Raw genomic sequence first — 72089 nt, 5'->3', positions numbered from 1 at the left:
CTATTTACGCAGATACTAGTTGTAAAGTCAGTAGCGGATGTAACCCGAGGCAGGGGGTGCTAGGCCCCCAGTTTTTTGAGTGACAAAAATAACTGAAGTTATTTATAAATTTTTGAAAGTTTATAGTAAATTCATGATATATCTATCATATCTATCATAGTCTGGGTTCTGTAAGCCCCCCCCCCCACAGTTTTTACCTTCTAGGTTCGCCACTTTACATATTATTGCCTTTATTCTGCCAATATTAATTTGTTAATTCTTACCTAAAATATAACCAAACAGTGTTAGATTTAGTCATAGTGATCAAATCTCATTTGTAGAATTTCGTTTTTGTATTACTAAAAGTATCACGCATGGGGCAGGTATGAACTCATAGGCCCCGAAAATGAAAAACTACTGCATTGTGTCAATCATATTGCGCAGAAATAGTGAAACCAAAATGAACACTATTCTCTATGTTTACCATTGAAAATCAATCCAATATTGTTTGTCCATTGACATGAATTTTTGAACGTAGTTAGTGTTTACTAGATTCAAGTGGAATATTATCATGCCAATCTGATCAAAATGCGTATAGTAAGGGAGAAGAGGAAATTGAAAATGTATGCCGAAAACAGAATGTTTCAGTCCGCAACAATGAATTTACACATTGCATGTTCTTCAAGGCTACACTCATAAAATAACTTATTTTCCATTGTTTCTAACTTACATATCAACCACAGACTGCAAGCGAGAAAACGAACAAACTTAGCACATTTACTGTATCCTGCTATGCACGCTTAAGCACCACTTCTACGAGCGGCCAGTGAATGTGCATAACATCTGCACTTTTGTTTAAATTCATACACTCAGAATGGTGCTCGGTATGCGCGTAAACATAGTCTTTTATGCCTCCAATAGAAAGACATAAGATATGTTTTGATGCTTTAAACCAAACACAGAGGTGCATCATCCGAGATACGGAAGAGTCTAAGGAAGATCCTGTCACATAGTGAAAACCAGACCATGCATTGTTGGACCAGACCATTGATAAAACTGGTGTGGCTGGAAGTGAGTAACCAGCAGTCAACTATATTTTTGGAGAAGAATTTATTGGTAAAACAAAACTGTTCTTTTTTTTTTTTCATTTGTTGATTATGTCCGCATCAAATGATTCATTCCATACAGAGAAATTAAAAAAATGTAAGAAACAAACATGAAAGTGCTTTGAAAAGACTTTCTACAGACAGTATTCTGAAGGAACTCTGGTTCAACAAGATGACAGAATTGAAGCTCAACACGTTCTTGTGACGTCATAGGCTCCAATAGGCTTATTGGGCGGCGTTAATAGATGAAGGCTCGAGCTACGGAAAAGACTTACATGATATTGCAAAATGTATTTTGGTACAGGAAAAGCAACAGATGCCAAAAGGAAAAGAAAAAAGAAAACATGTGGTGGTGGCGTTTTGAATGCAATGTTCTCTGCATGTCAGAATGCTGCAAGTTGTTAGAAATACAGTGTTTTCATTAAAAAAAAAAAAATTGTTCAGTTTCAATTGCAATAATATAATGAAAAATACACTTAATAATATAATACTTATCTATTATATAAAAGAGAACGCACAAATCCTTTGTAAGCTCATCACGCTAATACGGCTGAACCAATTTCTTTCATTTTTGGGGGGTTATTAGGATTTGGACCCTAGATGGTTTTTATCATATCACTTTAATTTTTAATTACCAGTGTCTTGAGATAATTGACCATTCAAGTGTCCATAACGTACAAATCCTTTGTTAGTTCATCACAGGTAAAAATAAACGTATTTATATGCAACCCGCATGACCGTGTCACTCGGCGGGTTAACATAAATGACAGGCGATATAATGTTAACATTTACTGCAATCTACTATGGTTTTTATCATATCACTTGAAAGCGAAAAAGTAAAAATTATCTAAGTAACAACGTTTATTGCGTTCCGGGGTGACCGCAGCGAAGCGGGGCGGGTTAACATAAATGACAGGCGATATAATGTTAACATTTACTGCAATCTTCTATGGTTTTTATCATATCACTTGAAAGCGAAAAAGTAAAAATTATCTAAGCAACAAAGTTTATTGCGTTCCGGGGTGACCGCAGCGAAGCGGGGTGAACGCTGCTAGTATTTTATAAAAAGGAAGAAATTGCATATATTTTGATGTATCAAACTTTACTGCAGTAAAATATTTAACATCGTTACTTTCTTAAGGAAACACTGAAAAACGGCTGGACTTTATGAGTTATTATCAGTGGCATCATTTCAGACTTCCGGCACTGCTTGGCGGATCTTGAAAGTAAATGTGTTAAGAAGAGAAGCTAGACATAAGCCCAACGACAGATTTAGAAAAGCACGGGAAGAAGAAATCTTACGGCAGAGGTACGGTGAGACAACGAAGCACGGTAACAGTAATTATTGAAGAAGAAATTACATAGAATCAATGACAACACTATTACAATTTCACGTTGATTAAAATGCTCATCCTACGTTAGTATACCACGTATTTTGACGACAAAAATCCGAACTTAGATGTACGTAAAGACAAGACACCGTAGAAAGAGGAGTACATATTTTAAATTATCGAGCATTTGTTATTTTTTTTTTTTTTTTTTAATGTAAATCATTTGATAACGGTTGAAGTAAGCACGAAATCCAAATAACTGTCATCATATGATATTTTAAATGGTAATTATGATTTAATAAAACTTTCGAATTAATTTGCGGCGCGTCGATAAGCCACTCAAGGCGAACTAAATGCCGCGGTGCACAATTCGAGAAAACCTTCGTTGCTCCAAACATCTATATAACGATTAGTTCCAGCTTACAGCAAAATTGGAAGTTTTGCATTATCTACAAACCAAATTAAATGACAATACATTAATAAAATATTTTTAAAATTATTCTTCAAGAGGAGGGTACCGGTATAATTATAATTTCAATAACGTTCAAAACTCAAATCTGTATAACCCTAAATGACATTGAACTCTAGTTGCGAGTGTGGAATGATATTGAAGAGTCAATGAAGAAAAGAAAGAAATACAACTAAATAATAACTGTATATAGAAAAGAAAGAGAATAAGCACTAACATTCAATGACACGGGAAAAATTAATGAGAAAACTACGAAAAAATGTATGCGCTTTACAGAAAGAAAATTCTGTCATCTATCAAAAGCTTTAAATAGTATAAATATTCAAAATATGACAAAAAGAGTAAGAAGGAAAATGAATTTTTGGGGATGTCCATTTCTCGGAATCTCTCTTTTTGTCTCTCTTCGTTTAAGTAAGAAATATAATTATCTGTATTTTATGTAATTGTTCGTAAGCAGTGGCGGATCTAGAAGGCAAAAAATGGGAGGGGGCAGCCAGTACCCAGACTATGGAAGGTAGGAAAACTGGGGATCCTAGCCTCTTCAGCCCTGGCCGAGATCCGCCACTGTTCGTAATGTTGTAAAAAAAATTAAATCTAATATGTACGAACTTCGATTTGAAACCTAAAGAACAGAAACAAGGCGAATTCGTCGAATGCCAGTGGAGTTGGAAATCAGAGAATATAAATGTGGTATTCAGAATTTTCATTTAAAATAACTAAACACGTATTTCCAGAGGGGCTAACTCCCGCAGATGGCGGCCTCGAAATAAAAATAAAAAATTACAGAGAAATGAACAAAATCAGACTAAATGTGATAATGAGATTAACAAATGTTAGAAAGGGTAATTAATAAGGTAGAAAACTTACGTTAAATTGTGGACTGCATGGGTGGATTAAGGCTTTTGGGGCCCTGGAGCCGACTATTTCAAGGGGACCTTATGTTACGAATAATTTCAGCGAAAAAAATTCTTTGTTGCCTTTCAGATCTTCATAGGCTTATCGAAACACCGAGAACTATGCTGTAATATTTTAATGTGCTCCAAGTTTACAATAATTAGTTGACTTACATTCATTGTTAACAGTTAAATGCTCATATACTGCAGTGTAACACACAAATGCCAAATACAAGCCCAATGGTCAAAAGTCCCTGTAAAAACACTAATAGAGTAAACGAGATTTAGAAAACCTCCTAGATTTGCTCTAAGTAATGACAGAGATATTTCAAAGGAATTGTCACCACAAGCTAATAATTTGGTTTGGAATAGAGGCCCAAAACAAGAGCATCATTTAAGGGGGTCAGAAGGTATCAATGCCTCCCCCCCCCAAGAGTTTAAGGAATACATATGTCTTAACTGATAGTCTACTAATATACTAGAACAAACCTGAAAGTTTTATGTCGGTGATGCTCTTTCACCCCTCAGACGAAGTCTGAAATGACGCCCCTGGCCCAAAATAGCTCACTCTGTCACAAAATAAGTATCGTGAAGACGCTGGTGGAAGAAGACCTCACCCTAGTGATACGGCGAGAGTAGCGAGCGGGGAAAAATTGCATGGGTCTGAAGTCTATAATATAATAAGTTGATTGCTATATTTTGGTATTAAAGAGAGTAAATTTTTGGTGCCCCTGAGCCTGGGCTTTATTAGCTCCCTTAATCCGCTCCTGGTGGACTGTATGTGTTCGCGAATTGATGCGATATGAAGTGAGGTGGCAGTAGATAGTGTTTCAATCCCAGTGTGTTATTAACTAAGAATATTTATGCTGCTGTATTATCGTGGGGGTCAAAGTGGAACAAACGAGCCCTACGGGGCTTCTAACCCGTTCCTGCTCCTCCTTCTTATAGGAAAACTGCACACACTTTTTTATCAATAAAATTCTGTGTACAAAGTGGACTAAATACCATGTGACACTACGACACGCTCGGGTGATGCTACTTCAATGTAAACTTAACCTCACTCTTTGGGAAGACATGATATTTAATCGGCCACATTGTTTTAGTCATTAATGAGTAGTGTGTACTTTGCAACACTTAACAGTTCCAAGGTATTAATTTAGCACAGTAATACTACCGTATATTGATATATATGGGTGTAGGAATGAGCAAAAGAAACGTGGAAATAAGAAATATTTGTTATTAATAGTGAATAGTGAAGGCAAGAAATGAAACAGAGGTAATTGTAGGTAAGATATATAAAAGTAAGAACACATAAATTGTAATGCAACGTTGATAACATATTTATGTTTGCTTTATCCGGGGACGCCATCCGCGGCAGATTATCCTTCCAGAGTTTTCTACACTTAGAAGGGAAGAAAAAGGGCTGTGACTGGTCACTAAGATGACGATACGGTATGTTCGAATTTTGAGGGAGACAACTTGAGTCTAATTTCATGTGAAACATGCAGAACGATGAACGTAAAATATACTGACAGACAGTAACAGGTGGAGAACGTATGCTAGTTTTAATATAGGATTACATTAAGAATTATATTTTGGGTGTTCGATAACTATGGCCTTTTAAGCCCGTCAAGTAGTCATGACTCTCTCGACGATCACATAATCCGGGGATGTGGGAAAGGAAAACAGCGTCCTGGACTTTTTATGTTAGGTACCATTGTAGCATTTACCTGGTGTAGATGAGGAAAACAGAAAAAAGTCTCACTCAGAACAGCTTGTCTGAAAAGGCTTTTATAATTTTTGACCGAGTGTCACCACGGTAATTGAACTTGGGCCTACTCGCTAGTTTTAATGTTAAATTCCATGGACGTTAGAATACAAGCCACACAATTTTTTGTTTGTAATATTGATGTAAAGCAAGGTATAAAGAACAAAATCGATTACGTATTAGTTTAAAACTATCAATATCATAAGTAGTAGGCTGGTAGGAATTAAATGTCCGTAAAATCTATAGGGAAGAAAACTATATACCTGAAGCCTGATTAATAAAAATTAATATTGGGTTCCGTGGAGAAATAAGTCTAGAGTTTGCGACGTAAAGAAATCCTCAACCGATCATTGCACCGCCGAATTACCAGAGAAGGTCGTCTCTCTTACAACACAGGGACAAAAGAAATCACTTTAAAGTAACGATGACTCCACAGTAGGTAATTTGCTAGTATCAATTAAACTGCTTTCGTTTTCGAACCAATCTTGAAAGAACACTTACTTCAAGCAGAAAAATACATTCTGGATCGAGATCTTAACTTTCACGTAGTATTTAGGACGAATTCATTCACCTATTGATGTCTTATGCACTATAGATTTCTGGGAAAGGTCAATAAAGGTGAGTACTATGTCTTAATATTTGACCCTACTTCTGATCGGGTACCCCAAGAGCAGATGTTAGAAGTAGTACGCTTGTAGTAATTGATTTTGAGATAATACTTCGGTTGAATAAAAAGCAACACTATGCTCATATCAGAGGGGTGTGTGTCAGCACTACAAGATTTCATAGATGATAAGAGAATTAAGGGATAAAGTATGGTGAGTGATAATGACTGTGTTCTATTCAGTGAAAAGGAACATTGCCGTGAAGTAGAGGAGGAAAGTAGAAACCCCATAAATATATGTTTCGGAAAGACAAACAACATGCATGGATCAAGGTTCAAGTGGCACCTGGGTGCAGTGCACAACAATAGTTTCATTAATTTTAGAAGGCGTTTGGTGATACAGCATCTGCGTATCGGACGGTGGAGTGATGTGTGAAAGCGTTTCGTCAAGGTAGGGGTACGGATGAAAACAGACCACGTTTAGAATGATCCCAAACAAGAAACAACATAATTCAGCTTCTGCGAAGACTTCCTTGAAAGGATTGTCGCTATGGAGTTCGGTCGTCTGAATCATGGTTCAGGAGGAAATGCAATGAATGGAAACATCCTGACTCCCCTCTCCCAAAGAACGTGTGCAAGGTGTGAAAGTACGGTGCTGGAGTAAAAGTGATGTTCATGGGATCATACTACACCATATTTTACCTCAAGGTAAGAAGGTTCAAGGGACGCAACTTACTGTTGAGACTTTTTGCAACAACACCTTCATTTTGCATTCTGGAGAAAGCAACTGCACTTTCGGAAACAGACTACTATCATCCTTCATGACTATGAACGGTGTCACAAAATATAAATAAGTGTTGGTCTCTTGGAATATTACTTGCAACTTTCAATTCTTTGAAGAGCTTCTCACATTGGTTTACGAAATGAATATGAGAGTTTGATCCTTAATCTGCGAATCGCTACTCAAAAGTGCTGAGTATTGCTATTTCGACTCTCCGTGAAGAATTGTCCGCCCAATGTGGCCATTGTCTGATCTCCATTGGCCCGGAAATATAAATTCGGCCCACTATCAGATTGAAGGTGCATCCATGATCATGTCATTGACTACTGCAAAAGATAATTTATCAAACAAAACTAATTCTTTCTTCCTAAAAATGAATCCAAAGGTCTAGATAAAAACTGAACCATCTTGGTCTTCTAAGTGTTGAGATTGGAGTTTTCAAATATACGTAACATATTACAGACAAATTTGCAGCAGTTAAAGTAACAAGAATAACATTGTAATTTCTGCATGAAAAATACTATAGTTATTTATGGGATGACGTTATTCAATCATTTATCAATAATTGTATTCCAAAGCTTTTGAATTTATAAAGAAAAAAATGTACTAAACTCAATAATAAAGTTTGAATGAATAATGAGTTGCTTTTTCCCTCCAAGTCAAGTTATAATCATATAAACAAAGAAGTAGAAAGAATATATATAAACACTTCTGTAATTGATTACATGCGAATGTAGTAGTGGGGATATGAATAGAAAGTTAGGAGCACAACGGCCGCTTTTGTCCTAGGAACAGCTGATGCTAAATATGTTACTGAACATGGGTTGTTACGTGTCGTAACTTTGTTTTTTTAAAAATGTAATTATGAATAGTATTCAGTAATTGTGAATAGTAATTATGAAAGTTGCGATTTCAAGTATTCTTTTGTTAATAGCTAATCAGCGCCGCCAAGTGTTTGGTTGACGAACTAAACCGACAGCTAGTGAAAAACGTAAGACACCGCTTCATACTGAGTTTGGTGATATCAAGGGTAGAACATGATATCAAGTGTTGAATTGGATACTAAGAGTAAAATGAAGTTGTTATTTCACTCTGCTTGTTTAATATGAATTGGATTGCTACATTTACATGCGGGTCTGCTACGAATTATTAATGGTGAATAGGAAGACTATGGTGACGTTTAATAGCTTTTCTGAGATTCTTTAGACGGTTAAATGGAAGGCGGTAAGTCGCATTTGATACATATGTTTGTGGTGGATCAAAACTCAATTGTTCCAGTTTTGTCAACTTATTCTTCATACAAATGTGTGAATAGTTCCAATAAAGACTTATTTATTCATAAGAGCTTATTATTTAACCTCAATGGAGAACTTAGTGAAATATTCGATAGATTACAGTCTGTTATTTTTGTGGCAACAAATTTTATTTTTCTGGTGAAAGAGAGATTTATGTTATATGGTTTCTAGAATATACTGATGAGTTTAGTGAACTCTTATCTGTTTCTCTCCGCTTCAGCTACAAAATGTAATAAAACAGAACGTGGGGGTGATTTCTCGACTGGGATCATCTTACCCTATGCAACTATCCATGCTTACTTCGGTAAGGTCACATGAGCACAGCGTAACAGAGTGTAGTTGCATTTTGATTTATTCTAGGGGAGTGTTCCAACTCTTCACTGACTATCTTCACAATATTTTAGCCTTTCCCACTAACTACGCCATTTAGGCAGCCGGCAGAGACTAAATTGGCTTCTAATATTTTTTCGGAGTAACCACATCCTTCTATCTTGCAGCCAATTATGTTCAAGTAGTTCATTATCGTATGAAAAGTTCCAATAAGCATTATATGACTTTTATATTCTTCTGGATTGCTCCAAATAATTGGAAGTGCTTTTATACATACCCCTAGATCAAATGTTCTTAGAGTGGGAACCGGTCAAAACCCCCACAGCCAAAACCCCCACACTCAAGAAATGTCAAAACGCCCACACAAATGGTCATAACCCCCACACAAATGGACAAATCTCCCAAACGCACGAACGGTCAAAACCCCCACAGCCAAAACCCCCACAATCAAGAAATGTCAAAACGCCCTCACAAACGGTCATAATCCCCACACAAATGGACACATCTCCCAAATACACGAACGGTCATAACCCCCACAGCCAAAACCCCCACACTGGTAGTCGGTCATAACCTCCAACGGTCATAACTCCCACACAAATGGACAAAACAGCCACACCTAGCAACGGTTTGACATTTCTTGAGTGTGGGGGTTTTGGCTGTGGGGGTTTTGACCTAGACCCCTTAGAGTGTACACCTGACTCACCTCTGTTGTAGTTTTTAAGACTGTTTAAGGAGTTCTTTCAAAACATTGTATTCCATATTAGGATCTGCGATTGACGGATATTGTCAGTAGTTGATAGGCAACTGTCCGGTCGCTGATATGAATCCTGCAAATCTAATGGTACTGCCAGTTCATATTATCGAAGTGCCTATATTATGTAAAATATTATTATTATTATTATTTTAACTTTGCTGTTCCAACTAATATGACTCAAGCAGGGACGTATGCAGGGGTGGGTCCTGGGGGTCCGGACTCCCCCCAAATCCGAACTTTTTTGTAAATTTAGTCTAATTTTAGGGGCAATTTTACAATTTTTAATATAATTTAAGCTGAAATTGTGTTTGGATGTCCCCGAAAAGCTTTGGAACCCTCCCGAAATAAATTCCTGCGTACATCCCTGGACTCAAGTGCTAAGAAAGAAGTTATCTTGAGAAGGAAACCGTTTTTTAGAAATTAAATGTTTCAGCCATGTATGTATTGTCTTAAAATGAAGATAAGCGAACTGTTTTTTATAATTTTTTTTCTATAAATTCAAGAGTTTCGCCAGGATTTGCTTTACTTCATATAAGTTTTTTTTCTCCGCAATTAATCAAGTGTTACTCATAGATTTTGGTACGTTGTTGGAGGGTACATGATATAATATTTAAAAAAAAATAAATGGCACACTGTCGCGCTGTCCCAATTTCTACGTTGTTCGTACATTTACATAGTTCTTTAACATCACCGCGAAATTATTTTCTCACTGCTCAACACCAGTTATGTACCAAATCGGTAACATTGGGACTGTGTTAACCGTAATACCGGAAACTTTGTGATGATATAAATCTCTAAAGTGTAAATCATGCTGACCTCTATTAAAATTGAGTTGTATTACGACAATAGAATTTTGAAGTACAATTAATTTTTTCTTGTTCGCATCGCACAAAGAATAATACTATTGCCTGAACAAATTCCTTATTATATTTTTTCTTCGTGTTATTTATGTATTATGAACATATACCTGAGAAGGCGTTACGTGATGTGTTTCGGATCTGAAGCGTTTTTTGAGAAGGACACGGGCAATTTTCTCCCCTGAATTTAAGAAGTACATGGTTTCTGTTGAATTGCATACTAATATAGTAATAAAAAATTGGAATCTGTTATGTCAGTAAACAATCTTGCACACTTTCCTGGCGAAACCTAAAATAACGCTATTCTTTCGGATAGCAGTAGCCACCATAAATTTTACGATGCAATGTTTTTCTTCTTATTTTTTGTGCACGTTGCAGTTAGTGTTTTAACACGAGAAAGCGATTTAAATTAATGTAATATGCTTTTTTTGTTATCAATAATAGCTATAAAATGATGTAAAAGTAGTTATGAGCATAAAATACTAGAATTTAATATCAAGTTTATTTTAAATTTTATAAAAAATCATCAAATTTCCTAAAGTACATTAAATATGTATATATAAATTAACAGAGAAAATGTTTTCACTTGGAATATTTTTATGTATCCTCGTCGCCAAAAGTGCCTTTACATCGCCGTGACGGGTATGTGACAGCGCAGTACTCTAAAGAAGGGATGGTTGCATAAGAATTTGTGATTAATTTTGAAGAGTTTTTATTTTGACTAGGAAAATAACGTAGGTATAGGGAGTAAAGGCACAGATTTGAAGCATCAGTGCACTGTCATCTCTGAAAAGATTCGTATTATTGCCTCATATGTTAAGTTAAACATCACAACATCTGTCACTGATAGCGTAGATCATCTTACTTTTTAAAATTGCCTCTGTAGCCTATTTGTCCATACATTAATCTCCAGACATGATGTATACAGAGGAGAAAGAAAGAGATACAACATCTGTAAGATTTACGTAATTCACTAAGAGACTATAGGAAACGACTAAGCTAATTACTGCTACTAGCGCTTTTTAATCTTCAAGGATTTACTACATGTTCGCAAGACATTATTCTAAGTCCTAAATCTGTGCGTGAATTATTTCATTCGCCTCACTGTAATTATTTTAGAATGGAAACTGATTACGCTGAACGTGAAAATGTTTCTCGTAAAGCAAGGGCCGTAATAAATGTAAATAAGGTTCTCATTATTATATAAAACACATAAGTATTTATTCCGTGTATAGAGCAATATAATACAGTAACTAAGCAACATCATAATCACTAACACCCGCAGGATTTTCCAACGGGTGGAGGGGAAGTCCGATATAGAATTTTTCGTTTTATTCCCTATATATATTAACAGTCATAACATTTATCATTGATAGCGTATATCATCTTTCGCCACTGTAGCCTATTAGTCAGAACACTCATCTCCAGACATGATGTCGAGAGAATAGAAAGAAATAGATATGAACAGTGGTGTAACTAATTTTACTGCGCCCTGGATCGATCGATCATCGATTTACTCATACTCCCCCAGGCCCCCTGCCACAGGTATTTCAGCTGCTGCGTTATATATATGGTTCCATGTCAGAAGGGCCAAACAAAAGGGCAAAGACAGAAAGACCCGAGTCAAAAGGGCCCTGGGTCAAATAGGCCCGGGTCGATAGGGGCCCCGCTACAAAAGGGCCCGAGTCAAAAGATCTCCGCAACAAAAGGGCACGAGTCAAAAGGCTCTGCGTCAAACGGGCTCGGGTTAAAAGGGCCCGAATCAAAACGCCCCTCATAAAAGGGACCCGGGTCGAAAGGTCTCCGCAACAAAAGGGCCCGAGTCAAAAGGCCCCGAATCAAAACGACCCTCATAAAAAGCCCGAGTCAAAAGGGACTCCACTACAAAAGAACCAGAGTCAAACGCCTCTGCGTCAAAAGGGACCGAGTCAAAAGTGGCCGAATCAAAACGCCCCTCATAAAAAGAGCCATAGTCAAAAGGAGCCCACGAGAAAAGGATCCGAGTCAAAAGGCCCTGCGTCAAATGAGCCCGGGTCAAAACGGGCTCTGCTAAAAAAGGGTCCGAGTTAAAACGACCCCACATCAAAAGGGCCCGGGTCAAAAGGTCTCCACAACATAAGTGCCGAGTCAAAAGGGCCCGAATCAAAACGCCCGTCATAAGAAGGAGCAGAGTCAAAAGGGGTCCCGCTACGAAAGGGCCCGAGTCAAACGGCCGTAAGTCAAAAGGTCGCGGATTAAAAAGACCCTAGTCAAAAGGGGCCAAATCAAAACGCACCTCATAAAAAGAGCCCGGGTCAAAAGGGTTCCACGACAAAGTTACCTGAGTCAAAAGACCCTGCGTCAAACGGACCGGGGTCAAATAAAGCCAGAGTCAAACGGCCCCGCGTCTAAAGGGCCCGGGTCGAAAGGTCTCCTCAACAAAAGGGCCCGAGCCAGAAGGCCCGAATCAAAACGCCCCTCATCAAAAGGGCCATAGTCAAAAGAGTCTCACGACAAAAGACCCGAGTCAAAAGGACCTGCATTAAACGCGCCTGCGTCGAAATGGGCCCCGCTACAAAAAGGGCCCGAGTGAAATCGGCCCCACATCAAAAGGGACCTGTTCAAAAGGTCTCCACAACAAAAGGGCCCGAATCATAACGCCCCTCATAAAAAGAAGCCGAGTCCAAAGTGGTCCCCCAACTAAACTGCCCGAGTCAAACGGCCGTGTGTCAAAAGGGTGCTGGTTTAAAGAGCTGGAGTCAAAAGGGGCCGAATCAAAACGCCCCTCATAAAAATAACCCAAGTCAGAAGGCCCGAATCAAAACGCCCTCATCAAAAGGGCCCGGGTCGGAATGTCTTCGCAACAAAAGGGTCCGAGAATCGTTTGTTAACGCAAAAATTTGAGATTTAGATAGCGATAATAAACATAACAATTATAATGATATCTGCAGAATTTTTGTGTATACTGGTACGGAATGACAACCAACGTCAGTAACAGAGGCGACTCTTGAGGGAAGTGACATTGGTAAAAATTAACGTTTTACGAACGCAATCCACAAGAAGTTAACTGCACAAATGTATGATGGAATTTCATTTACGGTGCAAAACATTAACAGTCTCAAAACAAAAAATCAAACAAAACTAGTGATGAGCGCAAGAGTCTTGGTCTTGCAGTTTTTGCAAGAGTCTTGCATGCATGACCAAGACCAGGAATCCCGATGCAAGACCAAGACCAAGACCAAGACCAAGGGCTGCAAGACCAAGACTCTTGCGCAAGAGTCTTGCACAAGTACCGGTTCGGTGGTAGAGCAGTCACATGTGGTTATACGGGTCCCTGGTTGCATTCTAGCATGCGCCATGGAAACTTTTTAGTGGGCAAACACCGTGTGCGTGGGTTTTCTCGGTAGAGACCTGCATGGGCCGGGCCTTGCCCGAGACCCGAAGCCCGGTCCTGCCCGCGGGCCGGGCTTGGGCGAGCCGATTCTATTATTTCTTTGGGTCGGGCCGGGCTTGACGGTCCGACATTGATTTCTTTTCAGGTCGGGCCGGGCTGGGGCCGATTAATTGCAATTCTTTAATAATTATTGACATTAGTTAAACGATAATTAGAATAAAGGCAAACGTTGAAGAAGTGTGCCCGTGAAAAATGTTACAAAATGAAACTTCGAAAATTTATCGGGCCCGGGCCGGGCTTGGGCCAAGAATTTTAAAAAACTTATAGGGCCGGGCCAGGCTCGGGCCGAAAATCTCCAAAACGTTTCGGGTCCGGGCTGGGCCGGGCCTACGTACATTCGGGCTGGATTTGGCTCGGGCCGAAAACTTCGGCCCGTGCAGGTCTCTATTTCTCGGTGTTTTGATGTTCCCTCCTACTTTCTTCAATCCACTATTTTATTCATTTCTCATGAATACCGTCTCACTTAGCCCCGATGCATAATCATGGGACGTTAAACTAGATAGTTCGTTTCGTTTCAAAACATATTAGTGGTGTTTTTTCTTCCAAAACTAAAGTGAAATGTAGTATTGAACATTGGTAATACCGTACACCATAGGTGTCGACTACATGGGTATGGCCTTGACTCCCAGACTCAAGCATCCGTTGGGAATTTTTAATGTGTGCTCATAAAATTAATATCGAAATAACATTTTCATGACATTGAAAAAAACTTAATACATTTGACCGCAAGTTTGATTTCATGAGCGGATGCTTATACGTTGAATAATTGTTTATCAATATAACTTTTAGCATCCTTAGGTATACGACACATCGAGGGTTGAGCGATATAACATTATCCTACAACAATAAATCTGTTATAAAATTGAAAGTGACTATATTTGTGACTCCTAATCTCTTGAACCACCCAACCGATCTCGATCAAATTTTCAACATAGATGGAGTTTGAGCCTGGGAGTGTTTTAATCATTTCACTTTGACGGTAAGCTTAGGAGAGGGGAGAAGGGGGAGTTATATAATAATAAATAAAACTTAATAACTTCAACCAAACGAATAATCTCGATCAAATTTTTAACATAGATGAGGTTCAAGCCTGGAATGTTATATGTCAGTTCACTTTGATGGTAGAACCTAGGGGGAGAAGAGCGAAAGGGGATATATATATATATATAACTTAATAATTCTTGAACCACCTCATCGAACTCGATCTTATTTTAAGATAGATGAGGATCGGGCCTGAGATGGTTTCTGTCATATCACTTTGATCTTGAAGTTTAGGGGAGAGGGAGAGGAAAGATATTTAAAAATGATGGAAAATGACCGACATTGAAATGAAATCTATAGTTTTGGGGACCGCTAAGGTAAACAATGATACTTTCGGAGCTGTTTAAATCAAAATTCAGCCCCGTAGCTTGGCGGAGGGGAGGGGAGATATATAAAAATGATCGAAAATGGCGAATATTAGTGTCGAAGTCATAGCTTTCGAGGTCGCTGAGTTGAATACTGAGACTTCCTATACCATTTACGACCAAATTCAGCCTCGTAATTTGGGGAAGAGGGAGATGCATAATAATGATTAAAAATGACCAAATATTAGTGCCGAATCCATAGTTTCGTGGTCTCTGACACAAACAGTGACACTTGTGATGCCGTTTAAATCCAAATTCAGCCCGGCAACTTGGGGAGGAGGAAGAGAGGGAAACATAAAAATAATCGAAGATGACCGATATTAGAGAGCGCTTTACTAATAGTAAAAAAGTGATTGACTAACGAAATATATATAAACCCAACAAAGTAGATACTTGATGCTAGTAATCCATATTCACAAGTGAGACTTCAAATAACTTTGATGCCCTTATTTTGTATTTCTAATACAGGTCAATAGTATTTATATACATTGAGTCTACACAAAAGACATAGACAGTTGAGTCGTTTTCAGTTTTCCCTCAAATTATTCTAAAATATTAAGAGGTTTGATTATAATAATTATTATTTTAATTTTCTTTCCCTCTTTTTTTAGTCAATATTGCTAAACATATCATCATCATAATAACTATTCTGCTATTATTGACAGGTTATTTGCTTCAACAGACAAGGTTTGACGTTCGGTGGTCCTCAGCTAGTCTCTTCGTCTTGACGTGGCAATTTTCTGTTTCAATACCTTCTTTCAAATAGTCTGCTTCGCTCCCTCTTTCTTTTTCCTTCCACAATACTCTCTAGCACGTCCCTTGTAATACAGTTCCTCGTCAGCCAATATCCTGAACAGTTCCCTTTCCCCCTCTTAACAATATCTAAAATTCTTCTTTTTTTCTCCTACTGCTATTATTTCTAACACCTCATTCGTTTTCGTTCAACACGGCTAATTCTCTCCTTTTTCTCAATGCCCATGTTTCGAAAGTCTGCAAATTTTTCATCGCTTTTGCGTAATGTGAATGTCTCTGCCCCATAGAGTACATATTGGAATCAGTAAAACAAAGATTCAATATTTAATTGGAAGTTTGTTTAATACAAGAATTAGCTAAGAGTGGTTGGAAAGAAAAATCTGACGCCTTTAGAGTATAAAAATAATTTTGCAATTCATGGTATTTCAATAATCTGTGTCGTCTGATTTTCTTTCATGCAAAACAGGGGGTAGCCTCCTCAGTTTGGGAACCAGTGGAATGTTGGATCTGTTAAATATATATATATATATATATATATATATATATATATATATATATATAAACAGATTACGAAACTTTGTGATTTAGGCATATCTTATAAGTAGTGAAGCATGGGCAGCCATTAAAAAAAAAGGTCATAACCTATGTTGTACGCTATCATACTTACACGACGTTAAATTATATTACATTTAGAAACATACATTGTATTTCCGTTACTACTGGTGCTTTGTAGAGTTTATTATCCCTTATATCCATAGTAAAATTTACCCATGAAAAGCTTGAGATTTCTTAAATGAAAGACTCGCAAGACTCTTGCATACAAGACCAAGGGTTCCAGTGCAAGACCAAGACTCGATGTGCAAGACCAAGACCAAGGCTCGATGTGCAAGACCAAGACCAAGACCTTGAATTTGCTCATCACTAAACAAAACACATCAATCACTTTTTGTTCATTGTTATGCATATTGTAATTATTATTATTATTATTATTATTATTATTATTATTATTATTATTATTATATTACTTTTATTATTATTACCATTTTTATTAATAATAATACGCAAGGTCAGTGGTAGCCCATGCCTTCAAACCAGTATACGCCACTGTTTGAAACTATGAACTCTACATTAACATAGGTCGTCTTTCGATCATTTTATGTTCGAAGGTGTGCAAGGGTGTCTTACCCCTTCCCCCAAAGCATGAAAAGCAAACACAGCCAGGGGCAGAGAGAGAGAGAGAGAGAGAGAGAGACAGAACACACACAGCTCGCTGTGTAGCTGCAAGAGACCTATGGGTAACTATAGTTGCCCTCTTGTTACAAGGCGTTGAGTCAAGTAGTAGGTATCAACGTCAGTTCCTGCAGTTGAACACGAAGTTGACTGTTAGAAAACAGAAGCATATAACTAGTCTCTTCTGTTTACTTTTCACCAATATTTTTCACCTTCATGTGTACAGGTCACGTCTGGCGTACATTTAAAAGGCATGCTGTGTCAAGTATATATTCCCAAAAAGATATGAGTACTCAAAAGGCAAAAACCTGTAGCTACTTTTGTTTTCCTTTTTCTATTAGCCAGTGGAAGCGTTGTTTCAACATCCTTCTTGTAGCTTGCTTAGCACTCACTTCCTCTTTTTATTTGAGCTTTCGGCTATGAATACTAGGGATGGCAACATTTTTTCGAAAAATACTTTTTCGAAAAATGAATTTTTCAAAAACGAAAATTTTTTCGAAAAAACGAAAAACGAAATTTTTCCGAAAACCGGAAAACGAAAACTACCGAGAAACGGAAAACGGATAATTTTTGTAAAACAAACAGAGTTTATTTCATTTGTTAGTACTTCCAAACTATAGTATGCTATGCATACGTATAGGAAGTCTTATAGAAGGGCTATGCTCATCTGTCTGCCTATCCATCCGTTCGTCTGTCAGCTGGTATCAGAGCAAGAGCGGCAAGAAATAGCGAGAAGCATACATGTAGGTTTGCAACACGAATAGATTCATCTAATGCATTTGACTTTTATTTAATAATCCAGAAGTGGTAGAGATCTATCGCTTTCTGCTACATTGTTGATCAACACAGAACACAAACGGTAACATATAGAAAGACGCGATTTTCCAGAACCAAGAATATATTCAATGTTCGCCCTTATTACACTTGCAGCTTAAGCTATGCATAAGTGTCGAAAGTCTTGAGAATGGCTTTGTCCGTCTGTCTGTCGAGAGGTGTCAGAGCAAAACAGTAACAAATATTGAGAAGTCGTTTCTTGCGGTCGATTTAGAGCCCCTAAAATAGGTTCGATCTCCTAAATTAAACCTCCATTTAAAACCGTAAGTGGTTCTAACAACATTTTTGGTTTCAATTTGTATTGCTATAGAACGAAAATCGTAATAGATAGCAAGAAGCGATTTGTTGCCAACAATTTAGCGTCTTAGACAACATACAACTATCCACAACATTTAATCAAAACCAGAAATTGTTTATATTTACTATTATTTCCGGTTTTAATACTGAATTACGAGATATCGAGTTAGATTTTGGCAATCGATTCAACTATCTAGAAATAGCTGTACCTTTTCCATTAATCCTCTATTCAGATCGGAAGTTGTTTAAAATAATCATTTTCGGTTTAACATTGATCGATATAGAACAAAATAGTAATAGATAGCCACAAGTGTTTTTTTTTTTAATCTATACAGCGTCTCAAGAGTATATAAGCTATATATCATCTCAACGCACAATACTATCGAAATTGAAAGTGGCTGAATTTACTAGTATATTCAATAGGGATTCAATACGGATTTTTATAAAGCAAAAGCTTGAAGAAATAGTGATGCGGTTTTTCGCGATCGACTAAGCGTTCTAAGAATAGGCTCTACCTTCTCCCTTGATCTCTATTCACACCAGAAGTGGTTCAAATTAACGATTACAAGTTTCAACATTAATCGCCACAGAACAAAGTTGATAATAGATAGCGACAAGTGGTTCATCTACAATCGATTCAGGTTCTCAAGAGGAAATACAATTACAATCCACAACACTCCACAAAGGCAGAAATGGTTGAAGGTTATTACTATTTTTGATTTTATAGGTAATACTAATTTCCATAGAGCAAAATCGGTCAGAGATATCGAGATGCATTTTTTATAAAAAATTAATCCAGCATCCCAAGAATAGATTCCACCTTCTTCGTTAACACTTTATTTGAACCGAAAGTGTTCAAATTAACCATTTCCGGTGTTAACACTTGTCGCGATAAAACAAAATTGTAATAGATAGCGACAAGCAATTTTCTGGAATCAATTCAGGGTTTTAAGAGAACATATCTTCATAACCTGCACCACTCTTCTGTAACGGAAATGCTTGATATTTACTACTACTTTCGGTTCCAATACTTATATTCATAGAACAATAACTATAAAAGATATCGAGAAGTTTTCTGAAATCGATTCAGCATCCTAAAGATAGATTCCGTCTCCTCCCTTAACCCTCTATTCAAGCCGGAAGTGGTTCAAATTAGCCATTCCTGCTTTCAATCTTTATCGCCATAGAACAAAAACGATAAGTGATAGCTAATAATGGCTTTTTGATATGGATTCAGCATCCGAGGAACAGATTCTATCTTTGATTTTATTAATCCAACCAAGAGTTTTAGTTGTGCTACTTGTTGTACTGAAGTTTTGAATATTCAATTCGCATGGATTGCAAGTCTGCCGCAGTTTTACACTGTGAAACGAAACTCATTTGTTTCTCTACAAAAACAGGAAGTAGGAAAAATGTATCGCAATCAGGGGGGATCCAGGGGTCGATCGAACCCCAGAAGAGAACACTCCTATTTTGTATATAAATAAAACCCATTCCAGAGTTGGAGCTCGTAAAAATAGCTCTAAGTAGCAGTATTACAACCCCCCCCCCCAGAAGTCCGTCCTGGATCCGCCCCTGATCACAACTCCCGGTTTCAGTATTGATCACCATAGAGCAAGCGAGAAGCATGAATTCAGTACTTTCGCAATAGACTATGTCCAAGTTTTATCCTGTGATAGAAATTTACTACCACTTCTAATTTCAATAGTGATCACCATAGAGCAAAACTAATAAGAGATAATGAGATATGTTTGTATATATGAATCCAGGATTCGAAGATTGTCATATCGATCGCTATCGCTACTACCATTTCCGATTTCATAGTAAAGAAAAGGCGATAGCCGGAAGCAGTTTTTGATATGGATTCTGTGCCACAATGATAGTTTCCATCTCTAAGTTAATGCAACCGAAAGTGATAAATACTTACTATATCTCTGGTTACAATCTTTTTTTCTCATAGAACGAGTGAAATACTAGGAAGCGACAAACGTTTCTTTTCAATATATAATTTCATAATTCCAAGAAAAGATTTCAAGCCCTCCAACTGGTCTAGTGGCTAGCGCGTATTCCTTTGATGCACAGGGTCCCGAGTGGGAAAACATTGAACGTGTTATGGTGGTTCGGATTCCACATTATAATGTAGGTCCACGTCTTGTATAGTCTTGCTCGATTCTGAAAAGGGACGCTGAACTTCAACAAACAACCAAATAAAAAATATTTCATCTTAGTAGTATTCTTCTACTGAAGTTCTTCTACTTAGTAGTAGCAGTGAAAACTAATACGAAAACGAAGACCCACCTATTTAAAATTTGAATTCTCGTTTGATGAGATTATTATAGTCAGATACTTAGTTCTTTGTCTTACCGTATATAAAACATCTTTAGAACAAATAAACCATTCAATAGTATTTTGTTAATATTAAATTGCCTATTTTTGAAAGCAATCAAATTGTTTTTGATACTGACTTAATTAGTTATAGAAAATAAGAGAAATGAATGGGGGATCTTAGTGAGAAGTCTTTAGTATCAGTACGTATAATCACTTCATGTTTCATATTTTGTTAAAATCAATTGTTAAAAGTCAATTTATTACAGAATTGCCTGGTACTATCTCGATCAGTTTATACAGGATCCTTCTATTTGGTAATTTGTTAGTCTTTTTTTACATTATAAAATATAATGTCGGGCTAATTGCTGTATCGCCGGACTAATTTTAGGAAATTTACCGGGTCAATTGGAGAATTTATTTAAGTTTATGAGGAAGAGTGATTGAAAGTCAGGTAAGGGGAATAGTAAAAGCTCAGATAGTGATTGTATTTGCTGGTTGTTTTTGATGTTGTAAGCGGCACTGTATGTGGAGACGGATGGACTATTTCGCGGAGAGGTACACTTGTTTTACTATACGGATCCATAGATTGTAAAATGTATAGATAAATTTGAGCAAATCTTTAATTTGCCCATTTCATGTCGAGAACAGAAACCAACAAACCCCTGTGGGGCTTCTAATCCGTTCCTACTACTATCACTACCCCTACTCCTACTCCTACTACTACTGCTACTCCTACTTATACTATGGATCCGTATAGTAAAACTGCGCACCTAATAACATAATCTAACGTAACTTAATGTAATCCAACCAAATATAACCGAATGCAGTATATTTTGCTCCATTTGTTCCATTTTCAAATTGGTCCAGCGATTCAGCAGTAATGCCATATTGTCGATAACACATTAATAATCACTAGTAAATAATTATTTTTTAATATTCTGTAAAATATAAATTTTACACTGTTTACCTTTGTGAATTATTATTTCTAATTTATATCCCTCAAGAACCGAGAACCAAGGGTCTATGGATCACAATATTTCATGCTGAGCTCGCACGCGTACCAGACTTGTTAAAGTGTATGACCATATCAACTTTGGCCAATATCGGATGAGATTAACGCGTTTTAATGAAATTTATTCATTTAACTAAGTTCAAGTCCAAATTTTCTGAACAGTATTTTGAGCAAAAAAATACTGCTACAGGCTAGTCAGAGCATCAATACAACTGTGTACTGTCAGCAGTTGAGCAGTGTTTAAAAAAAAAATAAAAAAATAAAAATAAAAAAACTCAAGACTCTGGAGCCAGCACTTCTGAATCGCAAAGGGGTCCTCCTCTTACAGGACAACGCTAAGCCCCACGTGGCTAGGATAACCCGGGACACCATTCTACACTTTGGATGTGAAACACTATTGCATCCGCCATACTCCCCGGACATTGCACCGTCCAATTACCACCTGTTCCATTCCTTGGACAATCAGCTTAGAGGACACCAGTTGAAATCCCTAGTAGAGGTGCAAAATGCACTTGATACCTTTTTCGATTCACGGCCCACCAAGTTCTACCGCGATGGAATACATGGCCTTCCAAAACGTTGGCAGAAGGAGACTATTTTTGATCTTCCAGGTATGTCTTAGGTTAAATATCGATGTTTGAAGGTGTTGGGTGAAAAAGCGAAAGATCTTTCTTGGTTACAGTTATAGTTACTAAGCTCGTCAAGATCTACCACCTTACCAAGTTTGGTAAAAATTGGATGAGTTCCATCTTTCGCGCTTTAATGAAATTTCTTGATTTCACTGATTCCAAACCTAACATTGATAGCTAATAACTCAGGAACAAAAAGTCTGTACATCATAATATTTTATATGAGCTTCCATGCATACCAAGCTTTGTCAATATTTACCATCCTACCAACTTTCGTCAAGATCATTTGAGTTGAATCAAATGCGACTTAGTGAAATTTCTTGATATCACTAACTTAAAACACAAATTTGAGTAGCAATAACTCTGGAACCAAAGTCCCAAACACCGTAATATTTAACATGTGTACTAAATACATTGCAGTACATAACCATACTAATTTTGGTCGTGATTGGATGAGTTTCGTCAATAGTAGCACTACACACTATCCTTTCATTAGATCAAGCTCCTCCGTGGCTTAGCGGTTAGCGTACGCGCCTTTGGCGTGTTAGACCCGGGTTCGATTTCCGGCGGGAGCTCATGTGGTTCGGATTCCACGTTAATCAGTAGGTCCACGTCTCATATAGCCTCGCTACTGAACGGGACGTTAAACTCAAAATCAATTCAACGTTTCATTAGATCCAAATCCAAGGAGCACGGTAGCCCAGTGTTAGAACGCTTACCTGTTGTGCATTTGATCCCAGACCAAGTAAGTTCGTGGCAGACAACATGGTGTCCGTGTATTTTCCCGGGGTACTCCCATTTCCTCCCACATAATCATTCCACGAATTCCGAAAACTTTTCGAGAAACGAAAAATCATCAAAAAAGGGAAAACGAATTTTTCGAGAAACGATTTTTTCGAAAAAATGAAAACGGAAAAATCTTTCGATAAAACGGAAAACAATTTTTTTTTCGAAAAATGAAAGACGAAAAAATTTCGGAAAAGCGAAAAACATTTTTTTTTCGAAAAACGAACGAAAAAACGAGAAATGGAATTTCCGAAAATCGAAAAACAGATTTTTTAAAAAGGCCATCCCTAATGAATATCACCGCGACAAGTCGTGGTTCTTATGATAGTGGCGTATTTTCGTCCGGAGAAATTATGGAAATATTAAATAATGTAGACTCCGATGCTTTTGAAACGGACGATGAATGTAGTTTGTACGAAGATTCTAGCATCAATTTATGTGACACACATACCTCTTTTCATATAACATCGCTGTTGAACGGGACGTAAAATTCTAAATCAAAACTCAACACATACCTCTTTCTATTTAAAAATATTGTGTGGTATACAATATTCGGAATTCAAGATGGCTGCCATGATGTGCACTAAATCATTTAACGCAGTTTATACACCAATGCCAAATTGTAACATTTGCTTTTACTCCGTCTATGTGTCTCTTTGTTACAGCCCTGTCATAATACTTTCCCTATTTGATACATATTGTAAAGGAATCAATGTGTCTTTGCTTTGATTCACAAAGACTGTTATTAATAATGCATTGAGTTATGCAGACAATGATGTTGGTGACAGGTTTCTATTAATTTTATTTGTGTTTTGTGGAGTTTTTGTGTAGAGTGCTTGCGTCCTGAACTGTCAACAGTCAACTGGTTGTTGTTTTGCTACATCAACAATTTATGAATGTTATGTATTTATTGTAATAAAGTTACGAGAGACACCTTCCTGACTCCTCCCAACACCTACAACCACACCTCCTATGACGTCTGGGACTCGCTTTCGATATCAACCAGAATAGTCACCGAGCCTGGGGGCCCTCCTTAAATAGCCCCGGTTACTTCCGTCTCGAGGAGTAGCGATATAGATTTGAAGCCGGGAGTAACGGTGCGGAGTGGAAGCTAATCTCGGACTTCTCCTACGAACTGGCGGATGCCCGCGATATCCCGCCAATAGTCCAGGACCAGATCCATAGCAAGATACCAGGAGACCAGAGAGGGACCAACGCACGCCCGGACGTCATGAAGGTACACCTTCCCTAACCGATAAACCTAACCCTAACCCTGTCTCTCTTCTTTCATAGAATTTCTTCGTTATTAACACTAATATCCCAATGATCTTTTACTTCAAAGGACAGCCGTCCGAATCCAGTGCCTGTGAACTGAGCTAAATTCCCCACTTTAGTTCATCTGACGGCTTGTGTGTAGGTGGAGTTTCCTTTCATTTTTCCTCCCCCACACACCCTTTATAATATGTAAAACATAGCACACCCTGTCTCAAACAGAAGAAGTGTCAAAAATGAATTCACATTCCCATTTGTGGGAATATTCAAGTCTAAGTTGAAGTGTAAAATCATAACCTTTTACATTTAAAACAAAATTGTGTGATATGCAATATGGCGGAATTCAAGATGCCTTCCATGGTGACCACACTCCAAATCAATGCAACTGACATGTCGTTGTTATTGTTCTGTCCCAATACTTTTCAGTAACCCTGTATACAGATCCACATGTCTTCTCACAGCAAAATTAAACTAATGTTTTCCACAGAATATTTTTCATACTAATACTCGTATGTATTTTTATACTTTGATCCAGGAGTAGAAATGGAATTTTAGAAGTAAGGGAAAAGTCAGCAATAGATAAAGTTTGATTGAGCTATGTCACGAGAATACAAACTCAGAAAGACGGTAGTTAGGGGCGGACTGGCCAGGGCCCTTAGGTCGCAATCGCGGCCTAGGCCCTCTAAGAAAACAATGATGAAAGAATAAAGAAAGAGAAAGAAAAGCTAAAACAAAAGAGAGCTAAATAATTCGGTAGCTCAGTGTTATTATGCTACCAACACACACTCCTCTTCCACCCTTCCATCAATAAGTAAGTTATCTTTTTTAATAGGGTCCTTTCGTTACTAGATTTGTGGCTAGGTCCATCTTTCACTATGGTCTTTTATTATCAGAAACTATGATTTAGTTTGTACCTGGGGCCTTGGGCCCTTCTTTCAATATATTGGACAGTTGGGTCCTTCTTTCATTACATTGAGAAGTTGGGGCCCTGGGCCCTTTATTCATTATATTGGGCAATTGGGGCCCTTCTTTCATTTCATTGAGCAGTTGCGGTCCTAGGCATGTTTTTCATCATGTTGAGCTGTTGGGACCTGGGACCTTTTTTCATAATGTAGGGTAGTTGCGACCCTTTCAAGGTTGAAGACTGGCGCCTGGTTTGTAGCTGGGTTCATATTTAGCCACAGGCTGATTGGTTCTTTATGGATGTTAATACACCTTGTAGGTCTATATTTGATATTTCAAAAATGGGAAAACAGCGCATTTAAAAAAAAAATTATCAAAAAGTTTACAAAATAACAGGAGAAAACAGTGGAAGACGCCAAGAAAGCGGGCATTTTCAACATAATGGTTGATTCTATTCAAGATGTTTCAGGGCTTAATCAGCTGGAAATAGTAATTCCCTGCGTTATAAACTGTCAAGTATTTGAGCGGCTGTTAGTAGTTGTCGTAAACAGCTTGGGCGTCTCTGGCGGGGACGAGGGGCACGCGTCCCCCCAATATTTTGAAGTACAAAATATTCAATATTTTGTTCTAATTTAATTTATTTACTAACGACAGAATAACGTATAAATAATAATAATTATATTTATTTGTCGTATAATACTCAGGCTGTGTAACAGAGTTCTTGATATGCCTCACGGAGTCCGTGAAGGTAAGCAGAAATGTAACAAATGGAATTAAAGATAATAAACAGGTTGGTCTAGATAGTACCATTTAAATAACTTTCTTTAATGTCCTCCCCAAATTGTATATGCCAGAGACGCCAGTGGTAAACAATGACACTACAAGACAAGTAACTTATAATGAAATCAAAAGAGTACTTTGTGACAAAAATGTTTTGATGCTTGTGATGGTATTGTAAGTTGCTTTTTTGATGGAGCTGCTAACTTCAGTGGATGCTATTAAGGAGTTAAAGCATTACTGGAGAAGGATAATCCTGAAATCATTTACACCCAATGCATGGCTTATGCTCTTAATTTCGTTATGACAAATTCGACTGAGTAGATCCCTGAAGCTGCAAATTTATTTGAAACCAGTGCCATGTTCTGTCTGAATACTACAAAAGAAAGGATGTCTGTAAGAAAATGATTGATGCAAGCCACGAGGGACATGACAGACTACGAAAAGTTCAACAAGTTGGTACAACACGATGATGGAGCAGAAACAAGGCACTCAATGCAGTAGTGGACACTAATGAGTTTCGCAACGAAACATGAAACCAAGACGAGGATGACTGTCTATCATCAAGATTTCTTTCATTTTTATTGTTCCTCAGTGATGATGTACAGAACAGGGGTTTTAATGCGAAATGAAAATTTTAAGCTAAACTTTGCTGAATAAATGGACAGAATTTAACACTGTAATGAGGACTTCTATGTTTCAGGACTTATTTACGGAAACGGAACCTGTTTCAAAATACCTGCAGTCTCACGGATTGGACTGTCTTACCACCTGGAGACCTTTAGACAATTTGCAGCAGCAGCTTCAGAAGAAAATAGAGGCAAAAGATGTCTGTTTAATGCTTTAGGAAAACACAAAAATATTTTGTGTGAAAATAAATCAACAGCTTGCGCAATCTGGTGTAGAGATAGCAATGGAAAAAGACTTTTTGCACAGAAGAATCTTAAAGAAAAAGAAAATACCAGGAGAGCAGATGAACTGGAAAAGAACTTAAATATAAGTGAAAATGATTTATTCAGAATAAAAAAAAACTTCAACGAAAATTCTGAATACAGCTGTTACATGTGTCAGTGATAGATTTCAGCAGCCGAAAGAACTCCAAATACTGGAACCTAAGCACTTTTCAGAAATCAAGAAGAATGGTGTATTTGCAAGAGCTTTCAGAGTTCTTCCGAAAAAAAAAAACTAAATATAAAACAGGAGAAAATATACAAAGAGCTCCAGCAGTTCTCTGTCGTGTATTTCACTGTCACAAAACGTTCTCGTTTTGGATGATCCTGAAGAGAATGATGCCCCTGAATCCGTAGAAGATGATGATGATTATGCATCTGAGCATGCTATGCAAGATGGAACATCTTTGGACGGGATTCACGGTAAGAGTGATAATGATGCTGCAAACACCTTGTATAAAAATTGTTTGTCATGTGCAGGGAAAATTTTGCACCAATTTCCGTCAGTCTAGTTGCTTTAATAATTTATACATTGTATACAACGTGCGTTGTCTCTACCATGCACACAAGTGACATGTGGAAGGTGCTTCTCAAAGTTAAAGTTAGAGTAAACAAATCTCAGAGCTAGTTTGTGTGAAGACATTTGGACACATTTTTGCTAATGAATATGGAAAGAGACATGTTAAATTTAGTGTCTGTGAACGAAGTTATTCAGAAACTCCACGATTCATAAGCTGAACTGCAAAGAATTTTAACTTTTTAAAATTATTAGTTGTTTAGTGGTTCAGCAGTGTTTATCATTTTCAGTATAACTGTCGTGTTCATTCCACAGTCAAAAGTTATTATTAGTTGTTTAGTGTTACAATTTTTAGTAAGCTGTCCTGTTCATTCCATAGTAAAAGTTATTCGCTATTATTTTTTAGTGTTTCAGCTACTATACAGAGTGTCTCAAAACTCCCGTGACATACGGTAACTCTCTTATTATCAGAGTTACAACAAAATATAGGCGGGGAAACGGTCTCCAAATATGATGTTTTCAATCTAAAGTGGAAGAATTTTTCAAATCGGACAAGCCGTTTGGGCTGTACACTCTATATGCGCCCAATGTTACATGAAAATGCAACGTTACCATTTACCCGGACCCACAACATAAATGAATGAAGTTACTGTCTATTAAGAACATTATTTGTAGACGGTTTCCCCTCTTACATTTTGTTGTAACTCTGATAACAACAGAGTTATAAATGTCAGGGGACTTTTTAGACACCCCGTGTGGCAATGCAATAATAATTATAAAATATTCTCTTGAAAGTTTGTTTCTGGAAATCCTGTGCTTGCTGTGACATCAAATTTTCAACGACCAATGATAAATTATAGCTTGCAAAAACTATCAAGTAACAACGAATTTACAACTGCACAACGCGATGGATCATCGCATAAGTTCATTGTACGCAGTGGCGCAACCAGGATTTTATTTCGGGAGGGGCAAAGAATATCCAGTACAGTAGTCTGCAAACGACGTGCTGCACCATTTGATGTGGACAAAATTGAAATTTTGAATTCTCCTCATTACAAGCAATTTAGTTATTCTTATTACTAACATGCTAAAAAAACCTTAAAATGAAAATTCCAATTCACAAATTCCCTATTATTAACGGTTACACGTTTTGAAATTTGCGCTATAATAAATATTTTGAACGTCTTTATTTTTGCATAAAATGACGCACTCTTTACTAACATTTATTACTCTAAGAAATAAATGTAGGGGTTTTCACTGGGTATTTCTTCTTTCGTACAGTGCTTTGACTTAATTCAATATTCATTTATGGTTTGATCTATTTTGAAATTTCACCAAAATTTGTCTGCAACGCTGCTGTATAAGATAGACCAGGTTTGCTTCGGAGAGGGCATGGGCCCCCGAGTTCATAGCTCGTTCCGCCACTGATTGTACGTTATTTTAGAAATTGGTGTTATAGTCTGAGCTCCCTCCATAATAACCGCGGCCTAGGCCCTAATTTACACAGTCTGCCTATGACGGGAGTGCAAGCAAACTTTCATGGAGAACGACTTAAGCGATAGCGATTGTTCCAAAACAATCAACAAGCAAACAAAACTAATATTATCATCCAAATTTCCTATTTGTTATTAATAACTACAGATATATTTCCTTCATTTGCATAAACACTTCAACTTACTAAGGGGACACAATCATTTTTTGCATGCCTGATCTCCACTCTTGCTTTGATCTCAAGCTTTTTAAACGTGGAACCGTATTTACCGGGCCCTTTGGACGCGGGGTCTTTCTGACTTGTGCCTTTTCGACGCGGGGCCCTTTTGACTCGGACCCTTTTGTCGTGGTACTCTTTTGACCCAGGCCCTTTTCATGAGGAGCGTTTTGATTCGGCCCCTTTTCACTCGGGTCCTTTTGTTGCGTAGACCTTTTGACCCAGGCCCTTTTGATAGGGGGCCATTTGACTCGGGTCCTTTTGTAGCGGTGCTCCTTTTCACTTGGGCCCGTTGGACGCAGAGCCCTTGCGACTCCAGCCCCTTTGTAGTGGGAACCTTTGACTTGGGCCCTATTGATGAGGGGTGTTTTGACTCGGGCCCGTATGACGCGGGCCATTCTGACTCGGGTCATTTTGTCGTGGGACCCTTTTGACACGGGTCCTTAAATGAAGGGCGTTTTGATTCGGGTCTTTTTGACTCAAGCCCTTTTATTGCGGAGAGGTTTTGACCCGGGCAATTTTGACTAGGGCCATTTTGACTCGGGCCCTTTTGTAGCGCGGCACCTTCTGACCCGGGTTCGTTTCAGGCAGGTCTTTTTTGACTCGGGCTCTTTTGTCGTTTGACCCTTTTGACGTGACCCTTTTGATTCTTGCCCTTTTGACTCCTGCCCTTTTCTTGCGGAGAAGTTTGACCCAAGCTCTTTTTTCGCGGGTCCGTTTTGACTCGTGCCCTTTGTAGAGGGGCCACTTTTGAATTCTGCTCTTTTCTTGTGGAGACCTTCTGACCCGGGCCCATTTGACGTGGGAAAGTTTTGACTCGGGCTCTTTTGTAGCGGGACTCTTTTGATCCTGGCCATTTTCATGAAGGGCGTTTCGTTTCGGCCCTTTTTGACTCTGGCCCTTTTGTTGCGGAGACCTTTTGAACCGGGCCCGTTTGACGCAGGTTGCTTGGGACTCGAGCCCTTTTGTCGTGGGACCCTTTTGACTCGGGTCCTTTGAATGAAAGGCGTTTTGACTCGTGCCCATTTTTGCGGAGACCTTTTGAACCGGGCCCTTTTGACGCCGAGCCGTTTGACTCGGGCCATTTTGCAGCGATGCCCCTTTTTGACCCGCGGCCTTTTGACTCGGGTTATTTTGTCGTTGGTCTCTTTTGACCCGGGCTCTTTTTATGAGGGCCGTTTTGATTCGGCGCCTTTTGACTCGGGACCTTTTGTTGCGGAGGCCTTTTAGCCCGGGCCGTTTGACTCGGGTTCTTTTGTAGCAGGGCTCTTTTTCAGCTGGGCTCATTTGAGGCAAGTCCTTTTTACTCGGGCGCTTTTGTCATGGACCCTTTTGATGAGGGTCGTTTTGATTCGGACAATTTTGACTCCTGTCCTTTTGTTGCGGAAACCTTTTGATTCGAGCACTTTTGTTGCGGGGTCATTGTGGTCTGGCTCTTTTGTAGCATGGTCCCTTTTGACTCGGGCCCTTTCTTGCGGAGACGTTTCGACCTGGGTCCTTTTCACATGGGCCATTTTGACTCGGGCCCCTTTGTAGCGGGGTCCCTTTCAACCCGGGTCCGTTTGAAGCAGGGCCGTTTTGACTCTTTTTTTTTGTTGCGGGCCATATTGGCTCTGGCCTTTCGGTCTTTTCCCTTTTGTCAGGCCCTTTTGACATGGAACCGTATATATAACGCAGCAGCTGAAATACCTGAGGCAGGGGGCCTGGAGGAGTATGAGTAAATCGAAGATTGATCGATCCAGGGCGCAGTAAAATTAATCACATCACTGTTCATATCAATTTATTTTTTCTTTCGACATATCTGGAGATGAGTGTTCTGACTAATAGGCTACAGCGGCGAAAGACGATATACGTTATCAATGTTATGACTGTTAACGTAATATATATAGGGAATAAAACGAAAAACTCTATATCGGTCTCCCCCCCCCGTTAGAAAAAGTCCTGCGGGCGTTAGTGATTATGATGTTGCTTAGTTACTGTATTATATTATTCTATACACGGAATAAATACTTATGTGTTTTATATAATAATAAGAACCTTATCTACATTTATTACGGCCCTTGCTTTACGACAACTAAACATATTCATGTTCAGCGTAATCAGTTTCCATTTTAAAATAATTACAGTGAGGCGAATGAAATAATTCAAGCCCGAACATGTCGTAGTAAATTCCTGAAGAGTGAAAAGCGCTAGTAGCAGTTGTTAGCAGTTTTTAACTTAACATATAAGACAATAATTTGAAAAACTGAGAATACAAATAGTGCACTGATGCTTTAAATCTATGCCCTTACTCCCTATACCTACGTTATTTCCCTAGTCAAAATAAAAACTCTTCAAAATTAATCAACATTTCTTATGCAACCATCCCTTCCTTAGAGTACTGCGGTGTCACATACCCGTCACGGCGATGTAAAGGCACTTTTGGCGACGAGGATACATAAATACAGTATTTTTCAATGTACTTATTTCAGAGAATACAAAAGAAAATTACTACCTCAGAACATTAGATGACAAGAAAAATAACTTTAAATCGGTATCCACAATATTGTCTAAAGGATATTTTCTTTTTGCAGAAAACATTTGAAAATAATGCACAAAATTCTTGTTCGTTACAAAATTTATATTTTCGATCATTCAATGTTAATATGGCCTAAACTTTAGTGCTCAAAAACAGAAATTCCCTGGAGAAGACGAGGCAAAAGATAGTAACAATAAATAGTATCTAACGCCTGAAACTTTAAAAGATGGTTGTTCTTTCAGTTCTGTAAGATTTATTGTCTTTTAATATAGTGATGGGCAAACCGATTCACTTCTGAGATCGCCGCTCAATAGTTCGTTCAGTAAAATGAATGGATTCATTTGAACGACTCAGTGACTCACATTTTTACAAAGGGGAGAGGGGGAAGTTAAAAACTGAAATTGTATTATCAGACTAAATGCATTACATAAAAGGCATAACTACATACCATACTACTATGAACAAATTTAACTTTTAAAAAATCACAAGAAGTTACAATTTCAAACTAATACAAATTACAATTTACAGATGTAATACACAAAAGTGCAATTCAGATACAAAATACATATAAAAATTAGACTAAATAAAATTACTATTCATAAATGTGAAAATACATCACAAATCCAAATAGGCTATATGCAAATTACATGCCTAAACGAATCAAAATACGGAATGAAAAATATTACAACTTTAGACTCAATGCTATGGCAAAACAATTTTAGAATTACTGCAAAAGTGATACAACTTTAAATTCAATGCCAAAAATATTATAGTTTTATTACAACATCGTGGAAACTAAATTTTTCCTGAAAATGTTGTTGACCACGTCCCCCTTAGAATACACGTTTTAACCAAAGTAACGGATTCCCCGTGGATAAACGGTTTGCGTACGCGGCTTTGGCGTGGGAGATCCGGCGTTCGATTTCCGGTAGGAGCTCATGTGGTTCCGGTTCCACGTTTTCAGTAGGTCCACGTCTCATATAGCCCCGTTGCTGAAATAAAATGACATATTATAGTTTAATGGCAAGCGATTAAGACCTGTAGGCTAAGGAAGACGATGATTAAAGCAACTGAATGATGATGGAAGAATTGGTGGAATGAGAAAGTGGGAGGAAACGGAGTACTTGAGAAAACCCACGGACATGATGTCTACCACGAACTTACTTGGCCGGGGAGCGAACAGGGACCCCACGCATCAGAGGTAAACGCTTTACCACTGAGCTACAGTGCCTCGCTACTGAAAAGACGCTAGACTCAAAACCAAATCAAATCAGGCCCGTAGCCAGCCCAAAAATGTAGTGGTGCTCCGTGGATGTTAGGGAGGGCGATCCAACCATATTATATTTCATCACCATATGATAGGTCATTTGCAAGCCTACCGTGAAAATTTTAGGGGAGACAGTAAAAATTTAGAAGTGGCCCGGTTCCCGTGCCCCCGTGGAAACGGACCTGAATCAAATCAAAGTAACATGATAAAAACTTGATTCGAAGTAGGTGTTAATAACTATTTCAAAAATTAATTTTAAATGGTTCAAGTGTTTTCTCTTGGCGTGATTACAAGATTCTTGTCACTTTTATATAATAGACGTATTTTGTCAATAACATAACATTGCGGTTTAAAAACTGTTTTATGTACAGAAAACTCTAACAGGGGCATCGGTTCCACCCATCCCAACCGTGTGTGCTTCCATAAAATTCAGTTATGTTGTAGATACAACTTACGGGAAATACGTTTTGAATTTTGTACATCACAGTCTTAAGAATTTCCATATAGGTCTGTTTGTTGTGTTTGGTATGTCTGGTTGATTAGCAATAGTTGGAGGACCACTGTTAAATTATAACAGAACTGTATTTCCATAGGAGGTTCATCCACGGATACGCAAGTTGAATAATGATCGCATTCTCATTCAATAGTAATTTAATTTATCACATATATAAATAGTTGAATAAAGATATAAGTTAATTAAAGAAATATATGATTGTAGATTAATAATTAATAAAGTTAAACCAATATATAATTGCATCTATTGCTTCACTTGATAGATTGTTTATAATTGAAACACGAAATTGACGTGTTAAAAAATCATTGTCTTGCACTATTGCCCTTGATGGCTGAATAAGCCTATACGCTGATTGCTCTTGATACACAATTTTGTATTGCAAGATGTTTTATGAGAACTTTGATTGTTTGTCTATGTTAAAATGCTAATTTCAATCACACAAACCACTCGCGCACTCACATTGTCCATCATGCTCACTTCTGTTCCTCGCGACGAACCCTCTTCGCTCCGGCGAGGACACTTCTTCCCCCTTCTCCCTTCCTTAACGGTTGTCTTTGGGGTGAAAGTTGGAAACAGGGACTGTTTACAAAAAAATGCATTCCAATGCCATCTTTGGGTCAAGAAAACACACTATTTTGAAGGGAAATAAGAAAATACTAACATACTCCCCCCTCTTGGTCGGATAGCGACCAACAAACAATGACACACGTTCACACATAATTGTCACTGATGGGAAGAAACTGGGGAAGGTAATGGAACCAGTTTATTCACTGCACGTTTATAAATGCCGCTTGCCGTTCGTACAGTAACAACTCTCACTAGCGAGTCTTTACCCAGATGCACTTCTTCAATTACACCTAAGCGCCATGACAAAGGAGGAATGTTTGCTTCCTTCAACAATACGATAGTACCTGGGGTTATATTGTTCTTTTGGAAATACCACTTGTTTCTCTGCTGGAGTCCGTTCAGGTATTCCTTCGACCACCGCTTCCAAATCACTTGTAAATATTTTTGCGTTTGCTGCCAACGGTCTAGTCTGTTGTTAGGAAGGTCAGTTATGTCTGGCTCAGGGATAGAGGTGAGAGGTTGGCCTTAGGAAATGACCGGGGCTTAAAATGTTTGTATCGCTTGGGTCGTCGTTCATTTTTGTTATAGGACGAGAGTTGAGACACGCCTCAATTTGCGCTAAGAGCGTACAAAGTTCTTCAAAGGTCAATGTCGCGCCCTTTGTAGTTCTGACGAGATGATGCTTCATAGATTTCACTCCTGCCTCCCACAATCCCCCGAAGTGCGGAGATTGCGCCGGGATGAAATGCCATTGTACACCTTCCGAAGATGTGAACTCCTCCACCCCTTTTCGAAATGCGTCCTCTCGTAACATCTTGTATAGTTCTTTAAGCGCATTATTTGCACCCACAAATGTTTTGCCATTATCGCTGTAAATATTACTGCATTTGCCTCTTCTTGCTATGAATCTTCTCATGGCTGCAAAGAAAGATTCCGTTGTGAGGTCACTGACCGCTTCCAAATGTATGGCTCTTGTAGACATACAAACAAATACTGCTATATAACATTTTTTGAGCGATTTGCTTCTGAAAGTTGATTTAATGTTTATTGGCCCTGCATAATCGACCGCACAATTTAAAAACGTTGGTGCTGGCCGTACTCTATGAGACGGCAATTGTCCCATTTGTTGAGTTACAGGTGATGCCTTGAGACGAACACATGTCACACAATGATGAATAATTTTCTTTGCTAATTGACGACACTTCGGGATCCAGTATCGTTGACGCACAGAGAATATTAATAATTGTAACCCAGCGTGAAGATGCCTTTTATGCTCATTTTCCAAAATCAGTGTTGCCAGATGCGAATTTGAAGGAATAATGGCTGGATGCTTTCCTTCATAGGGAAGGTTACTGTTTTCTAACCTTCCACCCACTCGTAGCACTTGGTTCTCATCCAGTAGAGGGCACAAATTTTTGAGAGGGCTACGTGCTGAGATTTGACGACCTGCACTAATGTCCTTGATTTCTTGCTTATACTCCTTTTGTTGCACTAATCTGATACACAGCTGTAGCGAATTGTTTAGTTCACTCGTTGATAGGTTGCCTGTCTTTCGTTCGCTTTCCCTTCTTGCATTGTGCATGAAACGGCGACAGTAAGCTATCACTCGCACTAGCTTCGTTAGCCCGGAAAACTTGCTGATGACGTCATCCTGAGGCTCTTGTGTAGTCAAAGCTACAACTGTTTTTTCTCTTGCTTCGGGAACGTCTTGAATGTTGGATTTCTTTCCTGAAGAAGGCCATGTTTCTTTGGGCTGTGACAACCATGGAGGCCCCTCCCACCAGATCTTTTGGTCCTGAATGGAAGCAGGTTTGACACTACGAGAGATCATATCCGCAGGGTTGTCTGCTGATCGGCAGTGTTGCCAGTCGCTGATTTGAGTCATGTCCTGTATTTGGGCAACTCTGTTCGCAACAAATGGTTTCCATCTTGTGGGCGGTGACGATAACCAAGCAAGCACAATTTGGGAATCAGACCACAAATAAATGTTGTCTATCTTGAACTGTAGCACAGGCAGAATTTTATGAAGTAAAGTTGCGAGTACCAATGCTGCACACAATTCTAGACGGGCTAATGTGATTTTCTTTAGCAGTGCTACTCGTGATTTCGCACACAGCAATTGTGTTTTTGTTTGGCCATTTTGATTCGTTGATCGTACGTAGATACATGCGCCATAAGCTGATTCGCTGCTGTCCGCAAAACCACATAGTTCAATGCTGACTGGTTCTCCTTCCACTAAAACGAAACGATCTACTTGAATATCTTTAATGAATGCTAATTGCTGCTGCAAGTGTTGCCATCTTGCGTGAAGTTCTGGTGGTAGTTCATCATCCCACGTGATTGGTTCTAACCACAATTTTTGCAGAAAACACTTGTATGTGATTACTACTGGGCTTATCAAACCTAGTGGATCAAAGATAGTCGCCACCACAGACGCCACCTGTCGCTTGGTGATGCTACTTGAATTTTCAATGAAGTCTGATGGCCGATGTTTGATGAAAAATTTGACCTTGCCTGGATGCCAGGATAGACCTAATGTATTGACGCCCTCCACATCTTGAAAATGGATGGGAAATTCAACTTCTCGATTTTCTGGCGGAATGGCTTCCAACAAAGCTGCACTATTTGAACACCATTTCCGTAAGTTGAATCCTCCCCCTTGAAGCAAAGAAATGAGTTCTGCTTGTAGCATTAAGGCCTCCTCTGTGCTGCTCGCACCGCTTGCGAGATCGTCCATGAAAAAATCTTCTTTTAATATTTTCGATGCCTGAGGGAATAAATGTGATTTCTCTTCCGCCAGCTGTTGCAAGCATCTTGTAGCTAAAAATGATGACGAAGCCATGCCATAGGTTACGGTCTGAAGCTCGAATGTTCGAATTGGTTCTTCAGGTGATCTTCGCCATAGAATACGTTGCAATGATGTGTCATCGGGATGTACTCTAATGGCGCGGTACATTTTCTCTACGTCAGCAGTAAACACTATAGGGTGGGCACGAAATCGCAATACAATGGAAAACAGATCTTGCTGCAACGTAGGCCCCACCATGAGAATATCATTTAGTGACTTGCCACTTGTAGATTTGGCTGACGCATCGAACACCACGCGGACCTTCGTTGTGGTACTACTGGGTTTGAACACGGCGTGATGTGGTAGGTAAAAGGCTGCTCCCTTGTTTTCTTCTCTTAACTTCGATTCTTGAATTTAATTCATGTGTCCCAATTGCTCATATTCCTCAAGAAAATTCACATATGCTGCTTGTAGCTCGGGTTGACGCTTCAGTTTCCGCTCCAGTTGTTGTAGTCTAACTGTTGCTTGTTGCAATGAGTCACCAAGTACAGATCTGTCTTCACGCAATGGCAAACGAACCACAAATTTGCCTGTCTCGTCTCGCACAAAATTTTTCTGGAAATGCGTTTCACATGCTGACTCTTCGGCGGTCCGAGGGTTGGTGAACACTTCTTCCAGCTCCCAAAAACGACGAAGTTGATCGTGAAGATTGTCTTCGGTTCTGGTGAAGAATGACGTCACTGGACTGTTTCTTTGGCATTCTGATGGGATGCTTCCTGCGATGACCCAACCCAGCTGTGTGTCTTGTAGTACCGGAAGCTCTTCTCCCAGCAACTTCCGTTCCGCTTTGAGTATCCTGAAGAATACTTCCGCACCCAACAACAAGTCGATCTTCCCTGGAACGTTGAAAGTGGGATCCGCCAGTGCTATATTCTTTGGGATTTTCCAATTTTTGCGGTCCACTCTTTCCGCCGGTAAATTTCCAGTGATGCGTGGCAACACTGAACAACTGATGTTTGCCTGATATGACGTCACCATTGACTGTAGTGCGATGTCAACACAAAACCGTGCTTCTGACGCAGCATCGTTTATGCCTTGGATGGGTATGTGTCTTCTATGCTTCTTGAGACGCAGGCGCTGGACCAATGTCTCCGAAATGAAGTGGCTCTGGGATGCGCTGTCCAGGAGGCCCCGACATGTAATCCACTGTCCATTGCTGTCCTTAACCTTCACCATGGCCGTGGAGAGTAACACCTGTGACGTATGCAACCCTTTAAGCGTGCAATATGAACCCTGAACATTATCTTGTTCCTCTTGGTCTCCATTGGGCGTGTTGCTGCTTCTGTTATTCTCTGCCTTTCTTCCCTCTGAAGAAGATGACTCGCTTGATTGTTTATTATATGTAACAACAATGTATTGTGCTTCTTGCCGCATTTTTTGCACAAACTTGATTTGCATTCGCTTGCTCGATGATTTACCCGCAAACAGTTAATACAGAGATTATTCTTGCGAACGCACTCATTCTTTTGTTTGTCACTCGCTTTAATAAATGATTGGCATGCAAATATAGGATGAGCTTCCTTGCAAAACTGGCATGCACGAGAAACTGTGGACACATACGCCTTCGTATGATTGCCCTTAACACCCTTTGTTTGAGATTGATGTATCCTTGCCCCCTTTACTTCACTTGTGTTCGCAGTCATTGTTTCCAACCCTTGGCATCTTTTCTCCAAAAATGACAGGAATTCGTCAAGCGTGGGAAATGGTGTTTCAATTTTGCGTAGCTCCCATGCTTTTCTACTGTTATTGTCTAATCGTGACACAAAGTGTTGAATAAGAATGATGTCTAATAGTTGACCATCTGTTTTGAGCGCTTGTAATGCGTTCATGTTGCTTGCCGCGGTGTTTACAAACTCCCTGAGTTCTGCTGCGTTTTCTTTTTGCACCTGACGTATGTTAAGAATTTCTTGAATGTACGATGCAGCTATTAGCGGTTTATTTGAGTACCTGTCTGACAGTAATTTCCATGCTACAGTGTAATTTGCTTCTGTGATGGGCAGATTTTGTACTAATTTTAGCGCTTCCCCTTTCAAAGATGATCTCAAATACTGCAGTTTTTGAATAGCGGCAATGTCTTTATTATTGTGTATGAGTGATCTGAATGTGTCTTCATAGGGAAGCCACTGTTTGTAATCCCCGTCAAAGTGAGGAATCTCAATCGCGGGCAACTTTATCTGTGTGTGTGTACTAGCTCTTGATGCGTCATGATCTGAAGACTGATTCTTATGTTCTTGTTTCGACAGAAGCGTTTGTAATTGTGCTTTTACACCGAAATACAAGTTTTCGATTTCTACCCCTGTGTTGTCGGTATCATCCTCTTGTTCGATTTCAATGACATCTTGTATTTCTTGCAGTTTTAACCACACCCTGTCCAGATGCTCCACCCGTGCCTTTATGTCTTCTACATTTTGTTGGGCTTCATCAAATTCATTTATAAATGTCTGTATGCGCGAAATTTTCCCTTTGTACGCAGCGCGTTGGCGTAACAGGCGTTGTGTCTCACTCATTTCTAAATTTGATTTAACAAGCAAGGAAAATACAGGACGAGCCAGATAAATACTTACTGACCTTTGGTTGTAAAGCTGCTGCCTGGATGCTGCTCTGCTGCTGCAATCCTGGACCTCTTCTCTCCGACCTGGGTGTGATGTGGCACCACCGCACTGACACTGACGCGCGGGAAATGCTCTACCCGACGCTCACGTACGCCGCCATATTGTTTTTTCTAATGCACTGAATTAATTTGTCCACTAAAACTGTCAACACACTAACGAGTTCTAGCTCCACTCGCGTATCCGGCCCTGGTAGGACCAATGTTTGTTGTGTTTGGTATGTCTGGTTGATTAGCAATAGTTGGAGGACCACTGTTAAATTATAACAGAACTGTATTTCCATAGGAGGTTCATCCACGGATACGCAAGTTGAATAATGATCGCATTCTCATTCAATAGTAATTTAATTTATCACATATATAAATAGTTGAATAAAGATATAAGTTAATTAAAGAAATATATGATTGTAGATTAATAATTAATAAAGTTAAACCAATATATAATTGCATCTATTGCTTCACTTGATAGATTGTTTATAATTGAAACACGAAATTGACGTGTTAAAAAATCATTGTCTTGCACTATTGCCCTTGATGGCTGAATAAGCCTATACGCTGATTGCTCTTGATACACAATTTTGTATTGCAAGATGTTTTATGAGAACTTTGATTGTTTGTCTATGTTAAAATGCTAATTTCACTCACACAAACCACTCGCGCACTCACATTGTCCATCATGCTCACTTCTGTTCCTCGCGACGAACCCTCTTCGCTCCGGCGAGGACACTTCTTCCCCCTTCTCCCATCCTTAACGGTTGTCTTTGGGGTGAAAGTTGGAAACAGGGACTGTTTACAAAAAAATGCATTCCAATGCCATCTTTGGGTCAAGAAAACACACTATTTTGAAGGGAAATAAGAAAATACTAACAAGGTCTATATTATAAAAGTATCTTAAAATACCCTTAAGTAGACCTTCGTTATTTAAGCTGAAATTATCTTTTGCAACGAAAATAATGAACTAAGACAATCGGGATCAATTGTTCCCTATTATAAAATATATTTAAAATTTACTGTAATTGTTACGAATTTATTTGAATTACGTGTGCTCATTTTAACATACCATTTCCCTTAAGAATTGTACAACACATACTTTTGTTTAAAACTAACAGTTGCACAATAGTGATGTACGAACAAACGCGGAGAGACTAATCTCTACTACTCTCGTTTTCATTAATCTCTCAACTGAATATTCAATTGTCTATGTGCGATTGCAAGGGCGGATCCAGGGAACAGGAAAGAACCGGCTCTTTAGGGCTTTTACGTACTTGACCTACTCCCCCATTCTGCAGATACGATTTTAATTGATAGTTAAAAGTTTACGCTTTATATGTAAAATATCAATGTGAGTCCAACTGTCACATATAATTGCTAAACATTTACGTTGTTGGTACTCTTTTTAATTTATTCATGCCAGAGGTGCAAATACACTAAGGCAACGCACATTTGCCGAACTCGACTGAAGAGGCGCACGCTATAGTGAGAACCAGTGAAGCTACCCCTCCAAAACAGCAACTGATTGAATCAACCAACAAGATTAAAAAGCAAGAGCGCGGTTCGCGAGTGAGCGACGTACAAGATTCACGTTCTCCAAACATTGTCACTCCTAAAGAATCGTCCCTTCCAGAGAACAGTGGTTTAAAAAGAACCATGACTCCTGAAGAACCACGACTCCCGAAGAACAATGACGAACAACGACTCCCGAAGAATAATGACGAACCACGACTCCCGAAGAACCATGACTCCCAAAGAACAACGACTCCCGAAGAACAACGATTCTCGAAAAGTAACGACTCTCGAAGAATCGTTGCTCATTTCTAGTGAACAACGACTCACTCACTCATGCAAAAGAGTTAGTCAGAAGAGTCAGCTCACTCGCGAGTGAGATACATCACTACTTTAATATGTTCAATAAAAGTAGTCTACATAATTAATGTAGGACCTACAAATGTATCACTTACAACTGTCAAAATTGATTATCTGCCTTTAGGAATTGTCTTTAATCATTATTAGTACAAATATTTTATTACACATTGCTTTCACATATTGAATTTTTGAAAATAAATATTCATTTTTACAATAAACTATTATTCAAACTTAAAGATTGAATTCTCTTGTTCAATTTTGTTCAATTCAATTTTTTTCGTTTTTCAGTTACTACAGCGACATAGTTTCCATACAGATGACTCTGAAATGATCATTTGCTTAAAATAGTTGGTCTTATGATGGACTGATTATGTTATTTGTCACGTCCAGAACTTTTAACAATTGTCCGACAGCGCACTTTTCATTGGTGCATAGTTACAAAGTGTCCACTTTTCCCAAGACAATTTTTTTTAGTTACTGAAAAATTCGTCCAAGCGGATTTTTTTAACCATATAGTAATGTGTTCGGATTTTTTTGAAAACAAGTTATTTATTGCAAGTAATTTTTTAAATGTGTTAGCGTAAGTGTCGAGGAAAACCAAGTATGTGTTTAAAGGTTTAGTAGTCTTCTTGCTCTTTGAGATTTGCACATCTCATAACTAAATAGAACTTCTCTCTTTTCATCTTTCAATTCGGTGTTTCTTGCATTGAGTTTAATTATCTATTTAGAGAGCTTTGTCTCAAATAACAATACTTCAAATGAGGCGTTATCTTTTCAGTTGAATAAAATTTGGAAACTTTTATCTTCGGGAAGATTTCTTTAGACGTTTAAAGGGTATTTTTCTCACTGCTTTTGCTGGACGCTTTCAAGAGGCCTGAAAGTGTGTACACCTTACGAGAGGAAAGGAACGGTTTTACAATTTATGATACATTTCAATCTAACGTCCTACGATTACGTTCTTTAGGCTAAGGGAGACAATGATTAAGGCACGTGAATGATGATGGAATAATTGGTAGAATAGGAAAGTGGGAGAAAACGGGAATACCCCACAAAACCCACGGACTCGATGTTGTCCACCACAAAGTTACTTGGTCGGAGAACGAGTCAGGGATCTCAGAAACCAGAAGTAAGCTCTCAACCACTGAGCCCCCCATCTGACTACTGATGTTCGAACTCGAAAATAACATGGATCCCTGTCCAAGCCTGTAGAACATTTACGATGACTACACAGTGTGACAGGACATCTTGTACTAACGCAGTTACACCGGTTGGTGTCTTCCCCAAGACTGTGGGGACTTTGTTAGTATAGATACAACTTTAGATATGTTGGAAATAATACATAGAATTGTTGGCAATGCGACATAGCTTTAATTTCCCCTTATAATAACATTCTATCAAAACCATGAAACCACGTGTAAAACTTGGTGCATGGATGAACAAAATTGTCCCTCACCTTTACATCTGTACGTAATTGCTCGAACTTTTTCATATTAACGCCTCAACTAGAGTTACTACCAAGTTCCACAGATATTCACTGAGATAACACTGCTAATTCGTCATTTGGGGGAGGGAAGGAGACAATTCCCCCCTCGAATTTGAGCTATATACATTTTTAGTAATCTAATGTAGTATTGTAGTATGTATAGTAATGTAGTAATCAAAAAATTTAATTCCACCTATATTGCTGGATAATCTTGCTCCATCTACGGCCAAAGCAAAGCTTTTACTTTCCAAAACTATTGAGTTGGTGCGATTGAAGTCAATTTTACATGTGGTGGGAAACCACCCTCTGTAATTCAACCAATGGATGAACCACAAGGAAAAGAAAAGAAGAGAGAAAAAAGTGAAGTGAAAGTAACATGTTTGTTCAGTCGAATGCTAGTGCGACTAACCGGTCTAGTTAAAGAAATATTAATGGCAAATGAATGATATTAATAGACTAATAATTTAATTAACTGGTATTTTTTGTCAATTAATCGAAGCAAATTGGATTTCTCCAATTAGTATTTCCGCATAAAGCGCAATCTATCACTCAAGAAACCGTGTGATTGTGCTTTGTGAAAGTGTGAGCTGTCTAGGCAGTTTAAAATTCGGCTAGATTTTGGTTGCAGAAGTCAGTCTTGTTTTCACCCGGGAGGTTAGTCCAGGGTAATAGTTGGGTAAGAAGTTTAACCGAAGACCCTGAAAGGTGAGAATTAGAACAATTTTCTGTATGTGTAATTGTCAATGTTCAGGGAAATTGTTATTCTAGCTGTCTGGTTGTGATTTAGTTTGTTTCCTATAACTGGAATTACGACCGTTAATTCCGATATTCCGATACTTAAATCGTAATCCATCGACTCAATTATCCTGTTAAGTAATGCTCAGCTGGATCCTAGTTTTTGTTTCAGCTAATGAAGGAAGATACTATTGTGTCACAGCTAAAAATATTATTTTAATATTGAGTCAATATTTATTACAATTATTTTTTATTCCTGATATGTATCGTATAGCGAAACGATCCCAGTTCATTGAATGTATGAGATTACTGCTTAACCGTTAGAAAGTAGTCTGAAGTGAGTAACTTCCTATAGAGAAAAAAATTGAACAATGTTTGTTTAATATTATTAATCCAAAAATCTGAAGGTAAAGACTGAAGTAGGATACCCCCAGTTAGTAGTATATTTTCAAATAAAAATTTAAATTGTTAATAGCTAGGATTTGAATTGTTCCCTAGTTAGGTTTGGATTCACAATATTATCATACTTGTATTTAAATTTTTAGAGGAGAAAGAAAGGATAAATTGAGGTGTTAATACGAAAAATATTTGCATATTAAACTTTCAAGCATATAATTCTAGTCGATCGGCGAAACTCTATTTACTTGATTTTCCAGATGATCTTTTTTAGAATAAACTGATTGTTATTCATCATATTTTTGTAATAAAGTTGTTATAATTGAATGGTGGTATGTTATTATTTCTTGTTATATAGTCCTATAACTGTTTTCTCCTATTGTTTAAATTGGATAATAATTTAGCTGAGCCATTGAGAGGGTGAGAATCCTACTGATTTATTATTGAAAAGGTAAGGGTTCAATAGGTTTAAGCTGAGCTTATCGCAAAATCAGTTATTTGGAATGGCCTCTGCCCAATTCGCCCTATTGAGGAAGGTTGAGTAAGTTTGTTTATATTTTTCCTCTCTCCGGAATCTTTATGGGAGTGTTATACCTGGAGCATCATCTAATGAGAAATCACCACATTTAAACTTTGTCACCCATTTTCTCGCCACTGAATATGACTGAGGAGGGTCGTATAGTATTTCACTGATTTCCTTATGATTTTGCCTTTGTGACGTTAGTTGTGGAACAAATATTTGATGATAGCCATGATCTCAATGTTCGTGATCATCACCTCAGGGGTCTGAAAAACACAATAGGAATTTGCTTATTAATATGGAAATTTGTATTTGGTTGAACAAAATACATTCTTTAGAACTGTTCAATTTGATCCTTGTACCTGCACTCCTGGGTTGGGCAACGAATTTTTCAGCAGTCGTTCGTAAGTTATATATTCTTAAGACAATTATGATTTTCTTATTTTAAAATATTCCTGTTGAAAGGGGTTTCCCATTCTGAATCCAATTCAATTGAGTTGTCTCCAAGCCGAAGTTTGTTTGAAGCTGTCTGGCCGTCAATAGTCCCATATTCCAGAGGATAGATTTCAATACGATGAGAAAATTATTCACGAAAGATCGTCTACCAAGTTTAGCAGGTACTGTATAGATCTCGTCCATTTCCTTACAACATCCCCTTTTCTGTCACCCTTCAAACATCACAATCTGTATTCTATGAAAGTGTAGGATTTCATTGTTCAAACCAATCCACGTGTCGATCCCATTACGTTAGCTCTAAATGTTTATTTTACAATATCCTGAGATGGGCTTGTTAGCTCTAAATCCAGAAATTTTCACGATTTTTTCTGAGTTGTGTGGATGACATCCAGGGCTGTTGTAGGCCTACCCCATCTCGAGGCCCGGTGCTAAAATAAATATGTGGCCCCTGATGAATACATCTAATATATTTCTGTGAAATTACAGTAGAAAAGTTAAAGGAATATGTTCAATATTTGTGGTCATATTTTATTTTATGATGATTGTATCTTCATGATTCATTTTAGACAGTCAGTTGAGATTTTGATCAAAGTGGAGGCCCCTCTCCACCTGGAAGTTCGGGGTTACAGCCCCCCTCAATCCGGTCCTGCTGCCATCCCCTACACAGTAGTAGTAAAGTGGACTGTAGGACGGGTGCTGAATCTTCTGGAAGCCACAGTATTTCACTATGGCATTTTGCAAGAACAGCATTATCATACAACGCGCGAGATCAACGCATAGCGACTGATCCAAATAACTGCTTCCAACAAACTCACGTAGTTAGACAGTTGAAACTCACTAATTATTTCTTCCATAGATGGTACTGTATGCCAAGAATGGCTTATTATCAGGGGCCGATATTTCAGTGTCAAAGAGCTCCTTCGTGGCGAAGCGAATAGCGTATAGATTACTGCCCCTTATTCAATAGACACGGTAATCAAACAATTGAAACAAAAATAATAGGAGAACCTTAAAAAATTCTGTCCAACCTAACTTTACTGACGGTAGACGTTTTCAAATATCCAAATGTATAAATCTATTCAGTGTCACGTGAAAAATAAGGGGCAAATTATACATTTTACCGAGACAGTGTACAAGACAACAAGACATGGTGGTTACAATAATAGTTTTTCTTAATTTCTGGGATTTTAAAATAATTTTAAAGGTTAATAGAAAAGATATTAATAGATTTAAACTTTTATGATTTGCTCTGTCATCTATTGAGCTCCATTATGAGCAAAGCTAAAGTAAAACCAGTATTTCGTTATAGGTTTGATCTTCCACTTTCTGGTGCGTACAGCAAGAGTGACAGATTCTTTCGTCAACCTAATCAATTATTTTGTATGTAGGGTTATATACGCGGTATACCCAATTGCGAATTTTATAGTACAGTCTTAAATTTACGGAGAAAGGAGCGTATACGGGAGATCAGTGGGTAGAGTAATTAGTACTAAAATTTTTTTAACTTTCTTCCACGACTTTTTTTTTATCAAGAAATATTATATATAAATACAGCATAAATTAACATAACTGTGTTTTGAAGACTAAAATAAGTTTCTTTTAATGGATTTGGCTAATAAATGGATGGTCCCCAAGCATAGGCAGCCAAGGGAAAGATCACTACATTGCTCCTGGTAAGCTAAGTGAGCAAGGAACTTTAGAGCTCTAGGCAAGCTAAGAGGTTTGGCTTATGTCCCGCAGAGTTCCAGGCAAGCTAAGAGAGATTAAAATCTCAGAGATTCAGGAAAGTTAAGAGATAGGAATAACTAACTGGAATTAATGCCTTCGAATAAGTTGTGGTTATTATGTACTTTATAATCTTGAGTCCTCTTAGATCTTTAGGTTGGTGATGACGTTTGTCTTTTCCCATAGCACATGTTGATAATGAAGATTGTTGTTTGCTTGTTTGTAGTAATAATAAAGAAACACATTTGTAAATTCAAGGTAGATACGTATATAATACAGCACTACTCTGAACAACGAAACTTATTATAATTCAATCAATAAATCGCCATTTTACAGTATTTGGAAGACGAACGCAATTCTTGGAAGGATTTTCGTGTCACTCTCTATGTACTACGAAGGTTTAGTATGGGATAGGCAAGCAATAAAAGAAGGGTAAGGGGCCTATCCCTCTAAATTTTTGTTGGTCCCCAAACAACGATGTTCCATTATATGGTATAAAATGCAAAGAATACAACTTAGATATTTGTAAAAGATGCATTAATTCAAATTCATTTTATTCTTTTAAGAAAGCACGAGATGAAGAAATGGAGAAAGCAGATAGGATACAAGTGATAGAAGAGAAATATACATTTTCCACGAAAAGGTTTAAACAAATTCCTCAATGATATCAGCGATGAAATGTAGCTAATACAAATGATTGAAGGTAATCGTAGTAAGTGAAGTTATAGTTTTTAAAAAACTGCATTGTTATTCAAGTTATCGTCCCACAATTATGTACTAATGGAGATGATAGTGCACTCTTAAAAATTCAGGTGGTTTCGCAGAAAATTCACCGTAAAGTTTACAGGTCTTTTACCAGAATTGACATTTCAGGTGAAATTTCTGTAAATTTTGAACAGTGTATCCAGCATTTGACAAAAGTTCTTTCGAGTTGTTTGAAGTTATCATATTTCGAATAATAGAATGAGTATTAAGTTATACGAAAGAAAATAACTTTCAAAGATGTTTTTCATTATTTCTTCTGGTTTAATTGCAAAATAATTTGAAGAATTATTAAATACTTTTAGCCTTATATTTAGTGGTTGCAGACACTGTCGTAAGATACTTTTATGACAAATGAAAGTTGTTTCCGCAACTGAAGCATTTAAGACAAAAAAAAAAAAAAATCTCGCCAGTAATGGGATTGTTTCTGTTGTGTGTATTCCAACGTTAGAGACTGTTGATCATACGTTTTCTTCATTTACATTATAGGTGAGTACATTTATTACTATTATTTTAAGTATATTTATAAGGTTTTTATTGCTTATATTTTACGGATTGGAGTTCAAGTTTCTTTTAGTATTTTATTATCGTCTTCTGTGTAAAGTTTTGACCGATGAAGCACCTCGGTTTTTTGCATCCAAAGTTTGATCCCATGTTCAGTGTACAAATAACGCACTGACGTTCAAGTCACATATTATGCAACATCACATAAGGAAAAGTACGTTCGGAAGTGTTCTAGTGCAAGTAGTAATGTGTGCCGTCAATTTAAGTGCAAGAAAAAAAATTGGGCCTTTGTGCCGTAGAGTAGATCCAGTATTTTCAGGCCTATAAACGTTAAAATTTTATTATTTATCAAGAAATTCGCTGTCACTACCTTAGAAATTGTTTCTTGGTGCGCATTCACTTTAAGAGGACCTTACCGTTTGTGTGTAAATACTGCGTCCGGACATATGCTATAAAACTGCAGTAACCTGTGCTGGGTGGCCATTAAACGCACGAATGCCATGTAATAGAGTCAAGACAGGGCAGCCCGAGTGGTAGCAAGGGGTGCGTGCGTAGGTAGCAGGCGTGTCAGCGATGGTAGGTATTCGCGTAAACAAGGATGTCGTTGAAAACACTTAGATAAATTTGGTTGTTTTCTTAACACACGATTACTTACCTTTACCATTTGTACAATGCCGACACTGCATTTAAGAAACTATAAACAACTAACTGGTTTGTGGTAGAGGACTTGAATTCCTCTGATAACCTTTCATGTGCTCACTTCTCTCATATCATTAACACATTTGAATATACGTATAACTGTTTCTACATTTCTTTATTTTCAATGTTTTCCTACATTGGTCATATTTTCTGCTCAATTTCAATAATACGTACCGGTCCACAAAATATAATAACTCTTTTCTTCACAATACACATTCTTATAACACTCAAAATCGAAATTGAACACCGAGTTGCCATCTTAGAATACGCCGAACGAATTTCCTCATTATACCCTAATGTCTCATGACAGCATGCATCCGCTGAAAATAGTACCAACAGCACGCAGATTTTCACGTCTGAAAATATTACATTAAACTATCTAGCGTGAATTTAAAAAAAAATACTATGTCTTTCCTTGAAAATTTACGTATTTTTCATATTTCAGGTCCTACTCTCACGCACTTAACTCGAAATCCTCTGTGGAGGCTTCGTTACACATTTTAACCAGTTAATGAAAATAGTGGAGATCGGAATATGACTTCGCTTTCGTGCCTTTCTCTAACAGTTGATTGCTAGGAAAAAAAGGTGAGTAAGGCCAGGTGAATTAAGGTTACAAATTTTACAGTAGCCCTGTAAACATACTTTTTTTTGGTAAGAAGTTTTCAATTTAATACACTGCTTTGCTGAACATTCGAAATTTATCGGGCATATTAATCAGCATATTGAGTTACTGGCTAAGACATACCAACATCATTTGCTTTATACAATAATTATTGTTTTTTATAGTTATCGTTGTTATTTAGCAACAGTTAAACTCTCTTTAACGTAAAGTGTTTCATGCTTATTTTCAATGTTCCGATGTACAGTTGTCTCATAAATTTTGCATGGCACAACTTATCAATAAATATTACTCTTCAATCCTTATTCTTAATATAAGTTTAAATAGTTGCATGGTAGTGTTCATTTTGAATACAACTCTTGAACTTTAACAAATAATTTTCTATGAGTATAATTTTCTATGAAATACGGGATTTTTTTAAATATGCTTGTCTTTAGGTATTTATAAAGGAATAATTTTTAAAATCATGAAAGACTGAAAATTTCAAATAATATGGAAAGATTGGCAATTTATCTATAAAAATGAATACATTATTTAAAATATTTACAGCTCATACTGAACTGAACTACATCTTTGATAACTTTTTTTCTTTCCTTATTATGAAACAATGGTATCGTGTGGCTACTTGGCAGTTGTTACCTTTTGCTGTGCGTCAACATAAAACCTCGGTTTACTAATTGCTACATTATGATCCGCTTGTCTTCATTACGGTCTGTACTCTGTAAGTTGAAATCATTCCTAATGCTGTAGCGATATTTTCTTACATTCTTTTATATATATATATATATATATATATATATATATATATATAATTATTTTGCTCACCAAACACCACACATCCATACCATATATTAATGATTTACTTTTTTTCTTTTTTTCACTTATTCAAGGGTTTCATTATAAACAACTTTTCGCTGAAGATAAGATAGAGTTAATATGTGCCGAAATATTAGATGAGGCAAGCAGCAAAGTCCGTTAATTTTAACTATCATCTATCTTGATTCTACAGTATAGCGTTGCTTAGTGCGTTTATATAATTGACCCTGATTCAGTAGAGAGATGATTCGCTTTTATAAGAACAATGTCTTAACATTAGTAGATCCCACATCAAATTTTTAAGATTAGAAGAAATAAATATGACAGGGCTTCCGGTTAGCTGAATAGTCAGCACGCGAACCTTCTGCAAAATACGTATGCAATAATTTCTCGATACTTCTGTCTATAATTTTATGAAATAAAAGGTTTTTTAAAACGAAGTCGTTTGCTGATATTTGAACAAAGAAGTCAACAAATAAATAAAAGTAAATGAAATGAAATCTTTGAGTTTTACATCCCGTGGTTTTGCCGGCTAGGCTAAAGAAGACGGTTATGAGGAGAAATGAAAGAAATTGTGGAATGAAGAAAGTGGGAGAAAACAGGAGAATCTCGAGAAAACCCACCCACTCGGTGTTTGTTTAACACAAAGCTCACTTTCCGCGAGCTGGAATCGATCCAAGGACCCCATGCACTAGATGTGAACGCTCTACCACTGAGCCACCGCGACACCCTAAAGAAATGAAGACTACAAACTAACCAATCACATTTTTTTAACCATGCATCGAAATTGAACTAAAGTGATGTGAAAATAAACCTGTATTGTACCATTCAATCCATACACTTCATAGTTGAAGTTCCAGATAACAATTATTCATAATGTACATGTATTAACAAAGTTCTTCATAGATATGACAGAAAAGCCTATAGCCACTAAGGTCAAAGAGTATTCCAGATTCGATAAAGAGGATGATAAGGTACTTTCAGACTTGTCACAACATCTTCATGCGTTCAAACATAGGTCAATGATATTAAAGTGCTACACAGAACAAATTTGTTCATTAAGAGGAATGTTTATGAATAGTTTTGTACAAGAATGAACAATCTAGTTTGAATCTTGACAAAGACTACTTGAACAACAAACGAGTTAAAATAATCAACTGTCATCTGGAGCACAAACTTTAAAGTCTGAAGATTGTATGGTACAAAACAGGTTTATTTTCACACAACTTTATTTCCGGACATATTTATAATTTTGTTAAGTGGTTGGTGTTTTAATGAAGACGGGAGTTCCTATCGAAAATTTCGGCAGTTACTATACGACTGACGTATACAAGATTAGTTCAAGTTAATAACGATTCTCTCTTGTTGCGTGTTCCAGTGACGTCGCTCCATACACCAAGTAAAGTGGCTTCACATTTGTCGGAGTAAAATTACTTATGGGTAGCTACTTGGCCATAAGACCTAAGTTTTCACTTCTTGTGCCGAACACTTACGGTGAATAGAACCTGATATACTGTGAGCGTGGCGATAGATGATTGCAATTCCATAGAACAATCCACTTAAACGCTCTACAGTTCTGGAGGCCAAAATGCGAGGTCGTCCACGCTGCTTTTGTGTTCAGGAACGTCGCACCACTTTTCCTCTTCACTGCAACAACCTAAGTGAGTTTTTTTTTTTTAAGAGCTTAAGTATCCTGAACCAGTTACACATTAGATGTGGCATGCAACCATCTCACCACGTTGGACGTTCGTGAAATGCACAGTTTTACTCATTCGGTTCTCTCACATATTTAGTACGATTATGAATGTTGTCCATATCTATGTATCCCAGACACATATGCTTTCCCTTTGTAACTGAAAAACACACTTCTTGTGTTTGATAGCACTATTAGGTGAAATCTGTAATACTGATGATAATACACTATTTCTTATTACCTTTTATGGTGCGAAATTGTTAATCGTTTTTCACAAATACAAACCTGTTTTCGAGACTTCTATTTATCTTAATCCACAGTTCTTATGTCAGCTTCACGGATGTGAAATAGTGCAGAATGAGAATGGTTAGTGTTAATCAAAATTTAAGTAAATTTATAGAATAGTTAATGCAAAGGTATATAAATAATTCATAGTATTGTTTATGAAACAGAGAAGAGTTTGTCTTAAAAAATCGTACAGGAAAGGAAAATGTAATGATATGAGAGACATAAGAGAAACACCATTAAGCATGATATTGCGCTCAGAGCTACATAAGTCAATTTACAGCTTGAAAGAAATAAAAATAGGTTTTGCCTATTTTTCTCTAGTTTCGAAATATATTTGTTTCTGATTTCAGGTGTTTTGTTGGAATTAATCCAGAAATTGAATCCATTCCACGGAAAGCGAGGGAAGATACAGCAACATGATACTTCTAAGGATTATCCGTAGCAAATTTTTGACTTCCATGAAATAACTCATTGTCAGTTTATAAACGGAATATTGACTAGACTGGTCATTTCTTTTTTATTTCATGTACTATCATTTGAGAATTAAATATGATGAGATATTTAAGAATATATGGTTTTCATTTGGTTTTACTAAGTCCTGTTAATTTATGTTTAAATCTTTAAGTATTTCTTTTCAGTAGCGTCATTTCAGACTTTGCCAGGTAGGAGTAAGTTAGTCCATCAACATAAGAGTTTTACCTTTTGAATTAGTATTTTAGTATACAATTTATTGAAGAGCATGTGATTCTCAAACCCAGGAGGGTAATTATCCTCCTTGTCCTTCCCAAATGATTCCCTGCTTCTCTCTCTCTGAAAACCTTCTTCTGATCTCTGTACATGTAGACTTAACTCTGGTTGTATTACTGCTACAAAGAAAAAGCGTCGTGAATACATACACGTTTTTGTATACAAACTACTGTATATTCCTGAATGCAAGACTAGGTATTTTGCCGCAATTTTGTGACCGAAAATATGGAGTCGTTTTGCTTTTGCGACATATCATGTAGAGTTTTTCTTCACTGAACAGAATCACGAGATTCCATTAAACGATAAATTTACCCATTTCCTTGATTACCGCTTTAGCCTTCAATGTTTGCAGATTCACTGCAGAGGCATCATGTGGGAAGGGTAGGGGCAATTGCACCCCACTTAGCACTTAGTTTGAGAAATACATGCTTTTTAATAAATTGTGTACTAATATTCTAATGGAAAAACGTGAAACTCTTATGTCAGTGAACAATTTTGTTCCTCCTGTCAAAACCTGAAATAACGCTATTGATCCAGTGGACCCTTCTAATGAGAAAGAGTAAGTGAGGTTTCTATTTGATTTGATTTTTAATGTAGTTTTGAAAATATGTCCAGTATGTGCTATAGATGTATTTGTGTAATTCTTTGTTAAAAATATAGTCTTAGTAATTATGTGTGAATTTGCAGGGGGAAATAAAATTTAAAGTAATCCTAACATACTTGTGAAAAAGTGCACTTGAAAATATTCTTACTTGTAACTCTATCAGTAATAGTCACAATAATTGATTATTTATTAATATTATTTTTTCCCGTTTCTTCCTCGCAAAGTTGAATCTTGTACTTCAGTTATCGAAGACATTAGAGAAAGTGTTGTTTAAAGAATGTGAATATTGGTTTGCTGTCATGTGAAAATGCAGATGATAGGAAAAGAAAGAGCGTAAACGCATTGTTCATTGTATTACATTGTCCAGAAAGAAAACCAAGTTGTTAGTAGTAGGGGCCGTCTGGGTAAATGGATGTTTAGATCGTTAGCGATGTCAAACATGTCAATCTTGCTCGAATTTTGCCATAATGTAATCCATTTTGGCTGCGAGGAGCGTCTTGGACATTGAAATTTCGTGATTGATAGTAACTGAACTATATTTCAGTTCTTGCTTTTGATAACGTATCTTGTCCGCATTTTCGGCCAAGGATCAAGAGTTGATTCTATTTCACTTTATAATTTATGGAATAACTCGCCTAAGCCTATTCACTGTAAAATTGTTTTCTTGAGGTGCTTTCTTGAATTTGATGTTGAAAAATCTCAACTGAAGTCTATAAGAATTTAGGCGATTAAGTCATATTACGTCGTATTTAACTTCTCCGATGTAGTTTTTTTTTTTTTTTTTTTTTTTTTTGCCAGATAATAGGTACACAACCTTTTTATATCGTAGCTGCTCCGGTAAGTTGGCAAACTTGACGAGGAAGAATGTGTCTTAAGGCCATCAGTGTAATTAGGCTCTTAAGCAGTACCGATAAAAGATATTTCTTTGTTGAATGAACGCGCCAATAACTTCAAAGCTTGTTGAAGAGTACTGCAAATAAATACATTAAATCATCACTGTGCAAAATATTCTCATGCTGATTTGTTGCTCTAAACTAAACACGAAATCACAAAAATATATCTAGTTTTTAACCATAATGATTTCCACTCAGTCTGTGAGGCAGTTTCAAATGGATGTGGAAAACAGATGTCCAACGTTTTGGTGAAATTACGGAACTTTTCAGAAGAAGTTTCTGTAAATTGTTAAATGAAATTCATGCAACATATTCGTTGAAATATCTGTAAATTTTTGTGTGAAATATCTAGCACTTGAGGTTATGTATATGCTATAATTCCCGTAAATTCTATAATGCACAAAGAGTGAAAAAGTGACCAACTGGACAGAGACTCGAGCCCGAGACCTCCGACATATCGTGTCGATGCGTTAACCACTATGCCATCCAGTCCGTCTCCCAGAAGATTCACTCACTCTCGAGGTCGATGCTTTACACCCAGAAAATGGATTGTACCAGAGAACCATTGCTGTTCTCGGACAATGCCTGTATCCGTACACTGAGCACCTATGACGGATGTGATTTCATATAGATGTTAATGAAAGATGGAACAACATATTTTTTAACGCACCAGTTCCTCTGTAGATGTGAATTCTATAATGCACAAAGAATGAAAAACTGACCCACTAGACCAACACTCAAACCCGGGATCTCGGCATGCCGTGCCGATGCGTTAACCACTATGCTACCCCGTCCGCCTCCCAGATCAGCCACTCACTCTCGAGATCGGTGGTTCCCACTTGGACTCCGTATAACCCACGTGCTTCGAGTGGAGAGCACTGACCTCGAGAGTGAGAGAGTGAGTGGCTGTTATGGAAGGCGGACTGGGTGGTATAATGGTTAACGCATCGATAAGGTATGCCAGAGGTCCCGGGTCCGAGTTCCGATCCAGTCGGTCATTTTTTCCACTGTTTGTGGGGTATAGAATTCACATCTACATAGGATCTGGTATGTTAAAAAATTGATTGTTTCCCCTTTCATTAATATCTATATTCCGGCAAAATTACTACAAAATTTCCGTTAAAATATTTGAAAGTCCAGGCGAAATTCATGGAATTATTCCGGTGAAACTACTGTAAATGTTTCAGTAAAATATCTACCGGTCAGGTGAAATTCATGGAATTATCCAGGTGAAGTTACTGCAAATTTTCCGGTGAAATGTCTGAAGATGAGGGGAAATTCATGCAAATATTCCGGTGAAATATCTAAAGCTCAGGTGAAATTCCTGGAATATTCCGGTGAAATTACTGCAAAATTTCCGGTGAAAATATGGCATCCCCGATTGCCATATATTTCACCGTAAAAATTCCGGTATTTTTTTAAGAGTGTGGTGATGGTGATTATAATGAATTAAATAGTAGAATGGAGACAACGGGAAGACCTATTATCCATGTACACAGTGTTTCTCTAAGACAAAGTTCATTTCATTGGTGCAAGAATCCCACGCATCCGAGGTGAGAGCTCTTCCTGTTTGCCAGGTTTACAAGGTAGCGTTGGTGTAATTAGTGTTACTTTTCAGTTGCTAGAGAAAAGACAAATTGATATTATTGACCGCTAGATTTAATCGATGTTACTGTCGGACACGGTTCCACAAATTTACTATATAGGGAAAGAAACTTGTTTCTCTATTAGTTGTGTAGGATGATATGATCAAGAACGCATGATTTTGGAAGGATATTCAATAGTGTTCTCTACTTAATATTTGTAAAATATGCTAAATAAAGTTACTTTTTTTGCACATTTTTTTGTCCGGATCTGTGATTTGTGTCCGATTGTCACAAAGGAAAGTGAGATGAAATTGATGCCCTTCAGAATAAGCCTCAAATCTGCCCGCCTCCCAAAGTTGAAGACAACTCCGCTCCCCTAATCCTCCACAGCATTGCTTTTCAACTTCAGAAATATTTTGAACATCTCTTAAAAAATAAAGATTATGGAAGCACCCGTCCCCATCAATGTAGAAGACAGATTTGCGCCACTGATATCTTCTGTTGCTTTTGGTCAAAAATTGTGACGCCATTGTTTTTATCGGCCTCTTTCGAAACGAACTTTTCAAAAGTTTTCTCAATTTCTGACGGATCGTTAAAGACGTATGCCGTCTGACGTTGTCAGTGCGGTATACGACACCTAACCAGTTCCGGCAGTTTCTTTTGAATTGCTAGCTGCACTCGCTCCTACAATGCAGATCTAAGTCTATCACTCTGCCCAAGCCCGGACTGGTCAGACTGGCTACCTGGCAATCGCCAGGGGCTTCCGAGTCCGGGGGTCACAGTGCTGAAAGTGGGGATAAAACGAATAACGCCGAATGCTGGACATAGAAATAAAGTAGTTTTTAAATGTTTATTAAACATAAAAAACAACTTTCACCACTTTAAAAACTTGCTAAAGAAATTGGGAAAATACATTACGTTAATTCATTTTTTAAACAATGGCATCAAAATGGAAACAGAAACTTCTCTTCGAGAAAAAAAAAAAAATACAAAGGAAACAAGTGAGTGGTGAACTCCCTGAAGATGATAGTAGGCGATTTTTTTCAGATTCTAAAATTGAAAACAATATATTTCAATATTTTAGATTCGGCTATAAACAGCATTTCTGACAGATTGTCCCAAACAGGGATATTTTAATTGCCTGTTTTTGGCTATACCCCCCCCCCAAAAAAAATATGATGAGATTCTAACTAACAAAGAAATCTCTGAAAATGCGTTTCAGAATGTCTACGCACTCACGAAATGCAGTAGATCGAAACTTATACAGGAAGTGAAGCAGTTTGCCATATATTACTCCACACTTTTACAAACTGAAAGTCCCTCAAAGGCAAAGAAAATTATGATGAAAACAGTGAAGAAGATGATAACTCCGAACAATGCGATTAACTTCTATATGAATGAAGAAGAACTCTCAAAATGTTTATCGTGTGCATTCAAAATTGTGTATGAGCTTTCTTCCTAATCAGATCTGTTTCCAATTTGTATTCAACATTAAAAATATGACTCTGCCCAGTACGCAAGTAAGTTGCGAGAGTTTTGTTTAAAGCTAAAAATTGTGAAGAATCGCTTAAGGTTCTCTATTACCAACTATACGCTCTCTTCTAACTAACAAACTAACTAACTCAATGGCCTATGGAACCCGGAGATTCAGTGCCGCGTTCACAAAAGCTCTCCACTGACTTCTATCCTTAGCTAATTGCATCCAGTTTCTACTTTGTATTCCTATCTCTGCGAGATCCATCTTAATATTGTCCTCCCATCTGCGCCTAGGTCTTCCTAATGGTCGTTTTCCTATGGGTCTACCAGTCAAGACTTTGAAAGCGTTTCTACTTTCTTCCATTCTAGCTACATGACCTGCCCACCTAAGCCTCCTAGACTTGACGACCCTAACAATGTTGGGTAAACCGTATAAACTATGTAGTTCCTCGTTATGAAGCTTCCGCCATTCCCCATTCTCGTTCCTCTTGGGTCCGAATATTCTTCTCAGGATCCTGTTCTCAAATACTTTCAGTCTATGTTCTTCTCTCAGAGTAAGCGACCATGTTTCACAACCATACAGAACAACAGGCATGATTATCGTTTTATATATTTTAAGCTTCAAATTCCTCGACAGAATTCGCGACGACAAGAGATTTTGAACCGAATAGTAACACGAATTCCCTGCTTTTAGTCGACATTTAATTTCTTCGTGAATATGATTTTCGTCTGTTAATATTGATCCTAAATATTTGAAAGTATCCACTTTATCAAAAGCATTATTTAATATTTTAATTCCTCCACAATTTGCCGTATTACGGTCCCGACGCACTTCCATGTATTTAGTTTTCTCTGCATTTACTTCTAAACCCATGTCCCTGCAAGCGTTTAATAAGATCTCTGCATTTATTTCTACTGTTTTCCTATCATCCCCTATTAAATTTACATCATCAGCATATGCCATAACCTGGTGAATTCCGTTCAACTCTAGGCCCTGGTTGCTATCTTTGATTTTCCTTATGGCGTATTCCAGCACAAAGTTAAATAATAATGGCGACAACGCATCTCCTTGTTTCAGGCCATTTTCGACGTGGAAGCTCGTGGACAAAAATTTTCCTACCCGGACTTTACTTTGGGATTCACTTAAACATATCTTAATTAATCTAATTAGCTTTCTCGGTATTCCAAGTTCTGTAAGAACGTTGTATAATGTTTCTCTCCTAACCGAGTCGTAAGCCTTTCTAAAATCAATAAATAGTTGATGTACCGGGGTATTGTATTCCCACTTCTTTTCGAGTATTTGGCGAATGGTAAATATTTGGTCGATAGTTGATCGATTTCGTCTAAATCCGCACTGATATGGGGGTCAATCTTGGGGTCAATCTTGCTAACAGAATATTTGAAAGGAATACGCTCTCTTCTCTAATACTTATTGCAGTTGAAAGAGACGTTTTCAAATATTTACAATGATCTGGTTGTTGCTGAAATAGCCAAACCCGGTGACGAACTGAAATTTATGTTATTAAAATAGGTACTGTTAACGTGAAAACTATTAATGTTCTAATATTGTATTGATTCTTGATCAGATTTGTATTTCCACTGTTTTCCACTGTTTATCACTAATGATCAACCGCTTCAGAAACAGAATGAGTTCGTTCAGGGTCGACATTTTTTAGTCACATAGTGTAGAATCCAAACGTCAAGCTCTTTATTCGCCAGCTTTCTTCAAACGGTTTAACACTATTTGGTGGCGAATGTTTATGTTATTGAGTATGTCATGATTGGTTATACGCTGGTCTTGTTCGGCTTTTGGCAGAATATCATCAACTTTTTCTGCGAATGGTCGCTTGCTGCGGGGAGCATATCGATCATCGAAATTTTCAAAAGGAAAGCGACTATAGTTTGACTTTTGATTTTGATAATGTATCTTGTCCTAATAGCACAAACATGTTTACTGGCCCGCGCAGCGTTTCCGTCTTTATTAAAATAAAATTATAATTGTATCATTATTTTGTGGAAATCACACTATCCGGCGGCGAAATTCCTTAAGTTTGATTACAAGAATTCCAATACTTTGTGGGCATCTACAACTTGGCAAGTCTTAAGGACACTAGATGTGAGCCTGTTACTTTTTAGCCTGAGATTTTGTTCTAACGGTATCTCGTGCTCAAAGGCTTAGATCTTACTACTTTTTAGATTATCTGGTATTATCAATCATTTTCAATCAAATGACTCTGTATAAGGCGGTAAGTGTCGAACTCGTGATATCCCTAATTCCACTACAAGGTAGTTAGGTCCTAGAGTAGAGCAACATAAGACTATGTACACGCTTGAATTATGGTTATTTTTATTCACTGTGCTTGAATATTTTTATGAGTATATTATTCAAGCGTCTTGATAATCTTGATTTTATTCTCCTTGTAATTTCCTGGGCTATCAGAGGCGGATTAAGACCTTTAGAAGTCCTCAACACTTAAAAGGTTTTTAGGTTTTCATTGTCTATATTAAATAGAACTGGATTGATTGATGCTTTTAAAAATGTAATGAGTGCATGAAATCAGGAAACAGAGTGGTAAAATAATCTCGGTCACCGACTTCCAGTCAAATTCAATATGGACAAATTTCGTGTTTTGTTTCTTACGCTTGTTATCGCTGTGGATCGTTTTTAATTTTTGTTATAATTGCTGCAAATATGTGAAAAATATACAGTTATATTGACTGAACAGTCTGTAAGGAGCGATTGAACAGAGTTCTTAGAAATTATTTCAATTATTGATGATGTGTGTTTATGCCGAAAATTGATGGTAAGAGAGCTGAAAAACGTACAATTGTGAGCATTTTGACAACGGGAAACGCTGGAAAGGAGAAATCTGGTGATATAAGTATATCTGCATCGTCTTTAAAACATCATCCATGTGATGAAATAAAACTATACTAGAGTGAGAGAAACAAGAAAATTAAAGGAAACTTCATTAGGCATTATGACAAGGGATTATTTGAAGTTTAGGTTCATTATGGACCCTGACAGTGAACAACTACCACGTCCATTATGTGTTGTATGTTTCTAGAGACAATTTCTAATGATGCTATGAAACCTTTAAAACCTGTTCGGCATTTTAATTCTAAGAATGGCCACCTCAAAAACAAATCATTAGTTTTCTTCGTAAGATTGCGTTCTGAAATGACACATGACAAAAGTTACATGAAGTAAGTTATAACACAAAAATTTCTTCTGAAATTAACCTATTATGTTCCCCTTCGAATAACAAAAACGAAAAGGCCATTCACGGTTGGTGAGGAATTGGTAAAGCTTTGTATAGTAGATGTCTCGAGTGAAATTGTCTGACCTCAGGCTGCTGAGAAACAAACATATTCCTTTGTCGGACAACTCTATACTGCGAAGAATTGTTGAAATGGAGGTAATAGAATGCGTAAAAAGTCACAATTTTATTCTATTCAACGTGATGAATCAACTGACATCAACAACAATGCTATTTTGCTCTGCTTCCTAAGACGGTGAAGATTTGAGATAACTTCTGTGCTGCCTTAAATCATCTGGCCGTACCACCAGTCCAGATATATTCAATGCTCTTAATAATTACATAAGAAACACTGGGGCAAATGTGTATGTGTGTATACGGATGGCGCAATATGCATAACTGAGTACCGCTGACGTGTAGTAGCGAAGATAAAAAGTACTGAACATCCAGACATCTTATACACGCTCTACGCACTGCATGATTCACAAAGAACAGCTATCAGAAAAACTGAAAAAAAATCAGCTCACTTGAACGTAGTCCTGAAGGATGCGATCAAGATCGTAAATAAAATTCGTGGTCATGCCCTCAATTCCAAACTCTTGGAATTACTTTGTCCGTCTACAGGCTCGCAACATCAGCATTTACCGTTTCATGCAGAAGTGAGATGGTTATCGAGGGGTAAAATCCTGTCTCTTCTTTTCGAATTGCGAGAAGAGGTGAAATCAAAAATCAACTTCAGCAGACTTCTTCCTTGATCAAGAATGGTTAGCTAAACTTCCGTACTTACCTGAAATTTTTCTATTCCTAACGATCTACGTTTATCTCTTCAGGGAGCTATGACAAATGTATTTACACTTTGGAATAAAATAGACGCATTTAAGAATAAAGTAGCTCTTTGGAGACAACGTTTGCATGAAAATAGCTTGGAGATGTTCCCTCTTCTCCAAAAATTCCTCAGTGTCACTGACGTGAAGAAAGAAAGTATATTGAATGTTATATGATATTGGAATCACTCCAGAGGAAGTGTCAAAATCTTCTCCAAACAAGATTTTGACACTTCCTCTGGAGTGATTCCTTTAAATAATTCCTGAATAATTCCAAGTTTCCATCTTGTTTCTTCAATATGATTCCTCCGTTCACATAAATTATATAGTCAAACCACTTATATCAACTAAGAAGTCATTGTAACATTGGCCAAGGGTGGGTGAATGGTGGCTAATATTAAGTAGCAGGGTACAAAAAGGATTGTTATGTTAGGAGACATGCGTAGAAAGTTCCATTTCTTCTTGATTTCTAGCTCTTCATTGAGGGTTATTCCATGTGAAATCACCTAGAGCACTGTGCTTCATTGTCTCACATTCTCTTGAAAATTTTTTCATACATAAACACCAATGAAATTGTGCTAATTAATTTTTTCCGATTTTTTTGGATGAGAAATGGGCCGGGGACAAATTTTTGAAAAATTTGAATTTTGCTTCAATTTTAATTTTTGGCACTCAGCATCATGGAACTAAATTACCATAAATTCCTTATTTTTGAAGTTATTGAGCTCATACAGATGTCAAATGAAAGTTTAATGTTTGCTCTCTCAACAGATCTTAATCGTCATTGCAAAAGGTTAAAATGTCAAATATTAATGGGCATACAAAGCAAATTTTAGGTTTTTTTTATTTTTTTTAACATATTGTGGCATTGCTCAAAAATTACAACTATGAAGCTTTTGAAACTTTTCTGTACATTCATCTTAACACGTACATGGTATGGTTAAAAATAAAGAGCGTGTTTTTTTGTATTTTTGTAATTATTATTTTTTTATGTACGGAAATATACAGTTTTAAGTTTTGTCACAAATTGTGTTATTGCTCGTAAGTTACAATTATGACATTTTTGAAACTTTTCAAATAAAATTATCTTAGACTATACACGATATGGTTAAAAAATAAAAAAGTGTGACGTATGGATGTTCTGTCGTTATCTTCAGTTTGTTTAGTTGGAGTAGCTTAGAAACTATGGAGCAGAAAAAAAGAATTTTTCATTTCCACCTATAACTAATCGGATGAGGCCGCTGTAAGGAGGAACTAGCGAAATCGTAGTTTTCATAAATTAACACTCTGAATTGGCAACACTGCTGATGTTTCAGTGCATCAAAAAGGATGTTAAGGATCTGTCTACATTATGCAACTCCTGAAAACAATGAAGGACAAACTTTGAAATTATCATGATAAAACTCTTACTTAAATGCACCCGGTAACACTGGTATTATCAGAAAATGAGTTATCAGCTCTACAGCAGATGCTGGAAGTGCCCCTGTTTTGATTCAAACACTGATTCACACGTTTCATCATGTTGGCAGGCACTTTACGAAGAGTACAAGTGTTCATGTTCTCAATTTCACTGCGCATGTTCGTTTTCAGGTCTTGTATAGTTCGAGGATTGTTCTTGTCTACCTCTTGCTTTAAGTAGCACCATATAAATGAATAGTAGTGTTGCCGTGTGCCTGTCAGTAAAAGTTTTATCATGATAATTTCAAAGTTTTTTCTCATTGTTTTGAAAAATTGGATAATGTAGGAAAATTCTTAACACACATTTGATGCACTCAAACTACAGGAGTTTTGCCAATTTGGAGGGTTAATTTATGAAAACTACGATTTCGCTAGTTCCCCCTTACAGCGGCCTCATCCAATTATCGGAAATAGAAATGGAAAATTCTTTTTCCTGCTCTATAGTTTTTAAGCTATTCCAACTAAACAAACCGAAAATTAATGACAGAACAACCATACGTATGAGTTATGAAACAATTTACGTGTTTTGCAAAAAACTGATTTACACCTTTGGTTATATCTGGCAACACTGTGTGATTCCTAGTAGATACACTTCAAAAGTTGCTTTCTAGTTTATAAATATATGCATGAACAAGACTCCATTTTGGTATTACCATTATTTGTGTATCTCTTCAGATTCAAAAGTTCTACTATCCCAAACTTCAAGTTTCATTGTGTATTGGACACCCTGTAGTACACACTAAATGTTTTTGTAATATAAAGAATCCATCTTTATATATACATAGACACATTTTCCCCTATAACATGGTTGTTTTAGTAATTACTAAGGATTTTAAATTAGCGGTATAAAGAAGTTGGTTTGAGTGAAATGTCCGTCTTCCCTCACAAAAAGTTATTGAGGTGAGGGAAGGCATGAAAGTCAGTGGAAGAGATATTGGAGGAATACGAAGAAACACGTTCTTTACGCGACATCTGGAAGTGTATTGTCAAGCAACCTTAGGACACTATGTCTGCTGACTACTGCTGAATAATTGTGGACAAGTTTAGAGTGTATTTCATGGAGCGATCTGCATTAGTGGTTTCGTTTCACTGTGTAAAACATGATGGATCATTTGCACCATAGACCACCAAACTAGCAACAACAACATAGCTATCCAGGTCTTTGATCATGATCCAACCACTTTCCTTGACAATTTACCATTATCATAGTAAATCGATTTTTCATCTGACGTGACAATCCGATGCAGTAAACTTTAGTCGTTATCCCTTTTTCTCAGAGACTTTCGCACTTTCAGACTCTGATTCTTTTTAGTTGGTGTAAACTTATGTAGCACTCACGAGTCCAACTTTTTTCTCTTACTTCAGTGGTTGCACAGAATTATACAGAATTATCGAACGACAGTAATATGATGTATGTCTAACTCGTCTGCCACAAACACTTTTCTAAGGATTCATTTGCACGCCTTTATCGAGCAGCTCATCTGAACATGAAGTTGGTCGGTGCCCACAAAACTCATTTGGCAATACTCTGTCACTGGAACGATATTTGACAAACCGATGGTGAATGGTGCGTGAATTTTGTATTCCTGTTCCAAATGCACTGTTAATGTTCTTTGTGACTTACTATGGAAATATTTCCAGCTTGAAATCGTCTAGAAAAATAATTTCTAATCTCGTTTTCTCCATGATAAATTTCATACGACCCTGTTTAACATGTTGCCTCTTCATGTCACCACCTGTTCACTGGATTTATACAGACCGTCACGTTAGATTCATGATCTTAGCTCATTTCTGTTCTGTTACTGAGGTGAGTTTCCCACTAGACATGAAGGGGGAATTTCATTTGCATCTACTCAATACTGATGCAAGTACTCGTATTTTAAACAACTATCTTTCAATCTATGAAAGTACTTGCTTAAATTCAAAACTTCATAGCTTGTTATTAGAGGCTTGGTTTTAATTATAAGTATTTTGAGCACATTTTATGAATAACCGTTGAGGAGTCCGTTCGTGTATATATGTTTTGTTATCGGCTCCAAACAAAGATTCAAGCAAAAATATCCATATTCTAGGGTAACCCAAGAAAAACTTGGAGGATTCAGTCCATCCTCAGGGTCGGTGGCCATGTTGAGCAGTGATATGAATACAGGTGTAATTGAAAAGTAATTCAGTTTAAAATTTTACAATAGTATTACCCTTTAACGGAAATAAATTGTGCAAAGATGATTTATATAGATACCTATCGATAGATGTCACTGGCTTTAATAAAATGATTTACCTGAGTGTAACGGTGCATGTGTAATCTTCGTGAAAATTGAAAATCAAACTTTTCGTGACACTAACAAACATGTCATTCGTTGCTAATTACGATAGACAGTTTTTGTAATTTAGATTGATGTTTTACTTTTTTCTTAACAGTGACACATGTACTCTTTACAGCCATACTGTTTATAAACATTGGCATATATTCCGAAGTTGGGCGTCCGCTTTCGCCACTTTTTTCGCTATCTCCTTTCCACACTTTCTCCAATTTGTTATTATATTCATTAATCCGTGCTCTTCACAAACTTTTAAATGATTTTGCTCGTTATCAACGTATTGCTTCACAAATGTTAAAACTGTTACTTCATTGCCCTTGTACATTCGCCATGTTGATAACATAAATGCTCTTTTCTTTCCCACAGTACAACTGTTCGGTTATCTTGCGCCAAGTAGTTCCCTCCGCTCGCCGTATAGTACCATGTTTATAACCGCTTATATATAACAAATAAACAGATTTTTCGATACTGTTATATAATGTCAAGCACACAAACGATCAAATTATCCATATCTTTCCTGTAAATTTTAAAAATTTTGCTGGAAACGGACGCCCAACTTTGGATCTTAACCCTAAACATTTTACTAATGTTGCAATTTCAATGCATAATTTTTGGCTTTTGCTTTCTTTCAACATTCATTTCTTAATTCTAACCTAAAATATAACCTTATAATATTAGAATCCGTCATAATGATCAAATCTCATTTCTTGAATTTCGTTTCTGTATCATCAAAAGTAACATGCATGAGACAGTCATGAACTCACAGAGACAGAAAGTGAAAAATGTTTATCTATATTATTAAAAATATTAATCTTGTTTGTCCGTTAACAGTGTGGAGTAATATATGGTATGGTGCAGAAACAGGGACATTACAGAAAATGATGAGAAACGGCTAGAAGCTTTCGATATTATCATGTGGCTGTGAAGAAGATTGGAGAGAATTATCTAGGTCGAGTAAAAACCGAATAAGAGGGTCTTAGGAATGGTGGGGGAAAAAAGAATAATTTTAGATGCTGAGATGCTATTAAAAAGAATCATATAGAATATTTTGTAAGAAGAAATTGTATGGTGAAGGAAGTGCGATGGAGTATGGTAGCAGGAAAGAGGAGGAGGGGTGAAGTAACCTACAGTTGATGGATAGTATCAAGACAGAAAAAAATGTAAATGAAAACGAAGAGGTTAGATGAAAACCATGGAGCATGGAAGCTTCTCGACTGCGGCAAGTGACCTGCGAATGATGGCGGAATACATGTGATGATGATGACCATTGACATATATTTCTTAAGCTAGTTACTGGTTACTAAATGGAACTGAGATATTATTATGCCAATTTGATTAAAATGCGTGGCAAGTGGGGATCCTAAATTTATGCCAACGACAGAATATTCCAGTCTGTAACAATGGATTTATGAATTATTATATTGAAATATCCATTTTTCATGTTACATTCATAAAATATTTTCTATTGTTTCTAACATAGTCACAAACCATAGACTGCAAGGGAGAAAACGAATCAAACTTAACACATTTACTGTAATGCTTTTCACGTGCTATGAACGCTCAAGAAGTAAGGTGTTTCTACAAGCGTTGTGTCCATGCGCATAACATTCGCAGTTTTAATTATATCCAGACACTGAGAATGGTGAGCAATACAGAAGTAAACACAATTCTTTATACCCCTAATAGACAGAGATAGATAGTCTTGATGATTTAAACTAAACATAGAACTTCATCGTCCGAGTTACTACGAAGTCCAACGAAGATCCTGTCATGTAGAAAAAATCAGATGCAATGTTGGACCACAACATAAACAAAACTGATGTGGCTAGAAGTGAATAACTAGCAGTCAACTATATTTTTTAAGAGGAGAGTTGTGTTAAAACAGAATTGCTTTTCCCATTCGCTGATTGTTCGCAGCAACAGATTTATTCTATACAGAGAAACTAGAAATTGTAACAACAAACAACAAGTGGTTTTAGCAAACTTTCTACAGCCACTAAAGAAGCAAGCTCTGGTTCAGAAGGATAGTGGAATTGGTGCTTAACACATTTCTGGGACGTCATGGGATTCACTAAGCCAATTTAACAGCGTTTTTCAATGCAGGTTCAAGTTACGGAAAATACTGAAAGACTGCTATGGTATTTGCACGGGGTATTTTGATAATGAAAACAACAAATAGCAAAAAGAAACGAAAAACAAATGCTGGCGGTAATCAAAAGAAATTTAATAATCGAACAAAAAATCTATATAACTCTAAGCCGCATTGCACATTAGTTGCAAGTATCAAATGATGTTGAAAAATCAACAAAGAAAATAAAGACAACTAATTAAATAATAACTGTATATAAAATAGAAAGAGAATTAGCATTTAACCGGCATCGACATGGGAATAATAAATGGGATGCTTGTAGAAGAAACAATACGTGATTTACTGAAAGAGGATGCTGGCATCTATTAATGTATTTAAGTGGTATAAATATTCAAAATATTATGAGCTTGTTTCCAAAATGCACTACATCAACTTTGGGATTTTTGTTTTCAAGAAATAAAAAAAAATATGATTATTAAATTTTGATGCAGGACGATGATTCAATTTTATTTAGGTAGAATATATTATAATTTATTTTACTGATACATAGTTCTGTGCATACATGTAGTTAGTAATTTTTAACAAAATATTTAATATTTTAGAAATTATAGATATAGAACCTTTTGGATTTACATGTGGATTTAGTATATTTTAGTACTAAAAAGAATGGATAGAGTATGTTTTGAAACTAAAATTGCAGAAGACGATAATAGAAGGTTATATTTCTAAAGTAATTACTTACTAAATAGTACTCTAAAACCATACACTCTGACATTATTCTTTATTACATGTGATAAATGCATATAATTTCACAATGTATTTGTTTCGTTTCCGTGTATGTTCTGGTGGTGTTTTTTAGCACAATAGTCCCTATATGCGTCATGATCACTATATACTTCTTCACTCGGCAACATTATGATATTTATTAAATTATCTTCAAACAACAAACGTATTGCAGAAACAAGTCGAAAAGTGTTCTTAGGTTTCCTTAAGAAAATTTCCCTCGACTGCCATATAATTTTTCCTTTTCTTATCAAATTTTCCCTCGTTTGTTGATTGCCCAATTCCCAAGACAGAAATTATGTGAAAAGAGTAATTTAACTATAATTAAGGAAGTGACAACCAAATTTGATTTGTTCATTAGAATTTTGCTTTATTTATTTTACTTTTTGCTTCATTTTCCTTGTACAAAAAATACACCCAGCTCAGATTGGGTAGAAATTGTGCTAATATGAACACACACACACATTATTGCTATTGTTTTGGTTCCTTTCTAAAGAACAAAGAAAAGTTTAAACATTCAGCTATATCGGTCAACCATTTTGCGCGGGAATTTCCCTGGATATTCATGTTTTATCGAAAAAATCCCTTTTTATCTACAAAAATCCCCTAGATTAGGGAAATTTCGCACAAACTACGAACACTACTCTAAAGGTGTAATGTTTGGCGGCTTCTAATGTGCAAAACTAGTTAAAAACTAACACTGCTTGCAACAAGAGTGGTATCAACCATGATCTTAACAATAATGTCTGGTGCAGTGTTGTAATAACGTTACGAAATGCGATGTTGCCAATGAAAGCATGAATCCTTTCAGTACATTTTACAAATGAAAAATATCATATTTCCCTCTCAGTATACTTAAAAAGGAGCCTAACTGGTTGGCTGTTTTAGTTGGAATAATACATTTTGCCATAATAAGGAAGACATAGGTATTAAGAAAATACATGAAATGAAGAAAGGGTTTTGAAAAAAAAATGCTAGATATAGTATATATAGGAACAAACGTCTTTCTAAAGTTCGTTTTTTAATATGGTTTCAGACTGTTCTGGCACAAATTATCATCATATTTAAGCAGACGTACCACTAACCTTTCTTTTTCCAATAACATTTCAAATTCTGATAAAATTGATGTAATACCTTTGTGAAACAACTTCCGTATATGAGAAAAAGAATAAGAAAAAATGCATTATTGGGGATGTCAATTTTTCAGTATCTTTCTCTTTCTCTTTGTTCAAGTAAGAATATAATTATCTATGCTTTATGTAATTGGGTTCGTAAATTGTAAAGAAAGTTAAATCAAATATGTATCAACTGAAATTCGAAATTAAAAGATCAGAAACCAGGCATAATATCTGAATGCTAGTGGAAAAATGAAATGAAATCTTTCCGTTTTACGTCCACTGGTTATGGCGGTTAGGCTAAAGGAGACGATGATGATGAGTAATGAATGAAGTGTGGTGGAACGAAGAAAGTGGGAGGAACGGGAGAACCCCGTGAAAACCCACGGTTTTGTCCACCAGCCAGTTCACTTGGTTGGAGTTGGGTTCGAACCCGGGACCCCAGGCACAGAGTTGAATGCTCTACCAGTGAGCCACCGCGGCCCCTGAATGCTAATGAAGTTGCAAATAAAATTTGTTTTTTGTAGGAAAGTAAACTTTAAGGATGTGGAATGACAATTGCCATGAAAGCATCCGGTTCATGGCAATGTTAGAATTTTATAGAAGGAAATATAGAAACTGGTTGTTAGGGAGTTTGTTGGTTTGTTTATTAGTTTCGTATGTCAGAGTTATTGGTACTAGTCGTTTAAGTGTTCGTGGCTGGGTTTAAGTACAGTTTATAGTGTAATTAATGCGGAATGGAGTTAAATCATTAAGTCAAGAAGTAATGTATGATTAAGAGTATATAAAGAATTAATGCAGTTAGAAAATAATATAATTTATTGAGATTAGTGCCATTGTGCGATATAAGGCCACTAATAGAACGCACAAGATAGAATTGAAATCCAAGTTGGATGACAGATATAATTAGTTTTACTTTTAAACACTAATCAGAATTTTCATTCTTTCGGATCAGACTTGACCTAGAACGGAAGAAAAACAGGTGTGACTGGTCACGAACATGACCATACGATATGTTTGAATTTTGTGGGAAACGTTAACTTAGTCGAAATCCATACGAAATACGCAGAAGGGTGGATGTAAAATATACTAACAGACAGTAACACGTGGGTGGTTTATGCTAGTTTTAATATAGGATTAGGACTAGGAATTATATTTCTGGGCGTCGGCATTTATGGAATTTTAAAAACGTCAGTAGGCATGACTCTTTTGACGATCATATGGCATGGGAAACCGAGGAAGAAAGAAAGGATCACGGAAGGACCAGGTATGAGTTAGCTACGGACGTAAGCGTGTGCCACAGAAAAGTGTTACACGCTTTGCACTCATTCTTGAGTTCCACGAAATTGCATTGCGTTGGATATCGCATCAGTCACCAAGGTGCAACAGTGACATCGCTATATACTTGCACAGGAATTGCTGAATCTCTACCAGAGGGAGGCTGGAGATTTTCTTGGAAGGATTGTCGCTATGGACGAATCCTTGGTTTGGTTGTATAAATCATGTTTGAGGATGGAATAGAATGAATGGAAACACTTCGTTCCCCTCTTCCAAAGATTGTGTGCCGTGCACACGGTGTTGATGTAAAAGTGATATTCATAATGGTTTTCCATATGCATTGGGTTATCCTGCAACATATTCTACTTCAAGGAAGGAAGGTTTATGAGTTGCAACCTACTATTAAGTTTTTGTGACAACATATTCATACTGCATTCTGGAGAAAGCAACGGCACTTTCAGAAACGGATCCCATCATTCTTTATGACATTTGATGGTATCACACCCCTAACACTGCGTCAGTTGCAGTGGAAGATGTAACATCTACCCTATTCATTTTACATAAACCCGAGCGATTACGATCTTTTCGCCAAAAGGAAAAAAAACACTCCGCGAGAAGCGGTACGACACAAAAGAAGCTATCACCCGTGGCACATGGTAGTCTTGGCAAATTATCGTTGAACCGGGAACAAATTGCAATACAATTTCCGTCAACGAGTTCTTATGGAAAAACATCCGAGAGAACAACGGCGAAAAGTCTACCACTCTCCAGGGTGGGGTAAGGCGACTATGGAGAATTTTCCAACCGCTACTACTATTCGCAAAGTTTCACTTACGCGCCTCCTGTTCCCCTTCTAATTAACATAGAGAAATGAGTAATACATCTTTGTAAAGCTTATGGAACGCAGATTACAACGATGTAATATTATTTCCCATTTTGCCCACCGACTAGAAGAAGTGGAAGAATTTTTAAGAAAATCTCCAAAAAGTCGATTTTTTCGAAAATATTTCGCCTCTGGCAACACTGTGTGTACAGCAGTGCAACAAAAACTACGTTACTGCATGCCTTACGCATTTGTGTGAAAGACGTACAATAGCCACTGATATCTAGGCCGAAGAAGGTGTCCCAATATGGGATACTGTTTATTGGCTGTATCATCAATTTTAATGGAAGAAATAGAGCATTATATGAGAACACCCTGCAACCTACGACCATCCTAATTACTACAGTGTCGTGACGTGCATCGTTGTAAAGCTTATAGAACGGAGATTTCAACTATGCCATTGATCCCTATTTGACCTACCATATAGAAGAACAATAAGAAAGTAGAAAAACTACAAAGAGGTTATTTATTTATCGATTTATTTATTACTGAAAAATTATAATTGTTGTATACTCATGCTGTATCACAGATTTTACTGCAGGAAGTATACCGTTGTATGAGAACACCGTGTAATATAATAGTAATAGGAATATGGGCCTCGAAAGCCAAACAAATTTATGAAGAATAAAACACTGATCTTATTGTAATGCATGATTTAGTGTTCACTTCTTTATGAAAAAAATACCTTAGAGAAACGGCGTTGAAAAGTCTACCACTCTCCGAGAGTGCGTAGGTCTGTTATGGTGAATTTTCCAATATGGGCGTCACGTTTTCTAATACTTCATATCATTATATGTTGACGATTGTTCAATATTTGGAACCTTATTCTTTATATCAATTGCAACTAAAGTCTTAAACAAGTTTTTTTAAATACTTATAAAACATAGTCAAC

General features: G+C 37.2%; 2 protein-coding genes and 1 long non-coding RNA gene across 4 annotated transcripts; 1 reads left to right on the top strand and 2 right to left on the bottom strand.

Moving 5' to 3' along the window:
• Positions 1-34367: 34367 nt before the first annotated feature.
• On the bottom strand, positions 34368-36914 carry LOC145679563 (uncharacterized). Its single transcript, XM_081750140.1, has one exon. The coding sequence runs from the start codon at positions 36912-36914 to the stop codon at positions 34368-34370; it is 2547 nt and encodes an 848-aa protein (XP_081606266.1).
• Positions 36915-37070: 156 nt separating this feature from the next.
• On the bottom strand, positions 37071-37694 carry LOC145679562 (uncharacterized). Its single transcript, XM_081750139.1, has one exon. The coding sequence runs from the start codon at positions 37692-37694 to the stop codon at positions 37071-37073; it is 624 nt and encodes a 207-aa protein (XP_081606265.1).
• Positions 37695-47497: 9803 nt separating this feature from the next.
• On the top strand, positions 47498-52451 carry LOC145679861 (uncharacterized). Of its 2 annotated transcripts, none has more exons than XR_014130580.1 (3): positions 47498-47753; positions 48913-49052; positions 52234-52451. It is a non-coding gene; the product is annotated as an uncharacterized LOC145679861 (long non-coding RNA). The 2 variants fall into 2 exon arrangements; XR_014130581.1 differs by lacking the exon at positions 47498-47753 and adding an exon at positions 47935-48344.
• The last annotated feature ends 19638 nt before the right edge of the window (positions 52452-72089 follow it).

The sequence above is a fragment of the Thermobia domestica genome, chromosome 2 (assembly GCF_964235325.1).
Source record: "Thermobia domestica chromosome 2, izTheDome1.hap1.1, whole genome shotgun sequence".
NCBI lineage: Eukaryota > Metazoa > Arthropoda > Insecta > Zygentoma > Lepismatidae > Thermobia > Thermobia domestica.
Note: the sequence above shows the minus strand (reverse complement) of the source record. Positions and strands in the feature narration are given on the sequence as shown.

Coding starts and splice junctions, on each gene's coding strand:
- LOC145679563 (XM_081750140.1), bottom strand. CDS start 36,914: ATGGTGGGGCCTACGTTGCAGCAAGATCTGTTTTCCATTGTATTGCGA.
- LOC145679562 (XM_081750139.1), bottom strand. CDS start 37,694: ATGGTGACGTCATATCAGGCAAACATCAGTTGTTCAGTGTTGCCACGC.